The sequence below is a fragment of the Oncorhynchus masou genome, chromosome 29 (genome assembly GCF_036934945.1).
Source record: "Oncorhynchus masou masou isolate Uvic2021 chromosome 29, UVic_Omas_1.1, whole genome shotgun sequence".
NCBI lineage: Eukaryota > Metazoa > Chordata > Actinopteri > Salmoniformes > Salmonidae > Oncorhynchus > Oncorhynchus masou.
The window spans coordinates 27721953-27794041 of NC_088240.1; the positions used below are offsets into that span (position 1 = coordinate 27721953).

At 42.4% G+C, this 72089-nt stretch overlaps 1 protein-coding gene across 2 annotated transcripts; it reads right to left on the reverse strand.

Moving 5' to 3' along the window:
- Nucleotides 1-4625: 4625 nt before the first annotated feature.
- On the reverse strand, nucleotides 4626-41590 carry ikzf2 (IKAROS family zinc finger 2). Of its 2 annotated transcripts, XM_064944425.1 has the most exons (9): nucleotides 41253-41590; nucleotides 40304-40393; nucleotides 38095-38141; nucleotides 33121-33228; nucleotides 16792-16980; nucleotides 15076-15243; nucleotides 10146-10283; nucleotides 9689-9820; nucleotides 4626-8609 (listed from the first exon to the last, which is right to left on the reverse strand). In XM_064944425.1, the coding sequence occupies exons 3-9, from the start codon at nucleotides 38126-38128 to the stop codon at nucleotides 7789-7791; spliced, it is 1590 nt and encodes a 529-aa protein (XP_064800497.1). In that variant the 5' UTR covers nucleotides 38129-38141; nucleotides 40304-40393; nucleotides 41253-41590; the 3' UTR covers nucleotides 4626-7788. The 2 variants fall into 2 exon arrangements, with proteins under 2 accessions (XP_064800497.1, XP_064800498.1); XM_064944426.1 differs by lacking the exon at nucleotides 40304-40393.
- Nucleotides 41591-72089: the final 30499 nt, after the last annotated feature.

Here is a 72089-nt window from a genome sequence, read left to right on the forward strand (position 1 = left end):
GATTTCCTTTCTCACATCTCTCCTTTATCTCTGTCTGTCTGTCTGTCTGTCACTCACTCACTCACTCACTCACTCACTCACTCACTCACTCACTCACTCACTCACTCACACACACACACACACACACACACACACACACACACACACACACACACACACACACACACACACACACACACACACACACACACACACACACACACACACACACACTCCCTCTCTCTGCAAGTTGTTTGGCCCAAAGCAGAGGAAGGAAGGTGGAAGTTCCCCCACAGTCCAACATCCTCCCCACATGTAGCTCTCCACCCGCTTTTTGAGCTGCCTGACCACAAACCAGCCCAACATTACACAGAGGCCTTTGCATTGTTGCTTTATCATATCCCTAACCCTAGACACACAAACTCTCCCACGAAGAGGTTGGAGCACAGGGTGAGTCGCAGACTAGTGCAGCGCCCCTGGAGCAGTTTAGCGTTCGGGTTTAGCCCCTTGCTAAAGGGCACAATGACAGGAGCTGTTGGCTTGGACACTATGAGTAGTTCAATACCCAGGTTAAATGTAAACATTCCACTGTCACTCTGTGATGGGTTCATTTTTAAACAATGACAGTCCTGTGAGAACAGACAACTGTTTCCTGTTTAATCCAGTGTAGTACCAGATGAATTCCTACACCTGTGGATTCCCCTAACAACGCTCCAACACTCCCCAGTCCTTACAGCTCCTGTCTGGAGGCCCCTCCCCGAACTACTCCCTATCCTTACTGACATGGCTCTGACACTGTGATGTGCTGTGACATCACCTCAGTTTGTGCCCAGTGGGTTGTCTTATGAGTTTGATATTACAGTAGGAGGTTCCAGATATCTTAAGCCCAGATATAACCACTCGGTGGTTGTGCAATTTCTACCTGGTGACTCCTATTCCTGTTTTTCCTGCCTGGCGGTGGGGATGTTAGGGCTGGTCTGCTACACCATCTTTCTCTCTCTCGCTCCAAGACACACCCAGCACACATTACAAGACAATGTAGCAACAGGCTGTACACTACTAGAGAAATGGTGCGAGAACCAAAAATGGTTCTACGGCTAACCCAAGTTACTGTACTTCTCTCTCTGTGAGTGTGAGTGTGTGTGTTTGTGTGTGTGTGTGTGTGTGTGTGTGTGTGCGTGTGTGTGTGTGGTGATTGACTGATGTGATGTCACAGCACATCACAGTGTCAGAGCCATGTCAGTAAGGATAGGGAGTAGTTCGGGGAGGGGCCTCCAGACAGGAGTTGTAAGGACTGGGGAGTGTTGGAGCGTTGTTAGGGGAATCCACAGGTGTAGGAATTCATCTGGTGCTACAATTGAACTACTCAAAGTGTCCAAGCCACCAGCTCCTGCCATTGTGCCCTTTAGCAAGGGGCTAAACCCGAACGCTAAACTGCTCCAGGGGCGCTGCACTAGTCTGCGACTCACCCTGTGCTCCAACCTATTTGTGGGAGAGTTTGTGTGTCTAGGGTTAGGGATATGATTAAGCAACAATGCAAAGACCTGGTGTTTAATCAACGTTGTTTCAATGTAATTTGTCAACGTATTGTGAAATGGAATTTCCACTATCAGAAAAAAAAGAATAGTCATGCAGCACCTCCAACTGGAAGTTGATCTATCTACAGCTACCTTTTGGTCTCCCATCCAGGGTTTTAACTAAGCCCGGCTTAGCTATGATATTTGTCGCTGACTATAACCAATGAGCTATCGTGAGTATTATTGTTGACTTCCACTTAAAAACAAAATCATTCCAAAGGATAGGTTCAACAGAGAAAATTACATTTGACCATACTTTAACACTCCTACCATCAATAATGCATGCTATTTAGGCCTATATACCATTTGCAAAGTCATCAACAGCTATTATTCAAACCAGGATTCAACTGAACATAGACAATAGTTTCAAACTCTGGTTGATTTCAAATGTAATGACATTTGGTGATATCGAATCGTGTTTGGTTGTCAACGCAACCAAATATCAGCATTTGAAGGAGATGTATTGTCTGCTCGGATAGTTCCATCTCTGCCACTAAGTCTGACTTTAATTCGAGCTGGTCTACAAATTGAATGTACTGCCAAATTATCAAAAAAGACATTGGATGTGGCTTATGGTAGAGAAATTAACATTAAATTCTCTGGCAACAGCCCTGGAGGACATTCCTGCAGTCAGCATGTCAATTGCATGCTCCCTCAAAACTTGAGGCATCTGTGGCATTGTGTTGTGTGACAAAATTGCACATTTCAGAGTGGATTTTTATTTTTCCCAGCACAATATGCACCTGTGTAATGATCATGCTGTTTAATCAGCTTCTTGATATCAACACCTGTCAGGTGGATGGATGATCTTGGCAAAGGAGAAATGCTCACAAACAGGGATGTAAACAAATTTGTGCACAACATTTTAGAGAAATCAGCTTTTTGTGCATATGGACAATTTTTCAGATCTTTTATTTCAGCTCATGAAACATGGGACCAACAATTTACATGTTTGGTTTACATTTTTGTTCAGTGCACATTATTAATTTGTAGAGAAACTGGAATTAAAGCCAGACTAAATCCGTGGCACAGACGAAACTCTCCAAGCAGAAGATCTCCTTCAAATGTTGATATTTGGTGGCATTGACAACCAAACACAATTCAATATCAGTTTTGAAATACAATAAATAGCATACTAACTTGTCGACAAGTTAACATGTTATATGTTGGATTCACATCTCCAACTCAAACAACAATGTAAGTTAAAAAATGGGATTCAACCAGTGGCTCTAATCAAACTATCCAAGCAGTTTATAGGCCTACATCTACATAAAATTGTGATATTTGGTTGAGTTGTAAACTAAACACAATTCAATATCACTTTTGTAATACAGTTCATAGACTAAAGTTAACGCTATCTTACAAACTGATCTGACATTGTTTTTCCATTGGAAATTGGTTGTGCTTTTAGATGGTTGAAAGCATAGTGATAACATTGGAAAATCAACAAACTTTTGGCTTTCTTTTTGGGTGGGTGAATATACTGTAGGTTATAATCTCAATGATCAACATCTCAACCAAATATTACCCAATTATCCATGTTGAAACTATGTGTTGTGCCCAGTGTGAATGACCTGCCATCCATCCAAACAAACTGCTGGTTATCTTCCAAGCTTAGACAAAGCCAACCTGCAGTAACCTTTCTGGGATGAGATGAATCAACAGGGTCACATCTTAGATCTGCTCAGTTTATTTGGACATTTCAGGATAATTCAGGATTGCGGAGGAGGTCTTCAGTAGTGTTACTGAGCTACCTGACTTGATGAACTGTCATGGGGTTGATTCTGTCTGATCTTGGCCGAGCCTGACCACAGCACAAATGTGTGTGAATAGCTGTTGTGTCCTCAACACCTCTGAACAACGCTTACTGTACAGTATCTTCACACTGGATCTGCAGCACATGAAGCAGGCCGCATGTTGCCCAAATGCCAGAGAAACGTCACAGAGGAAGTCTCTCTCAAACCCATGGTTCATCTTAGCACAGGGAGGCCAGGGGCCACTTAGTCTTTTCTCGCCCACGGGAGTCTGGCTGTATGGCCCCCTACACACTTGAGTTATACCGCATATTTGGAACATGTGCGGCACAACACATTTAGAACAACAGTTGAGATACAACTGAGGATTTTTATGCACATACATAAATATTCAAGGGTTGTGGGGAGACTCTTCGTTGTCACATAAATAACCATCGTGTCGAATGTGATGAACATCAGTTGTGCAACCTGAGTGGGAACAGGGTGTGAGAGAGACAGGGTCACAAGTGAGGACCAAGAATGGGTCACATCTTTTTACAATCCTGTGTCCTCACTTACTGTATATGCAGAATTGCAGGTATTAAAATACATAGATTGTATGTGTATATAGTGCATTTTAACATATAGACAGGTAATGCCTTGCTTCATGATATTCAACTAGTACATATTGTAAACATCTTGACATCCATATCAGTAAAATCCATAGTTTAAAATTGGGAAGCCCATGCCTTATTAACATATATTTAACTATTTCCAGCCCTGTATCTTCTTCTCATGTCAAGGATATTAGCGGCATTGGTTTTGGTAATACCTCAATATTCTCTAGAGGTATTTTAATTTTGTAACATTGTAATATCACATAATCCACCAAATTCAGAGATTGGCCTATTAATTAAAGCAATTAATAAGCAATATTGTGTCATATATAGAAATAAAGGAGCAAGAGTCCTTAAGAGATGTATTTCAGCTTTCAATTAACATAATTTGAAGCTGTAAACATGTGTGTATACTAGCAGAGTGGCTGGGGTTTCTATCGGCAACGTAAACGTGCAAGTTAAATGATTGTGATACAATTACATTTTTTTATTTTTTTTAAAGTAATACCCCAAATTATGATTTTGAAATAATGTCTTCCAAGATGTACTGGAAGAAATACAACAGTGTATAGAAGTACATAGAATACAAATACCTGAGACCCCCACATGATAATAATTTCAACATCAGTGCGTATCTGTGCACATTACGAACCCATTTCAATATAATGCCAGAATATTCACCATTCATACTATGTATACAAAAGTACACAGCAACCCTCTCTTTTACCAGTATTGTTCATTAGCACTTGTTATATAATAATAATAAAAAACATCATTTTTACAAAACAATTCCAATTTTACATTTACCAAGAAAAATTGAAATCCAGTGCAGGTTTTAGTACATATAAAATACACCACAATCGAGAGTGTCACTAATTCCGCTTCAAGTATGCTCTTCTTCCAAGAGTGTGGAGTCTGTCAATAAGATCACTTCTTCTTTGTGTTCGTATAGGCTCATATAAATTCATATATAGGTTGTAGCCTCCAGATATATTTACACACAATGTTTCAACATGATATTTATCACTCTTTAACAAGGTTGTACAGTACTTACAGAGGTAAGACGGATCATACAGCTCCAACAACAACCCACTGGGCACACACTGGATGAATCAACGTCGTTTCCACGTCATTTGAATGAACCAACGTGGAATAGACGTTGAATTGACGCCTGTGCACAGTGGGAAAGCACTTTATGAGCTAAGGCCTTTACATACACACATATAGATGTAGGATCTTAATTTGAGCCAGTTTGCTGAAGCAGGAAAATAATCCTGCAGCAACAGGAAATGTGAATTATTATGTGGAGCATAATTAAATGGATATTTTTGTAGGGGTTGACACATTTTTCGTAAGTGAAAAACAAGTCTGAAATTTTGGAGTGGAAATTACTAACTTCAGAAGACTTTTTAAACCTCAAATGCATTGCAGTTCTCTTGCAACAGGGTGAACAATTTAAGATCCTACATCTGTAGTAAAAAAATCTGAAAAATAAATGTAACTGTACAATATCGATCTCACTTTCACAGACAATAATCCATTATTTTTATTCCCGGTGCGGTAGTCTGACTTTTTGTTACGTAGAAAATTATAAAAAAATGTAATCTTGGTGCTCACATTGTCTCCCTCAATTGATGTACACAAGGGACAAATCAGAATACAGTAATATTATCTACAATGACAAGTAAAACATATAATGCCCCTACGGCAATTATTTCAAAACAGATAGTAAAGCAATAGTGTGCACTTTGCTACAGGTGGGCTGCCATATGTTTTTCAAATATTCTAAAACTGTTTGTTAGCATCCATGCTTGCTTCATAAAGAATAGTAATGATTCTGGATTTGTTTAGAAAAACAATAGGCGGACATACAGAAGATTGAAGACAACTATACTGGTGCATCAGAACATCTATAGAAATATGAATGATCAAAGATAAAGGTGTGAGTAAATACAAAATAGGGGCTTTCATTTAAAAGTAATAATGCACTGAGGGAATGCAGAATGCATGTAATAGCTACTACAATAGCTAAAAGATGTAAACAAATACCATTGCCAATACTTTACAGTAACAATAAGCTGTACAGTATGTGTTTCAAAATATAAAGAGAAATAAGCTGCCACTTTGATTGGGGAGGTTACATACCGTACCACATAACATACAGAAGGAGTGAAGAAGTTTGAAGTGAACAGTGAACTGAGCCTGGCCATATACATACAGGGCCATTCCTATGGCCAAAGACCATCAGGACAAAAGACTGTGGCAATTCAAAATATGGTATATGCTGCATAATAAACAGAACAACAGCGACACTACATATTTTGCCAGCAGAATATTTGTTATCAACAGAGCAACATGTACATTGTCTTAAGCATTTGTCCAAGTGCACATAGATTATTTTATTTGATCCACATACATACCATCACCCTTCACTGGCATTATACTTCTAAAAAAACCTAAACCATACTGCTATCTATCTACTAAACAGTACCAGTGCATCAGCTTAATTGTACTGGGCACAATCCTTTCCACATCACATTCACATGCAATGTACAGCAGGGTTGGTCTCAATGCCATTCCAATTCTATCAATGTAAGAAATAAACTGAAAATCCAAATTCCAATTTTCCTCATTGATTTGTTTTTATTGACTGAATTGAAATGGCGTTGATCCCAACCCAGGAGTAGTGCGCATGCACTGACATGGCGCTTGCAGAAAGCAGCCTGTCTACTATAAGACACATGAGTGAGTTAAAGGCAACTTGCGAGCTGGAGATTTGAAGTTACTATTGAACCATTAAAACAGGGCCTGGCTTCAAAACAGGGAATCCCGTCCCGTCCTCCCCATCCGTCAAGGCATCAGTCTGCTAGTGAAAGAACAGGTTCAGGGAGGAGGCGGGTTGCAGTGCAGTGCTTTTCCTTTCCTCTGTGAAGTTCTGTGAAACTGAGAAGGTTACAGGAACTGTTCCACAGAAAGCAGATATTTAGCTAGGGTAATGAACGAAACAATAACAAATCTATAGACAATGTCTGAAAAGGTAAATCATGAGTAAGTTTCTCCGTCTCCGTCTCTGTTTCTCGCTCTCTCTCTCTCTGTCTCACTATTTTTCTCTCTCTCTCTCTCTCTCTCTCTCTCACACACACTCTCTGTCTTGCTCTCTCTCTCTCTCTCTCTCTCTGTCTCTCTCTCTCATCTCTTTCTCCCTCTCCCTCACTTTCTTCCATATTTCTCTTTTTTTTGTCTCTCTCCTTTTCTTTCTCGCCCTCTCTCTTTCTCTCTCACTACTCTCTTTCCCTCTGCAGAAAATGTAATTTTTTAATGTGGCTAGTGTGACAACACGCCTGTGCAGTTAGCAGTTAGAAAGACAGAGAAGATATACAGTCTGTTGCAAGAAATCATGCAAGAAAGAATATTATATTCTAAAGTATGGTTCAGTTGGTGGGGTCAGGGAAAGCCCCCTTGATAAGTTGAGACCTTACATGGCAGTCTATGTGGCAACGAACAAGTCCAACAGTACATTATTCAGAAAGAAAGGAACAGTGATAAACTATAATAGAACTACTCACAGTATTAGCTGCTCTGTGACAATCTGAGGCACACCATGACAAAACTGTCTAGGTGTACTACTTCTTTGTGATCTTCTTCACTCCCCAAAAACCTCAAATTCTTCAAAACACCTTGCACAATTCAAATGTGTATTTGGCCCAGACCTTCATATATTTGTTTGGAACGATATATAGCTAGTATCATTATGCTGCAGCAAATGTTGGTTAGTTCTCTCTCTCCTGGTTGGTTGCATTGACCACCACAGTTAGTTCAACATCACTGTCCTGAGATGGGATGGGGCGGGGACCAGTGATGGCTCCTGTCCAGTCCACCCCTCTAGTTGAAGGTGTGTTCCCCGCGGATGATGTGAGATGAGAATTCATAGCGGTCCTTACTGCGGTGGCCACAGATGTTGCACTCCAGCGGGTCCCTGTAACCATGACAACCCATGTGGATGGTGTACATGACGTGGTCCAGGAAGAGAATGCGGCAGTGTTCACACTGGAACACCCTCATCTTCCGCCCCTCTCGCCCAAACACACGCACCCCTTCCCGACTTATAGGCCTCTCTGCCGCCCCTCCCTGGGCCACCTCAGCCCCGCCTCGCCCCTCCTCTCTGCCGCCATATGCTGGGCTGGATCTGGGACGGTGGTGGGGGTTGTTCCAGTGGTAACCCAGCCTATCCTGTGGGCTGCTCCGGGCAGAGTCGGCCGAGTCCAGCCCACTGTTGCTAGGAGACTCTTTTTCCTCTCTGGTACCCTGTGGGTGGTGCTGCTTGGGTCTGGTGAGGGCGATGGGCCCATTGGAGGAAGGATGGAAGTCAGGGGGAGGAGGGGGCAGAGGTGAAGGATGGGGTGGGACGTCGCGGCCACCTGGTCGGTCCATACGCAGCCCTGACCCCAGAGGGTAGACGTGGTGGAAGAGGGGGTTGACCATGGGTACCACCTCGGCCATAGAAAGAGACGGCTGTGGACCGTGGGGACCATGGGGGTGGGGATGGTGGACAAGGGGTCTCAAGGAGTCAGAGCCCAGGTAAGAGATGGCGTTGTTGATAGCCTGGTCCATCATGTGAGCCTGCATCAGCTCTGACTCCTTCTCATACTTCAGACCCATCTCATAGCTCAGCTCCGGGTAACTGTAACGCATCATCTTCTCACCTGCAGAGCACAGCTTACATATTACCACAATGAAACTCACATATGCAGAAGCTCCCCGTAAGAGAAACTGTCCGGTCGAATGACACAATTGGATAGTACCAAATACATACAACTCTAACTCTATAGAATATGATAGAGTGCCTTAATTTTGTGTGCATGTCTAACCTTTCCAGTTTTAAATAAGCTAAACACTATCAAAACTATTCTCTTGTTTTTGTATTATTGTATTTTCTCTTGTGTTGTTTAATAGTGGAAAGCCCCATCCATCTGAATGCACTGTTTAACCCCTCCAGAACAGGGATGCGGTGAGCTGTTTTGCTCTTCTCTCGATAAGAGCTATTGCAGAGATACAGGTGTAACAAACCACAGAGTGAAAACATGTCCTCGTCTCTCTCATCCGCTCTCTGTCTCGCTCGATCTTTTCCTCTATCTAATAGAGCAGTAAATAATAAAAACAAAATAATTGTCTTCCACGCTAATATGCAAAAATTGGCGGTTATATGCCAACAAAATGTTTGCAACACCGAAACAATTGTTTCTTAATACAAAACCAATATATTTTCCAAATGTATGTATTAAAAAATTATCAAAATGTTAAAATTAAAAATTAAAAAGATTGAGAAATAATCAGAGTGGAACAACCTGATCTGAAATGTGAAATCTACATTAATAAAAATAAAGTGTGCAGTATGTGAATAGTGTCTTCATTTCTGCCATTAAGTCAAGGTCATCTGTTAGATGCAAAACAACAGTATCATGTTTCAATGTACCACTGCCCAGGCACGCAAATCAATTCCTTTTTTGCGTGTATACACACATTCTGTTGCAGTGACTGTATGTTGAACTGAACAAAACAAATAAACAGTTAAAACTGTAAACTGAATTTAATCCAACAGAACAGGTCAAAATGGGATTAAATAATTATCCTACTGATACCCTAATACCATAATTATGAAAATTACAAATTAGTAATTTGTAATAATAATTATCTAAGCTACAATTAATAATTGTGAGTTAGTGATCCTTATGGTGAACACATTATGGTGCTCCCAGACAGGAAGTGATGCAATGATGCTTACCCACAAACTTCTGTGGAGTGGTACTCTTCCTCTTCCCTACATTACTCTGCAGTTTCTCAATGACAGGTGGCCGGTTTAATGTTGCCATGGCAGCGGCCTCCGCCAGGGGCCTCTGCTCTTTAGGGACCTCACCTGGGGGTCAGGGGTCAGAGCATGAGAGTGTGTGAGAGGTCTGCACCAAGGCTTGTAGGTAGTACTGTGGTACTGTAGGTGGCAGGTGTGTAAAAGTAACATAAGTAGAGTTCACAGGATTCTCACACAAACCGTAAAAAGGAAGGAGGAAGAGATACTAAAATGATCTTTAATTTAACTTCATACCTAAATTATAAATGATTAAAGGTTAAAGTGCAAGGTGTAAAAAAGGTTCCAAAGAGAAAGCAAATGTTTCTGAGTCCATGCCATCAACAGAGATACCATATAGCAGGTCTCTGTACCAGAGCAGGACATTCACACTCACCTGGATAAGGCCCAGTGACGGAGGTGGGATCCATGACAGCACTCTCAAGGTAGTTATGGCAGCGCTCTTTATGCTCCTCCAATGATGTCCTCTGTTTGTAGCTCCGCCCACAGTAGTCACACTTGTGTGGTTTACCCACTAAATTAGAGAAATGACATCAAAGGAAAAAAACTATTAATTTCATTCATTCATCAACTCACATAAACAGACCGGTAACGCAATTCTATGTGAACTCTCTAGGAGATTTTAGTAAACACATAGAACCCGTGGAGAACACAGAAACTAGAGCAGGGCTATGAGCTCATGGAGTGATCATTTTCCATTAGTGGGATCCCACACACCATCATTGCCAACCAGACAGAGAAGGTGTGGGCAGGCGAGATATACCAAAATACTCGAATACACACATTTGCCTTTCATACGCCCTGGAACAACTGGTAAAGCCTACAACTCTTCCGGGAGCCCATCACTACTACTATGGTGCACAACTCAATTGGCTGCTGTACACAGACACAGATCCCGTAGAAGAAGGAAAATAACTAACGTCAGACCTAAACAACGTCTGTGTTTCTCCTCAGCAGCTGGAGGTGGGGAGTGATTCATGCTGCCAGTTCCATTCTGATGGAGTCTATGCTGGTGAGATTGTGCAAAACCTCCTCTAGCTTTCCCCTAGAGAAGATCCATCCATTGATCCTTCCTTCCGTCCTCCCTTCCTTCCAATCTTCCGCCATTCATTTATTAACTGTACTTCAATCATTCACTCATGAATGAATTACTCATGAATGAATTAATACATTCATAGTGATTTGGCAACTAAAGTCTGAAACTACTGAAAAGTACTACTCAAGTCTTCTGTAGTAGAAACAAGGCTCTGAAAGTCTTCGGGATGAGTCATCAAGGGGGAACTGTCGTCCTGACGACACCAAGCAGTGGCCCAGACACTGGCCCAAAATAGGTGTCGTTCACATGAGAAAATGTTCTCGTACCAGAGGTGAAACCAGTTACTAGCAACTACCTGACCTGTTACTGTGGGAATAACATGTTTCAGTCTGACAAGTACTTTGAAAGTAAGACACAGATAGGCTTAGGTAACATTTCATTAAGTCTATGGGAATTGATTGGAAATATTGGTGAGTATGTGAACGTTTGGCTCACGTTTTTTCAAGCTGATCTCAAATGACTGTATAGGTTACTTGTCTTAATGTAATTTTGTGGCCTGTGAATGCCAATTGGTTTAGCACATTTGAAACTGTGGTTCATGAGTAAGCTTTATACTAGCAATGGCATGATCATGTCATTTACAGGTCATGATCATCATCATTACAGAACACTTGCTTTATTTAACTTATGAGTCTCTCCATATGTAGCCTAATACAATGTCCGTGTAATTGAAAAACACCCTGAACTGTGTGACTGCTCCAATGATATTGGCCACAGCACCTGCTAACTGTAGCCAGCCGGATGGGCAGTCACACTTTCATATTGGAATAGGCCACACACACACATTTTATGCTATTACTAATTTACAAAACCTCCAGCCATTTGCAGATGGTGGATGTATCACAAAAATACCACAGATATTCTTGAACATGCAAATAGCCTTAACTCTCTCTGCCTTCAGATACAGTCGGCTGCATCCAGTTGGGTGAGAAACAGGAACCTTTCTCAGAAACGTATTGTTGTCTCATGTAATGTCATGAGTGAGTGAGCCCATCCCCCTAAGTGAGGCATCTAAAACATCTTCAGGATGAACAATTTGCACCTATTTGAACAGCAATTCAAAGAACAACTTGATATTCATATTTAACAATGTGTTTGGGAGGGGTTCAGATACAACACAGTCCATGTAGTGCCACTCTGTGTCTTGACAGGGAAAAGTATACTCTTGTCTTGCTCCTGGGATTGCACAATACATCAAAGCATTCACCTGTCGCTGTCTCTCTCTCCGTTTCTCTGTCTCTCTCCCCACTCAATCTCTCTCCCCACACCTAACCTCCCTCTCTCGTCACTCCACCTGTTTCCTGGCAGTGTGCCAGGGGGCAGGGAGAGAGAGAGGAGAAAGGAGAAGAGGCCTTTCATCTAGAGAACGCCATTCCAACCAACTCCCTACGCCACAGAAGAGTTCCTAGCATTCCTTCCAACCCTCAGGTAGTGTTGAGGGGATTCATACAGCACTACTACCTACTATAGGACTGCATGAGGAACTACGGTACACCTAAATGTGCCGTCTACACTGACTGGAGGAGGGTAAAGAATTAATTTAGCCTTACAAAACAGGAAGTGAAAATTAGAAAAAGGTCAAAAGAGAAAAAAAAGACACATGGAAAGAGTGTCTGAAAGCATTGACAGAAAAAGAGAGAGATACAAAGGACTCTATTTTAACAAACTTAACGCAGTGGTAAATGAGAGACAAGAATGCCTCATTACCATAACGCTGTTTATACAATAGCCCCAGTTATGAGGCTTACATCTAATTGTTGTACAAAAGGAATGAGTAAAGATGATACTATTTGTGAAATGACGGATGCTATGTAATGATGTTGATGTGAGAGAATTGTATTTCTGTTAAAAGTTTCACTAAGTCATTGGCATGCCACCAGGGGCACAGACTGGATCTGGCATCATGAGACAGCCCTTTTCGATGTTCCGAATAAAACCACCACCTGGGTTTTCTATCACCAGACCGAGCTTACCTCAATTATGAGAGGGCTAAGGGTGGAGATGAGACCAGTATCTCTATCATAGAGGGAAATAAGGTTTAAGTAGATTGCTGAATATTTGAACCATCCCACGTGATTAAACTCTCAGACTATCGATACCGACAGAATAAGAACAAGTCTTTGATACTAGTCTGCAGCCAGGAATTCGGTATCATTGACGCGAAGACCGAAACATCTATTCATAACGACATGAATGAATGTCACTCTGAACCACCCGTTCTAACCACGACAGAGAGAGGGCGGACAAGCTCTCCAACAGAAACAAACATTTCAACAGAGATCCCGACGACACACTGAGCGTAAATATATATATTGATTGCAATTATTCCTGAATGAGTGAGCGTTCATGTGCAAAGGATTAGCATTTCAAATGTTATAATTATCAACTCTGTCTTTTCTCCTCAGCTGACCCCCACTACCCTCTGTCTAACAAGCCACCATGCCGGTTTAGCCCACATTCTCCTATTATTTCTTTGTAACCATATCTACTTTGCTTGTTTGTTATGCATTTCTGTGAGTACATAGTTAGTAAATAAATGATGTTAAGACAATTGATGTATGGATGACTCATAGTGAAGACTGGGTTCGTGCAGATAACCAACAATTTACGACGTCTGGAATGAGACTAACGTGAGGTAAAGAATAATTCATTAATCAGAAGACTAAGTGATCAGATATTAAAATATCTGAAAGTAATATTAGGAAAATTATAACTTTGTAATTTGAATATTTTCCTTGGTGTCCCGACTTCCTAGTCAATTACAGTTCCATGATTAAGTAGTTTAATCACGTAATAATAATTACAGAGAATTTTGATAAAGATAAGTCTTCAGTTTTAATGATGCCAAAGACACAACAGCACCTAAAGGACTCTCAGACCATGGGAAACACGATTCTCTGGTCTGATGAAACCAAGATTGAACTCTTTGGCCTGAATGCCAAGCATCACATATGGAGGAAACCTGGCACCATCCCTACAGTGAAGCACAGCATCATGCTGTGGTGATGTTTTTCAACGGCAGGGACTGGGAGACTAGTCAGGATTGAGGGAAAGATGAACGGAGCAAAGTATAGAGACATCCTTGATGAAAACCTCAGCACTCAGCACCTCAGACTGGGGAGAAGGTTCAACTTCCAACAGGACATTGACCCTAAGCCCACAGCCAAGACAAGGCATGGGTGGCTTCGGGACAATTCTGTGAATGTTCTTGAGTGGTCCAGCCAGAGCCTGGACTTGAACCCGATCGAACAACTCTGGAGAGACCTGAGAATAGCTGTGTAGTGACGATCCCCATCCAACCTGAGAGAGCTTGAGAGGATCTGCAGAGAAGAAAGGGAGAAACTCCCCAAATACAGGTGTGCTAAGCTTGTAGCGTCATACCCAAGAAGACTCAAGGCTGTAATCACTGCCAAAGGTTCTTCAACAAAGTACTGAGTAAAGGGTCTGAATACTTATGTAAATGTGATATTTCAGTTTTTACATTTATAATTTCTAAAACCTGTGTTTGCTTTGTCATTAAGGGGTAATGTGTGTAGATTGATGAGGAAAAAACAAACAATTTCGTCAGTTTTAGAATAAGGCTGTAACGTAACAAAATATGGAAAAAGTCAAGGGGTCTGAATACTTTACGAATGCACTGTACATGTGAGTACTTCAAAGAGGACAACACTAGAGATGAGGTTATACTGTCGTCTGCCCCAGATCTCAAAGAAGAGGCAGGAGAGAACACAGAGACAGAGGCCTATGACGCAGAGATAGGAATGTGGGTTACAGTTAGAGCATGGCAGTGTTTCTCTGGTCTCCCCATACTGTATCTCTACAGATAACAGAGACAGTTCCTCTCAGAGGATACGTGAGCTGAGCAGGTTATAGGAACAGCATGTCCTGGGTGCCTAACCACAGCCCTTGTCTGTCTGCACAAAAATCCCCAGGGTGATACATCCATCCCACAATACGAAACCCTGTCAAGGTTAGATATTTGTGGGTCTGTTGCTAATCTGTCACAAAAACATAGACACAGGTCAGACCAGATCATGCTTTAAGTTACATCGAGACAGACCGGTTGTGTAGCATCAACATATAGCATTGACTATTTTAGAAGTTATTGAAACCAGGATAAATAGGGAATAGGAAGACAAGGAGAAAAAGGAGGAAGAGGATAAGAACATAGAGGAAGAAACAAAAAAAGAGAGGAGGTAGAGGGGCTGACCTGAGTGTGTGCGTAGGTGGCCTGTGAGTGCGTCACGACGGCGGCAGGCGTAGCTACAGAAGGGGCATTTGAAGGGCTTCTCCCCCGTGTGCAGTTTGATGTGTCTCAACAGATTGCCCTTCTGAGTGAACGACACACCACACTGGTTACACTGGAACGGCCTATCACCTGAGAGGGGCACAGGAAGTGTTACACTGGAACGACCTATCACTTGAAGGGGCACAGGAAGTGCAGGCTCTCATCTCTCACTCCCCCTTTTACATATAGCCAGAAAAGCAACACACAATACCCACAGACCACCAGCCACCTAGTCTTGAGTTTTCACTCGGCTAGTGGACCGAACAAACTTGAGAAAGACGGAAATGGAGGTTCACAGCTACTCAACAGCAATCAACACATTGCGATGGTAAAACATGGTTTGATTGGTAAAGGCAAGCAACACGCCTTAGCTGAGAACATTGTAACATCTCAAATAATGCAGAGAATATATTTCTAGGAGGATTGTCAGTGGATGGAAAAACACTAGCGTGTGGTGCCTGATGTATGCTGTGTATAATTGATTCATTTGAACTACAGCCTACTGCTACTACAGTAATAGTGTCTGGAGTGTGGTGAGATGAGGTGTTAGATCTCCACCCTAATAGCTCTGCTCTGGGTCTCTTCAACAGCTCCCTCTCGCACCACAAAGTAGGTGTGGAAATACAGTGAGTTTTCATCCTTCACCAGGCGTCCGGTAGGGCTGTATGTGTTCTACACACAGATACACAAACACCACCAACACCACTAAGTTGGTATAAGTTAATAAGGTTTACTGTGGCCATAAAAGTCTCTTCAGATAGTAAATGGTTAAGACTTAAGGAGTCTTACATTGTGTCTTATAATCTTCCATTGAGTTAAAGTGCTGTACATCTTTAATACCAGCTTTACCATGGAACTATGTTTGTCTGTATCTACGCAAAAAGTTTGCCCGGTTCAGTAAACTACAGTAGTCTCGATGATCATCTCTTTATCATCTCTTTATCTGCGGCCGAACGTTTGGAAAAGTGAAATGTGATCCTAAATCTGCGAAGACCAAGGCACAGTAATGGCGTTAGTTAAGGGCTCGGGAACAGGTTGTGGAGGATTCCTGGGATGTTATCCATGAAAATAATTCCAAGGCTAAACTATTGTATTCTACAAAACAGCAAAGCTCTCCAGCTCCACACCCGTAGAAACAATTTCTGACTCACAGAATTTAAAAAAAAAATCATAGGATGAGTGACGTACAATTGCTTGAGTCCGTAAAATTCATATCTCATAGGGAGCTACAACGTGAAGTATAATTTAGTCATTTATTTTTCCTTTATTTAACCAGGCAAGTCAGTTAAGAACAAATTCTTATTTTCAATGACGGCCTAGGAACAGTGGGTTAACTGCCTGTTCAGGGGCAGAACGACAGATTTGTACCTTGTCAGCTCGGGTGTTTTGAACTTGCAACCTTCCGGTTACTAGTCCAATGCTCTAACCACTAGGCTACCCTGCCGCCCCTGCCACCTCATTTACTAACGTATAACTAATGGTTTTTTGCAGTTTGCTAGATGTTAATGGTAAAACATTGACAATCCTTAGATACATTAGAGAGTATTGAGTCATTGTTGTTCAATATAAAGTACATTAGGTTTAGGCAATATACTGTGAAAGGGACGTAAGGGGTAGCAACTTTAGAGAAACATTTACCATTGGGCAGCCGAGTTCCTGGGTCACATGACCCATCTGACCCAGGGATCCCATCCTGTAGGTTGTTTGGGCTGTCAATTATGGGCTCTTCCAATCCCGATTCCTCTTCCCCACTTTGTCCCATATCCTCAGCTGTGGTCCTCCTGTCCCTTTCATCTTCTGTCTCTTCTTCTTGTTTGATGGTGTGTTCTGGAAGAGACAGGTATGACCAATCCAATTACAGTTTTTCAGACAATCACATGACAATCACATGACATGGCTTTAGTGGATGATCCTCGTTCTTCCAGTAAGAGGTGCAGTGGCTCGAGGTTACGAGTTTAAACCTTGTAAATCTGTTTCTCTTTGAATGTAAACATCCACTGATTGGAACAAGTTCATCAAATCTGCATGTTATTTCCCCTGGAGAAATAAGTAATATAATGATGCTCAACATAAATTGCCAAAGTTAATGCTAACCCCTAGAGGCAGGGACTCATCAAATCTGACAAAAAAAATGGTTCGCTGTTGTTAATTTTATGCAATTATTTTGTATTTAACCAGGCAAGTCAGTTAAGAACAAATTCTTATTTACAGTGACGGCCTGCCCCGGCCAAACCCTAACCCAGACGACGCTGTGCCAATTGTGCGCCGCCCTATGGGACTCCCAATCACGGCCGGGTGTGATACAGCCTGGAATCAAACCAGGGTCTGTAGTGACATCTCTAGCACTGAGATGCAGTGCCTTAGACCACTGTGCCACTCAGGGGTGCAGTTATTTGTGTTATCTATTTTAAACCTGAGACTTCTGGAATGTACACAGTAAAGTAGATATGTGGAGAAAAACGGGGTTAGTCCCAGAAGTGGACGGGCGATACGTGACTTGGTCTGAACATTAGAGATTTGTGGAGGGAGAGCTGAGAAACAGAATAGTCCAGTTCCCCTCAGTCCTTGGCAAGACTGGGGTCAAATGGGGGGCTGGGGTCAATTCTAATTGAAGGCAGTCAAGTAAACTTAAATAACAATTCAAAATTGAATAGACAAATTTGATCTATTTTCAATAACTTCTCAATAAACTGAGAAGTAGAAGCTATTTTTTTCTTCTCCATTTTATTTAAATTTAAAATCACTTCCTGAATTGACTGCCTTTAATTTGAATTCACCCCAGCCCCGGACCCTGGGGAGGAGGAGGAGGAGAGGAAGAGCGGAGTGCTGGGTTTCGATTTGACTGGCGCTGAGAGACTGGCGGGATGGCTTGATGGGGGGGGGGGGATTCTGGCTGACTAAAGGCACAAAGGCCTCAACTCTACTGGGTTGGCCACTAGAATCTCAGTATCCCTCATCCGACATTATAGGGAGACACACACAGACACACAAATATGGTCCAGATACATACTCCTCCAGTCTGGCTTTAGTAACTTTTGACTCTTGAGTCACTAGGGACACACACACACATAGACACGGAATAAATAGAGATCGTCCTCTCCCACACAACTTTTGAAGGTACAATATGCAGAAATTGTCCCGCCATTTCCTGGTTGCTTAAATTCAAATACTTTTCCTAATTTCAGTTTGTTTCACAAAACAAGCAATCTATTGTGTAGAGACTCGTTGTACCATCTGAAGTAGATTTTCAATAACCAAAATTATTGTATTTTCAGCAGTTTAAAGCTGGTGTATAAAACTGAAAGTAAAAGACACAAAAATAAATCTTAAGAACGGGATGCATAGAAACAGCACACATAGAACATATCTACCGCTTCTTAGACTTACGTTCAATGGAAATGACAGATCTATCTCACGTTTCTATGTGAATTTGGTCGGTTTACCCAAAAAGTTGTCTCTTGCAGCTTTAAGATTCTGGTATGCTTAGCATATACGTTGGGACCTTAATCTTGAACATTTGGAATTTGTTTTTTTATTAGGATCCCTATTAAGTGTTGCAGAAGCAGCAGCTACTGTACTTTTCGTGGGGTCCACACAAAACATAAAGTATGACAAAATACACAACTCTATTAGACAAGAACAGAAACACACATTTTAAATAAGAACAATAGAACACATTTTTTTCCTGTACTGCATATACATACAACATATTCATATACAGCATATACAGTACATACAAGTTTTTAGGTCATACAAAGTCAGAGGCATCATACCGTGAGAAGGAGACTTCTTGCATTCCTCTACAGTAGTCTGAAGAAAAACCTGATATGGACGTTAATCATAAAAATCCAGTCAAGCCTGTTTGTGATTTGTGACTGAAACCATTGCCAGAGCAATAACCCCAAACCTCTCACATCCATATAATCCATCCCCTGACCGTCCCTTCAGGCTCCTAGGCTCCGTTAAAGGGGATTTGGGCAATAAGGCCACTTACAGTTTCTACGTCCCGAGAGTCAGATGAAGTCGTGAGTACCATGTTTATGTTTGCATCCAGTACGAAGGATGTTAAAGGTCGTTTTTGTGAGCCAATGCTAACTAGCTTAGCGCAAAAACTTGAAGTTTTCCTTCATACTAGACCAGGCACTTGCACAGATGGAGCCCTAGGTGTGCTGGAGCACCTGCCCCTTTGCCAAACAGTTTGGGCAACACGTTAATATGACCCCTCTATAGAAAGATGAGACTCTCACGAACACGTACATGTTTTTCTCTAGGACACCCACAAGTTTCCAAAGACTTGTCTGAAGGTAGCCAGATATCAGTTCAAATGTTGGTGCCTAAAATAAGGGGTTGGATATGTTTAAAAAATATATATCTCTCAGACACAAACTTTCTTTAGATTTTTTTCCTGTTTTTCCATGTATGAATCTGTTATTCATCGCGTTTCTATGAGCTAATTGCAATAAGACCAAACTCAATATTTCATCCAATATTTATTTTATATTCAAGTGGAGTGTGGCGATAGCTAGGGTTGACAACAACTTTTACTATGGTGATTGCTATAGGGTTGACACTAAGTCATGGTGATTGCTATAGGATTGACACTAAGTCATGGTGATTGCTATAGAGTTGACACTAAGTCATGGTGATTGCTATAGAGTTGACACTAAGTCATGACGATTGCTATAGGGTTGACAACAACATTTACTATGGTGATTGCTATAGGGTTGACACTAGGTCATGGTGATTGCAATAGGGTTGACACTAAGTCAGGTTTATTAATATAGAGTTGACACTAAGTCATGGTGATTGCTATAGGATTGACACTAAGTCAGGCTTAATAATATAGAGTTGGCACTAAGTCATGGTGATTGCTATAGGGTTGACACTAAGTCATGGTGATTGCTATAGAGTTGACACTAAGTCATGGTGATTGCTATAGAGTTGACACTAAGTCATGACGATTGCTATAGGGTTGACAACAACATTTACTATGGTGATTGCTATAGGGTTGACACTAGGTCATGGTGATTGCAATAGGGTTGACCCTAAGTCAGGTTTATTAATATAGAGTTGACACTAAGTCATGGTGATTGCTATAGGGTTGACACTAAGTCATGGTGATTGCTATAGAGTTGACACTAAGTCATGGTGATTGCTATAGGGTTGACACTAAGTCATGGTGATTGCTATAGGGTTGACACTAAGTCATGGTGATTGCTATAGAGTTGACACTAAGTCATGACGATTGCTATAGGGTTGACAACAACATTTACTATGGTGATTGCTATAGGGTTGACACTAGGTCATGGTGATTGCTATAGGGTTGACACTAAGTCAGGTTTATTAATATAGAGTTGACACTAAGTCATGGTGATTGCTATAGGGTTGACACTAAGTCATGGTGATGGCTATAGGGTTGACACTAAGTCATGGTGATTGCTATAGGGTTGACAACAACATTTACTATGGTGATTGCTATAGGGTTGACACTAAGTCATGGTGATTGCTATAGGGTTGACAACAACATTTAATATGGTGATTGCTATAGGGTTGACACTAAGTCAGGGTGATTGCTATAGGGTTGACACTAAGTCAGGTTTATTAATACAGGGTTGACACTAAGTCATGGTGATTGCTATAGGGTTGACACTAAGTCATGGTGATTACTATAGGGTTGACACTAAGTCAGGTTTATTAACATAGAGTTGACACTAAGTCATGGTGATTGCTATAGGGTTGACACTAAGTCATGGTGATTACTATAGGGTTGACACTAAGTCAGGTTTATTAATATATGGTTGACACTAAGTTATGGTGATTGCTATAGGGTTGACACTAAGTCATGGTGATTGCTATAGAGTTGACACTAAGTCATGGTGATTGCTATAGGGTTGGCAACAACATTTACTACGGTGATTACTATAGGTTTGACACTAAGTCAGGTTTATTAATATAGAGTTGACACTAGGTCATGGTGATTGCTATAGGGTTGACACTAAGTTATGGTGATTACTATAGGAATGACACTAAGTCATGGTGATTACTGTAGGGTTGACACTAAGTCATTACGATTGCTATAGGGTTGACAACAACATTTACTATGGTGATTGCTATAGGGTTGACACTAAGTCATGGTGATTGCTATAGGGTTGACACTAAGTCATGGTGATTGCTATAGAGTTGACACTTAAGTCATGGTGATTTCTATATGGTTGGCAACAACATTTACTATGTTGATTGCTATAGGGTTGACACTAAGTCATGGTGATTGCTATATGGTTGACACTAAGTCATGGTGATTGCTATAGGGTTGACACTAAGTCATGGTGATTGCTATAGGGTTGACACTAAGTCATGGTGATTGCTATAGGGTTGACAACAACATTTACTATGGTGATTGCTATAGGGTTGACACTAAGTCATGGTGATTGCTATAGGGTTGACACTAAGTCATGGTGATTGCTATAGGTTAGACACTAAGTCATGGTGATTACTATAGGGTTGACACTAAGTCATGGTGATTGCTATAGGGTAGACACTAAGTCATGGGGATTGCTATAGGGTTGACACAAAGTCATGGGGATTGCTATAGGGTCGACGCTAAGTCATGGGGATTGCTATAGGGTTGACACTAAGTCTTGGGGATTGCTATATGGTTGACACTAAGTCATGGGGATTGCTATAGGGTTGACACTAAGTCATGGGGATTGCTATAGGGTTGACACAAAGTCATGGTGATTACTATAGGGTTGACACTAAGTCATGGTGATTACTATAGGGTTGAAACTAAGTCATGGTGATTACTAAAGTTTTGACACTAAGTCAAGAAGATTGCTATAGGGTTGACAACAACATTTACTATGGTGATTGCTATAGGGTTGACACTAGGTCATGGTGATTGCTATAGGGTTGACACTAAGTCATGATGATTGCTATAGGGTTGACATTAAGTCATGGTGATTGCTATAGGAATGATACTAAGTCATGGGGATTGCTATAGGGATGACATTAAGTCATGGTGATTGCTATAGGGATGACACTAAGTCATGGGGATTGCTATAGGGTTGATACTAAGTCATGGGGATTGCTATAGGGATGACATTAAGTCATTGTGATTGCTATAGGGTTGACACTAAGTCATGGGGATTGCTATAGAGTTGACACTAAGTCATGGGGATTGCTATAGGGTTGACACTAAGTCATGAAGATTGCTATAGGGTTGACAACAACATTTACTATGGTGATTGCTATAGGGTTGACACTAGGTCATGGAGATTGCTATAGGGTTGACACTAAGTCATGATGATTGCTATAGGGTTGACATTAAGTCATGATGATTGCTATAGGGATGACACTAAGTCATGGGGATTGCTATAGGGTTGACATTAAGTCATGGTGATTGCTATAGGGATGACACTAAGTCATGGGGATTGCTATAGTTTGACACTAAGTCATGGGGATTGCTATAGGGATGACATTAAGTCATGGTGATTGCTATAGGGTTGACACTAAGTCATGGGGATTGCTATAGGGTTGACACTAAGTCATGGGGATTGCTGTAGGGTTGACACTAAGTCATGGGGATTGCTATAGGGTTGACACTAAGTCATGGGGCTTGCTATAGGGTTGACACTAAGTCATGGTAATTGCTATAGGGTTGACACTAAGTCATGGTGATTACTATAGGGTTGACACTAAGTCATGGTGATTACTAAAGGGTTGACACTAAGTCATGAAGATTGCTATAGGGTTGACAACAACATTTACTATGGTGATTGCTATAGGGTTGACACTAGGTCATGGTGATTGCTATAGGGTTGACACTAAGTCACGATGATTGCTATAGGGTTGACATTAAGTCATGGTGATTGCTATAGGGATGACACTAAGTCATGGGGATTGCTATAGGGTTGACATTAAGTCATGGTGATTGCTATAGGGATGACACTAAGTCATGGGGATTGCTATAGGGTTGACACTAAGTCATGGGGATTGCTATAGGGATGACATTAAGTCATGGTGATTGCTAAAGGGTTGACACTAAGTCATGGGGATGGCTATAGGGTTGACACTAAGTCATGGGGATTGCTATAGGGTTGACACTAAGTCATGGGGATTGCTATAGGGTTGACACTAAGTCATGGGGATTGCTATAGTGTTGACACTAAGTCATGGGGATTGCTATAGGATTGACACTAAGTCATGGGGATTGCTATAGGGTTGACGCAAAGTCATGGGGATTGCTATAGGCTTGACACTACGTCATGGGGATTGCTTTAGGGATGACACTAAGTCATGGGGATTGCTATAGTGTTGACACTAAGTCATGGGGATTGCTATAGGATTGACACTAAGTCATGGTGATTACTATAGGGTTGACACTAAGTCATGGTGATTGCTATAGGGTAGACACTAAGTCATGGGGATTGCTATAGGGTTGACATTAAGTCATGGTGATTGCTATAGGAATGATACTAAGTCATGGGGATTGCTATAGGGATGACATTAAGTCATGGTGATTGCTATAGGGATGACACTAAGTCATGGGGATTGCTATAGAGTTGATACTAAGTCATGGGGATTGCTATAGGGATGACATTAAGTCATTGTGATTGCTATAGGGTTGACACTAAGTCATGGGGATTGCTATAGAGTTGACACTAAGTCATGGGGATTGCTATAGGGTTGACACTAAGTCATGAAGATTGCTATAGGGTTGACAACAACATTTACTATGGTGATTGCTATAGGGTTGACACTAGGTCATGGTGATTGCTATAGGGTTGACACTAAGTCATGATGATTGCTATAGGGTTGACATTAAGTCATGGTGATTGCTATAGGAATGATACTAAGTCATGGGGATTGCTATAGGGATGACATTAAGTCATGGTGATTGCTATAGGGATGACACTAAGTCATGGGGATTGCTATAGGGTTGATACTAAGTCATGGGGATTGCTATAGGGATGACATTAAGTCATGGTGATTGCTATAGGGTTGACACTAAGTCATGGGGATTGCTATAGGGTTGACACTAAGTCATGGGGATTGCTGTAGGGTTGACACTAAGTCATGGGGCTTGCTATAGGGTTGACACTAAGTCATGGTAATTGCTATAGGGTTGACACTAAGTCATGGTGATTACTATAGGGTTGACACTAAGTCATGGTGATTACTAAAGGGTTGACACTAAGTCATGAAGATTGCTATAGGGTTGACAACAACATTTACTATGGTGATTGCTATAGGGTTGACACTAGGTCATGGTGATTGCTATAGGGTTGACACTAAGTCATGATGATTGCTATAGGGTTGACATTAAGTCATGGTGATTGCTATAGGGATGACACTAAGTCATGGGGATTGCTATAGGGTTGACATTAAGTCATGGTGATTGCTATAGGGATGACACTAAGTCATGGGGATTGCTATAGGGTTGACACTAAGTCATGGGGATTGCTATAGGGATGACATTAAGTCATGGTGATTGCTAAAGGGTTGACACTAAGTCATGGGGATGGCTATAGGGTTGACACTAAGTCATGGGGATTGCTATAGGGTTGACACTAAGTGATGGGGATTGCTATAGGGTTGACACTAAGTCATGGGGATTGCTATAGTGTTGACACTAAGTCATGGGGATTGCTATAGGATTGACACTAAGTCATGGGGATTGCTATAGGGTTGACGCAAAGTCATGGGGATTGCTATAGGCTTGACACTACGTCATGGGGATTGCTTTAGGGATGACACTAAGTCATGGGGATTGCTATAGTGTTGACACTAAGTCATGGGGATTGCTATAGGATTGACACTAAGTCATGGTGATTACTATAGGGTTGACACTAAGTCATGGTGATTGCTATAGGGTAGACACTAAGTCATGGGGATTGCTATAGGGTTGACACTAAGTCATGGGGATTGCTATAGTGTTGACACTAAGTCATGGGGATTGCTATAGGATTGACACTAAGTCATGGTGATTACTATAGGGTTGACACTAAGTCATGGTGATTGCTATAGGGTAGACACTAAGTCATGGGGATTGCTATAGGGTTGACACAAAGTCATGGGGATTGCTATAGGGTCGACGCTAAGTCATGGGGATTGCTATAGGGTTGACACTAAGTCTTGGGGATTGCTATATGGTTGACACTAAGTCATGGGGATTGCTATAGGGTTGACACTAAGTCATGGGGATTGCTATAGGGTTGACACAAAGTCATGGTGATTACTATAGGGTTGACACTAAGTCATGGTGATTACTATAGGGTTGAAACTAAGTCATGGTGATTACTAAAGTTTTGACACTAAGTCAAGAAGATTGCTATAGGGTTGACAACAACATTTACTATGGTGATTGCTATAGGGTTGACACTAGGTCATGGTGATTGCTATAGGGTTGACACTAAGTCATGATGATTGCTATAGGGTTGACATTAAGTCATGGTGATTGCTATAGGGATGACACTAAGTCATGGGGATTGCTATAGGGATGACATTAAGTCATGGTGATTGCTATAGGGATGACACTAAGTCATGGGGATTGCTATAGGGTTGATACTAAGTCATGGGGATTGCTATAGGGATGACATTAAGTCATTGTGATTGCTATAGGGTTGACACTAAGTCATGGGGATTGCTATAGAGTTGACACTAAGTCATGGGGATTGCTATAGGGTTGACACTAAGTCATGAAGATTGCTATAGGGTTGACAACAACATTTACTATGGTGATTGCTATAGGGTTGACACTAGGTCATGGAGATTGCTATAGGGTTGACACTAAGTCATGATGATTGCTATAGGGTTGACATTAAGTCATGATGATTGCTATAGGGATGACACTAAGTCATGGGGATTGCTATAGGGTTGACATTAAGTCATGGTGATTGCTATAGGGATGACACTAAGTCATGGGGATTGCTATAGTTTGACACTAAGTCATGGGGATTGCTATAGGGATGACATTAAGTCATGGTGATTGCTATAGGGTTGACACTAAGTCATGGGGATTGCTATAGGGTTGACACTAAGTCATGGGGATTGCGGTAGGGTTGACACTAAGTCATGGGGATTGCTATAGGGTTGACACTAAGTCATGGGGCTTGCTATAGGGTTGACACTAAGTCATGGTAATTGCTATAGGGTTGACACTAAGTCATGGTGATTACTATAGGGTTGACACTAAGTCATGGTGATTACTAAAGGGTTGACACTAAGTCATGAAGATTGCTATAGGGTTGACAACAAAATTTACTATGGTGATTGCTATAGGGTTGACACTAGGTCATGGTGATTGCTATAGGGTTGACACTAAGTCATGATGATTGCTATAGGGTTGACATTAAGTCATGGTGATTGCTATAGGGATGACACTAAGTCATGGGGATTGCTATAGGGTTGACATTAAGTCATGGTGATTGCTATAGGGATGACACTAAGTCATGGGGATTGCTATAGGGTTGACACTAAGTCATGGGGATTGCTATAGGGATGACATTAAGTCATGGTGATTGCTAAAGGGTTGACACTAAGTCATGGGGATGGCTATAGGGTTGACACTAAGTCATGGGGATTGCTATAGGGTTGACACTAAGTCATGGGGATTGCTATAGTGTTGACACTAAGTCATGGGGATTGCTATAGGATTGACACTAAGTCATGGGGATTGCTATAGGGTTGACGCAAAGTCATGGGGATTGCTATAGGCTTGACACTACGTCATGGGGATTGCTTTAGGGATGACACTAAGTCATGGGGATTGCTATAGGGTTGACACTAAGTCATGGGGATTGCTATAGGGTTGACACTAAGTAATGGGGATTGCTATAGGGTTGACACTAAGTCATGGTGATTGCTATAGGGTTGACACTAAGTCATGGTGATTGCCATAGGGTTAACACTAAGTCATGGTGATTGCTATAGGGTTGACACTAAGTCATGGTGATTGCTATAGGGTTGACACTAAGTCATGGTGATTGCTATAGGGTTGACAACAACATTTACTATGGTGATTGCTATAGGGTTGACACTAAGTCATGGTGATTGCTATAGGGTTGACACTAAGTCATGGTGATTGCTATAGGGTTGACACTAAGTCATGGTGATTGCTATAGTGTTGACACTAAGTAATGGTGATAGCTATAGGGTTGACACTAAGTCATGTTGATTGCTATAGGGTTGACACTAAGTCATGGTGATTGCTATAGGGTTGACAACAACATTTACTATGGTGATTGCTATAGGGTTGACACTAAGTCATGGTGATTGCTATAGGGTTTACACTAAGTCATGGTGATTGCTATAGGGTTGACACTAAGTCATGGTGATTGCTATAGGGTTGACACTAAGTCATGGTGATTGCTATAGGGTTGACAACAACATTTACTATGGTGATTGCTATAGGGTTGACACTAAGTCATGGTGATTGCAATAGGGTTGACACTAAGTCATGGTGATTGCTATAGGTTTGACACTAAGTCATGGTGATTACTATAGGGTTGACACTAAGTCATGGTGATTGCTATAGGGTTGACACTAAGTCATGGGGATTGCTATAGGGTTGACACTAAGTCATGGTGATTGCTATAGGGTTGACGCTAAGTCATGGGGATTACTATAGGTTTGACACTAAGTCATGACGATTGCTATAGGGTTGACAACAACATTTACTATGGTGATTGCTATAGGGTTGACACTAGGTCACGGTGATTGCTATAGGGTTGACACTAAGTCATGGTGATTGCTATAGGGTTGACATTAAGTCATGGTGATTGCTATAGGGATGACACTAAGTCATGGGGATTGATATAGGCTTGACGCTAAGTCATGGGGATTGCTATAGGGTTGACACTAAGTCATGGGGATTGCTATAGGGTTGACACTAAGTCATGATGATTGCAATAGGGTTGACACTAAGTCATGGTGATTGCTATAGGGTTGACATTAAGTCACAGTGATTGCTATAGGGATGACACTAAGTCATGGGGATTGCTATAGGGATGACACTAAGTCATGGGGATTGCTATAGGGTTGACGCTATGTCATGGTGATTGCTATATGGTTGACACTAAGTCATGGGGATTGCTATAGGGTTGACACTAAGTCATGGTGATTGCTATAGGGTTGACACTAAGTCATGGTGATTACTATAGGGTTGACACTAAGTCATGGTGATTACTATAGGGTTGACACTAAGTCATGACGATTGCTATAGGGTTGACAACAACATTTACTATGGTGATTGCTATAGGGTTGACACTAGGTCATGGTGATTGCTATAGGGTTGACACTAAGTCATGGTGATTGCTATAGGGTTGACATTAAGTCATGGTGATTGCTATAGGGATGACACTAAGTCATGGGGATTGATATAGGGTTGACGCTAAGTCATGGGGATTGCTATAGGGTTGACACTAAGTCATGGGGATTGCTATAGGGATGACATTAAGTCATGGTAATTGCTATAGGGTTGACACTAAGTCATGGGGATTGCTTTAAGGTTGACACTAAGTCATGGGGATTGCTATAGGGTTGACACTAAGTCATGAGGATCGCTATAGGGTTGACGCTAAGTCATGGGGATTGCTATAGTGTTGACACTAAGTCATGGGAATTGCTATAGGGTTGACACTAAGTCACGGGGATTGCTATAGGGTTGACACTAAGTCATGGGGATTGCTATAGGGTTGACACTAAGTCATGGTGATTACTAAAGGGTTGACACTAAGTCATGAAGATTGCTCTAGGGTTGACAACAACATTTACTATGGTGATTGCTATAGGGTTGACACTAGGTCATGGTGATTGCTATAGGGTTGACATTAAGTCATGGTGATTGCTATAGGGATGACACTAAGTCATGGGGATTGCTATAGGGTTGACATTACGTCATGGTGATTGCTATAGGGATGACACTAATTCATGGGGATTGCTATAGGGTTGACACTAAGTCATGGGGATTGCTATAGGGATGACATTAAGTCATGGTGAATGCTATAGGGTTGACACTAAGTCATGGGGATTGCTATAGGGTTGACACTAAGTCATGGTGATTGCTATAGGGTTGACACTAAGTCATGGTGATTGCTATAGGGTTGACAACAACATTTACTATGGTGATTGCTATAGGGTTGACACTAAGTCATGGTGATTGCTATAGGGTTGACACTATGTCATGGTGATTACTATAGGGTTGACACTAAGTCATGGTGATTGCTATAGGGATGACATTAAGTCATGGTAATTGCTATAGGGATGACACTAAGTCATGGGGATTGATATAGGGTTGACGCTAAGTCATGGGGATTGCTATAGGGTTGACACTAAGTCATGGGGATTGCTATAGGGATGACATTAAGTCATGGTAATTGCTATAGGGTTGACACTAAGTCATGGGGATTGCTTTAGGGTTGACACTAAGTCATGGGGATTGCTATAGGGTTGACACTAAGTCATGGGGATTGCTATAGGGTTGACGCTAAGTCATGGGGATTGCTATAGTGTTGACACTAAGTCATGGGGATTGCTATAGGGTTGACACTAAGTCACGGGGATTGCTATAGGGTTGACACTAAGTCATGGGGATTGCTATAGGGTTGACACTAAGTCATGGGGATTGCTATAGGGTTGACGCTAAGTCATGGGGATTGCTATAGGGTTGACACTAAGTCATGGGGATTGCTATAGGGTTGACACTAAGTCATGGGGATTGCTATAGGGTTGACGCTAAGTCATGGGGATTGCTATAGGGTTGACACTAAGTTATGGGGATTGCTATAGGGTTGACAATAAGTCATGGGGATTGCTATAGGGTTGACGCTAAGTCATTGGGATTGCTATAGGGTTGACACTAAGTCATGGTGATTGCTATAGGGTTGACACTACGTCATGGGGATTGCAATAGGGTTGACGCTGAGTCATTGGGATTGCTATAGGGTTGACACTAAGTCATGGGGATTGCTATAGGGTTGACACTAAGTCATGGGGATTGCTATAGGGTTGACACTAAGTCATGGGGATTGCTATAGGGTTGACGCTGAGTCATGGGGATTGCTATAGGGTTGACACTAAGTCATGGGGATTGCTATAGGGTTGACACTAAGTCATGGGGATTGCTATAGGGTTGACACTAAGTCATGGGGATTGCTATAGGGTTGACACTAAGTCATGGGGATTGCTATAGGGTTGACACTAAGTCATGGGGATTGCTGTAGAGTTTACACTAAATCATGGGGATTGCTATAGGGTTGACACTAAATCATGGGGATTACTATAGGAATGATACTAAGTAGTGGTGACTGTTATAGGGTTGACACTAAGTCATGGGGATTGCTATAGGGTTGACACTAAGTCATGGTGATTGCTATAGGGTTGACACTAAGTCATGGTGATTGCTATAGGGTTGACAACAACATTTACTATGGTGATTGCTATAGGGTTGACACTAAGTCATGGTGATTGCTATAGGGTTGACACTATGTCATGGTGATTACTATAGGGTTGACACTAAGTCATGGTGATTGCTATAGGGATGACATTAAGTCATGGTAATTGCTATAGGGATGACACTAAGTCATGGGGATTGATATAGGGTTGACGCTAAGTCATGGGGATTGCTATAGGGTTGACACTAAGTCATGGGGATTGCTATAGGGATGACATTAAGTCATGGTAATTGCTATAGGGTTGACACTAAGTCATGGGGATTGCTTTAGGGTTGACACTAAGTCATGGGGATTGCTATAGGGTTGACACTAAGTCATGGGGATTGCTATAGGGTTGACGCTAAGTCATGGGGATTGCTATAGTGTTGACACTAAGTCATGGGGATTGCTATAGGGTTGACACTAAGTCACGGGGATTGCTATAGGGTTGACACTAAGTCATGGGGATTGCTATAGGGTTGACACTAAGTCATGGGGATTGCTATAGGGTTGACGCTAAGTCATGGGGATTGCTATAGGGTTGACACTAAGTCATGGGGATTGCTATAGGGTTGACACTAAGTCATGGGGATTGCTATAGGGTTGACGCTAAGTCATGGGGATTGCTATAGGGTTGACACTAAGTTATGGGGATTGCTATAGGGTTGACAATAAGTCATGGGGATTGCTATAGGGTTGACGCTAAGTCATTGGGATTGCTATAGGGTTGACACTAAGTCATGGTGATTGCTATAGGGTTGACACTACGTCATGGGGATTGCTATAGGGTTGACGCTGAGTCATTGGGATTGCTATAGGGTTGACACTAAGTCATGGGGATTGCTATAGGGTTGACACTAAGTCATGGGGATTGCTATAGGGTTGACACTAAGTCATGGGGATTGCTATAGGGTTGACGCTGAGTCATGGGGATTGCTATAGGGTTGACACTAAGTCATGGGGATTGCTATAGGGTTGACACTAAGTCATGGGGATTGCTATAGGGTTGACACTAAGTCATGGGGATTGCTATAGGGTTGACACTAAGTCATGGGGATTGCTATAGGGTTGACACTAAGTCATGGGGATTGCTGTAGAGTTTACACTAAATCATGGGGATTGCTATAGGGTTGACACTAAATCATGGGGATTACTATAGGAATGATACTAAGTAGTGGTGACTGTTATAGGGTTGACACTAAGTCATGGGGATTGCTATAGGGTTGACACTAAGTCATCGGGATTGCTATAGGGTTGACACTAGATCATGGGGATTACTATAAGGGTTGACACTAAGTAATGATGACTGTTATAGTGTTGACACTAAGTCACACTAGCCACTCCACTGAGATGATATGATTGACAACTTCCATATATCTTCCAACACAGGCCAAATAGAATTCTGGAGTCCTGCTATTGTCAGCAATGACATGGCAATCTCTGTAACAACATGGCAGTATTTTCTTAAGCAATATTTCCCCTTTTATCTCTTAGCCTTGTGTGAACTGAAAGAGCTCCTCTTTTACTAACAGCATGACATTGAATTTATCCTCCAGAGCTGTATCCTGGCAACACAGAGCTAGCAGATCTAGGGGTATTGTAGGTGGGGTATACACATGAAGAGCTCGCCACTCTCTGTCGAAGCTGGCTGAACTTGAGATGGTTGCTGCGACAACAGCATTTTATAGAACCTAGATAAATAAAATATAAAGAAACTCCCGAAGCATGACGGGTCATGTTACCAAGGAGGAGAAACTACAGTAGGTATCCAAGCTAAGTGAAAAGTGCTATCATAAGCTAATCTGAGTAAGGATACATGTCCCATGCCTGGCTGTGTATTGAACACCTAATAGTTTACATTACTCAAGGGTCAGAGATCAAGAAGATCAAGAAGAGCCACCCATAAGGTATTTTGCTAGTGGAACTGTAGAGTTATTTTGCTGAAGTGAATGAAAAAATAATTTTAAATGCTTTACCATATTAATAGCTTGATTCTAAACACAGGTGTATAGGCAAACATGTTTTGTAGTTTTGTACACACTGACACAACTGAATCATTTCAGTGTTGTGTTAAAACAGTGGTGTCATGGCGTAGTGGTGTGAGGCAACCTCTGGGTCGGGATGACACAAGCTGTATCTGTGAGAGTCTCTCTCCCTCTGACACAGATCTAGGACCAGGCTACTAATACTGGGGGATGCTGCGGGAAACAACTTCCCTTTTCTGGTTCAGCCACCTCATGGTGACATGTCTGAAGACAATGAGAAGAATGGCACCATGTCTCAGCTCTTCCTATTTCTGTTCATTTAAGGGAAGGGAACTACGCAAGACCCTTCAGATAAGACATACATTTCTGATGACCCTTTGATAAAAGAAAATAAACTGTTTCTTGACGTGTGTGTGTTTTGTGTGTGTGTGTGTGTGTGTGTGTGTGTTTTGTGTGTGTGTGTGTGTGTGTGTGTGTGTGTGTGTGTGTGTGTGTGTGTGTGTGTGTGTGTGCATGCGTGTGTGTGTGCATGCGTGTGTGTATCTACTCACCAGTCGGTGAATAAGGACCCTGGGGCTGCTCTGCATTGGGTGTGTTTGCCGACAGGTCCACCAACATTCTAGAGTTCTCTGTCTTCCTGGGAGAGCAGTCTCCATTACCTGGGTGACAGACAACAAGAGAGCTGGGAACATCGCATTGCGCAGCATTGCACTGCACTGAACAGCATACAGATACAGTACATACTGTACATACAAACTCCATCTCTCCAAATGTCATGGCATCCTCACATAAATGCTTTGAGAGGTGTCAATTGTAGCAATCCCACCATCTAAAAAAAAGTGTCAAATTGTCTGATGATACCCGGAGATACTTAGCCAGGGGATAATTTAATGCTGTATTTCACACGTCTAATTCATAACAGGAAATCATTCTGAACCACTTTCAGTAGCAAACAGATTTTCCGTGGATGATCTGCCAACCAGACCCAGTACTTGCTTAGCTTCTAGGTGCTAGCCAGTACAGTACCAGAGTGCAAGGTGGTATGGCTGCTGTCTGCTGGCTACTTTTTCTGTCAGCCTCGTGTCCTCTCCATACAGATCAGATCAGATTGCGGCCTGTCAGCACCCTCCCTGACACAGGCAGTGCTATGGGATAGCTATAGCTGTGTGTCCTGTCCTGTCCACTCAGAAGGAGAGCTGTACAATCCCTTATCCCGTTACAGCCTGGCCCCAGCACAGCCTCTCAGACAATACAGCGGCAGCAACACCACAGCACCCCCACTGACCCAGGTGTCAAATCCCACAGGAGCCAGACCACAGCATAGACAACACTGTACCAGCTAGCACCTGGGAGTATTTTGTCACTATAGGTTTACAGGAAAGTACCTGAAAATAACAGTCTAAGAGTACATTTTCACCAAAGCTTCTCTCATGGAAGCTAAAATAAAATGCTTGTATTTTATGTGTTGTGATTGGCTGCTGCTGAGTGAGACACACTGGGAGTTGTGGTCCATGGCCATGATGACACAATCCCTGGGTCTGGTCTCCGATTGCACGCCACGCTGGGGTTGGATGAAATCTCAGGTGACTGACGGGTGGCTATCCAATGGCAGTGGTGTCTGTTATAGAGATAGGGGTGGCCCAGATTTGTTATGAAGGATTTTCCATTACTGTGCTAAGTGTTGATGCCTTGACGGCTGCCTAGCAGCTCTGTAGGGCCTCTTAGGTCAGGTAAAGGCTCAGTGTGTCTCAAAGGTGGTGTGTACTCGTAGCGCCTGAATGTTGATGTTCATATGTTTTATGTACTTGTAATTATTACTGAAACCCTGAAAGGCATTTCACTGAAACTGGTTTCAAAGACAAACTGTGGTAGGCCTTCATATACAGTATACACGCTTGCTAACCCTAGTAAACTCTTTTACACCTTCTCCTCCCTCCTTAATCCTCCCCCTCCCTCCTTCCTCTCTGTGGACAACTTTGTCAACCACTTTAAAAAGAAGATTGACGACATCACTCAGCTTATTGAGTCCACTGGTCGCACTCACACAGTACTACCCTACGCTTTGACCTCTTTCTTCCCTCTCTCTACAGATGAAATCCTGCTACTAGTGAGGTCAGGCCACCCAACAACCTGCCTGCTTGACCCTATTCCCTCCTCCCTTATCCAGACAATCTCTGGAAACCTTCTCCCATTCCTCACTTCCCTCATCAACACATCCTTGACCACTGTCGCACCCCTCCTCAAGAAACCAACATTTGATCCCTCTATCGTCAAAAACTACAGACTGGAAATACTTCTTTATTTTCTTTCCAAAACACTTGAGCGTGCTGTCTCTGACCAACTCTCTCCCTATCGCTCTCAGAACGATCTTCTTAACCCTAACCAGTCAGTCTTCAAGACAGATCACTCAACCAAAACTGATCTTCTCTGTCACGGAGGCTCTCAACACAGCCAAAGCTGAATCTCTCTCCTCTGTTCTCATTTTCCTAGATCTATCTGCTGCCTTTGAAACCGTGAACCATCAGATCCTTGGCAGTCTACTCCTACCAGGTGATAGGAGTCTACTCCTACCAGGTGATGTGGAGAGGATCTGTATCTCTCACTACTCACTACTCTCACTACTGGTGTCCCCCAGGACTCGCTTCCAAGCTCTCTCCTCTTCTCTCTATAAACCAAGTCACTCGGCTCCGTCATATCCTCAAATGTTCTCTCCTGTCATTGCTATGCGGATGGCACACTTCTTTTCTCCTTCCCCTTCTGACATCCAGGTGGTGATAAGCATCTCTGCACCACCTCAATCACAATCTCAACAAGACGGAGCTGATCTTACTCCCGGGGAAGGCCTGCCCGCTCCAAGACCTCGCCATCGTGGTTGACAACTCTATGCTGTCCCTCTTTCAGAGTGCAAAAAAACTTGGCATGACCCTGAACTACACCCTGTCGTTCTCTGCAAACATCAAAAAAGCTCACGTTCACTACAATACCATGGTACTTGCCTATAGAGCAGCAAGATGAACTGCCACTCCATACCTTCAGACTCTGGTCAAGGGAGGGCAACTCCAACAGTCCAGTCCAAACTTTTCTCTGTCTTGGGAACCCAGGGACATCAGATACCCTGCCCCTCTTCTGAAAACTTCTGAAACCCTACATCTTCAAAGAGTATCTTAAATAATCCCACAGCACCCCCCATCGCAACCCTTCCTCACACCTCCCCCACCAAAAATACTTAAATAAATAATAATAATAAATAAAGTATTTAGTGAATTAACACTCACACTTAGATCTGAATTATTATTTTTTTTTTGTACTTTTACCCCTTTTTCTCCCCAATTTTGTGATGTCCAATTGGTAGTTACAGTCTTGTCCCATCGCTGCAACTCCCCTACGGACTCGGGAGAGATGAAGGTCGAGAGCCATGCGTCAGCCAAACCACGACCCTGGCAAGCCGCACTGCTTCTTGACACACTGCTGCCTTAACCCTGGAGCCAGCTGCACCCAATGTGTCGGAGGAAACATTGTCCAACTGGCGACCAAAGTCGGTTAGCAGGCACCCGGCCCGCCACAAGAAGTCACTAGAGTGTGATGGAACAAGGAAATCCCGGCCGGCCAAACCCTCCCCTAACCCGGAGAATGCTGGGCCAATTGTGGCCCGCCTCATGGGTCTCCCGGTCACGATCCCGGTTCTGTAGTGACGCCTCAAGCACAACGATGCAGTTCCTTACACCACTGCGTGACTCGGGAGGCTGATATCTACATTATTGACAAAAAATGTACTTACTATGACTGTGATATGTGGTTGTCCCACCTAGCTGTCTTAAGATGAATGCACTAACTGTAAGTTGCTCTGGATAGGAGCGTCTGCTAAATGACTCAAATGTAAATGTAATGGTTTGATACAGTCATATGTGTTCATTCAAACACACTCACTTGTTTATTATCATGTGTGGCCATTCCTCATACAATAGTTAAATTTGCAGCTCGCTGCCCCCAAAGTGATGCATGCTGGAACCCGTGGGCCAGGTTGAGGAGACAGAGTATGGCCACACAGTCTGCTAAGAGTATGAGAGTATGGCCACACATGCACACACACACAGTCTGCTAAGTCAGAATCAGAGCTTTGATTCACACCACTTGTTAGCTGACTCAATACTGTATTTACCACCACACCATGGCCCAGATGACTTGTATAGACAGTGGAGGCTTCACTGGAAGAAGACAATGTATGTAGCGCATCAGATATGGATTGTTCCATGTGTTGGCGTTGCCAAAAGGAAAATAAAATGTATGAAAATGACAAAGAGAGAACAAGAAATCATGATATAGGCTACCGCGTATATGATTTATCTTATCAGACATGTTAGCTACTGCCGGTTGTCTCATGAAGTGAGATTGAGAACATGTGTTAAACTATCAGCAACAAGTGGTTGGCTGGTTATAACAATGCCATAATTTCTGAGTGGGAGCACTATAATGAGCCTAAGAAATAGGAATGACACAAAGTACGAACGATCAAGGGTTGGAACTGCCAGGATTTCTCCCCCCGGATGACAGATTAACTATGTTGTGGCTTGTTGGAAACACACAGGCTGGAGCAAGGATCTGGTTTTTCCTGTCAAACTCTCAACCTCCGGACCTTCCCTCTAGACTGTGAGAGATCGCATTCACCAACTTGCCTATGAACATGTTAGTGGAGATATGGCAGTATACTGTATATTGTAATTGTTTTTAATAACCTGCCCAGGGACTGCGGTTGAAAATTAGCCGGCTGGCTAAAACCGGCACTTTTACTGAAACGTTGATCAATGTGCACTGTCCCTGTAAAAATAAAAAATAAACTCAAACTCAAACTTCCAACATTAACCAAAATAGATGTGTATCAGCGATGTGAATGAAAGCAGAAGGCACTATATCCTACTTCATCCTACTTTTTTCCTTCACACTATAACGTTCATGTTTTTGACCACTCATCCCAAACCTATTACCAACAAACACAAGAAGGAGTCGTCAAACTCCAGATTGTCAGTATGTTCTATCAGTGGGAATCTGTAAAGGGGAATGTAAAGAGGAGGGAAGTACCACTGTGTACCTGGTACAGAACCACCCTACCGATGATAAGACATCTCTAGGAGAGCGAAGTTGGCAGGATCGTTTTACAGGATCAGAACACATGTGGCTTGTGAAGGAGAAGGAGGGTGGGAGAGGAGAGGGGATACCTCCTTCTCCTAGCAGGACTGTCCGCCCCTGCTCCTACACCTGGTCCATCTGCCCAGTATCCCTGTATGGCTAGGCCTCTCTTCAGGAAACCAGAACAATTAAAAATGTACCATTTCTATGAATACGGATGGATACACTACAAACTTGATTAGAAAGACCAGCTTGTATAAAAGCATAAAATGACAATTGAGAGACACATCCAGCATCTGCAATGTGGAACAGGATCTCGCTAACACAACTTTTCAAAAGTTTTAAGAATTAGAATAGGTCAGGAGGCTTCAGGTTAGAGAGTGATTGAAGAGTTGACTTACTTGCAGAATATCCATCAGTTGCCTCTGTTTCCATAGTTGATGGAGAGCTTTGGGTATCAAAAGAAACAATAAATTAGAAGAGCGCCTGAGCTGAACCACGATGCTTAGTCACTGGACACACAGAGGTGGAATCTACTTTGTTTCCACATCATTTCAATTCAATTAAGTTGAACCAACTTGGAATAGATGTAGATTTGACGTCTGTGCCCAGTGGGCACTCTCTTCCTAACCTCTTCTAAATCCTTATGAAATTAGGCATATTATACTGTTTGGTTGGAGTGATTTTTTTTTTACGCGATCATTGTAGGTTTAGGCAACACTTCATAATACATTTAATTAATAAGCCTTTATGAATGATAATAAATATTTATAAATGCTAAAATAGCCAAATTAGAGGATATTTTGATTTTGAAAAAGGCAATGATTAATTTGAGATATTTCACTAATATATTACAATAAAGGTTGAGTGAAAATACATTAAACTTATTATGACTGATGCAATTATATGATGTATAAAAATTATAAAGTGTTCAAATAAAACTAAAAGCCGAAAAGTTCACACACCCAGTTCATTGTCTTGCAACATAAAACTCTATTGTTCAACTTCCCAAAAAGCTGCTGAAGGGCTGGTGGGTTGTAAAATAGAGCCTTTGAATAGAATGAAGTGGCTCATTGAAAGTTGCACTGTTAGAGAAGTAACACATATATTCAGCTAAAACTATAATATGGGCTATACATGTACATGGAGTGAGAACACACATTGCAGTAGTTTCACGTCCTCTAACAAAGGCCTTAAGCTAAAAATACATGTGTCTGAGAGAACAGTAGTGAGGTGCAAACAAACCCCCACTGGCCAACCTAATGTCTGCTATCAGTACCAACGGAAATGTTGTAGACATGTATTATCTGTTGGTGGTTCAGATGAAATTGTGTAGTATTGATGTTTGATGCACAAGATAATTATGACCCACAAGAGGAGTTTTTCCTCATAGTATGACCCCACAAGAGGAGTTTTTCCTCATAGTATGACCCCACAAGAGGAGTTTTTCCTCATAGTATGACCCCACAAGAGGAGTTTTTCCTCATAGTATGACCCCACAAGAGGAGTTTTTCCTCATAGTATGACCCCACAAGAGGAGTTTTTCCTCATAGTATGACCCCACAAGAGGAGTTTTTCCTCATAGTATGACCCCACAAGAGGAGTTTTTCCTCATAGTATGACCCCACAAGAGGAGTTTTTCCTCATAGTATGACCCACAAGGGGGCCAAGCCCTCATAGTTCAGTAAAAAAACAAAACAGAAACCCAATCTTGAGGACTGACCTAGCAAAACATTTTCTACTAGGAACTAGAATACAGATGTCAACATTTTGGCAAATGTCTTGTAAATGATTTCCACTTCTTTCTACATACAATACAATAAAAATCACACAAGACATATTCATAATCAGTCAATAAATAATTGCATGCACTTAGATTTTCCCTAATAATTGACTCTTCAATCATTTGGATATCTATTAGCCTACAATGCAAACGATTCATACATAAGACTAAGAGCCGTGATATGTTTATATTTTTAATTTATAGTCAGTCATACATGGGTAGACTAGGGTATTCAAATAAATAAATACAAAACAGTTATTTTAGTGATAAGCAACCTAAGTTATTTGATTAATTCAATCAATATAATTTACCTTTATATTTTGGCCAATTGAAATTAGAAGTGCTTCATTTGCAATAAACGGAAAGCCCATAAGAAGTATTTTCACCAGCTTTCCGCGCCTTCGTGGTGGACACCGGTCTCTACAAACCCTCCGCCGTGCACGTGTGTAGGCTAACTGACAGCCGACGATCTCCCTTCAGTTTAAGCAAAACTATATGGCTAGATTTTTTTCTCTCATTTATATGATATGAATCAAGGCATTTGATTGACACAATCGGCCGTCCCCAGATATTGTATGACATGAGCAATCAAATGGGATATACTGTTAATGTATCTATCAATCGCTCCTAAACAGTACGCAGAAGGAGCATCGTCGAAATTGATATATTGCGTCCAGATAAAACAATTCTGAAAAGTTATTATAAACGTATTACAAAGTTACATAACGTTGTCTTGTAAGGATGGTAGCCTAATCATTTTCAGTGCATTATAATGTGTAGGATGCCTGTAACTTGATAAATTGACAAAATGTTTGATTGGACATTACCTTTTGTGTTTCCCCTGTTCAAGTGATTATCAGTGATCTTCGTCAGCGGAAGCTGCACCTCATAAAATTGAAATGCAAATGCTCAGTAGCCTAATATGTTTTTGATAGACAATAACAAACAAAAAAATTAGGTGAAACTCTCCTCCAAAAAAGTGGGATGCCCCCCCAAAAAACTTCAGTTGAGTATAACACTGTCCTGTCCCGCATACAACCTGAATAAAGTTTAGGAACAGAGCAGCGCACTCCTCAATAAGTAGCTTTGGTGGTTACTTCCTCTGTGCTGAACTAAACCGTCAGCTTTTCCACCTCAAACGTGACCCCCGCACACACCTTCCCTGTATCCTACAGTGTTCTATGAAGTACACCTTCATAAGCCTAAATATGGACACGTCAACATTTATAGACTGTGTATCACTGGATGTTGTTTTTACTACAGCAGCAATGAGGTCGAAGACTCAACTTGTTTTTAGACTAAATTAAATAAAGAACGAGGGGATAGAACTGGATCCACCGGTTCCTAAGGAATTAGCCATAGAACAAGGAGTAAGGAGACGCCTATTTTAAACCGAGGGGGGCTAAAGAATCAGAAAAGCATACGTAGTATATTCAAAAGGTATTGGATGAAATCAAGAGTGAGTGAGTAGGCAGTCCCTGAGAGATATGCCAGATAACATGCTGTCTCATACTAACCTGTCAAAATATTCACAGGTGCAGCTAGAAATACATTTCAGTAGAGACAGAACGTCTCATCAACTATAGTGCCCATTCAGTCTAATTCAAAAAGGTTACATAAGATGATAGAGTGTCTCTCTTGGCATTGCTGTTTGGGGAAAAAAAAACATTTCGAATGGTGTCATAGAGACTTCGCAGAACCCCCCCACTCCTGCATCAACAGGTATCGGATCACGGTTCAGTCGCGAGCCGTCTGGCTTTCTTACGTGAGACCCACCTGTCTCGCTGGATGTCGTGGAGACAGCAGCACGCATCGCATTATCTGGATGAATCAATGGTCGGATGTTGAGCGTTTATCCACGGGCATATGTCATTATAGCAGAGTAACCGTAATCCTTGTAGGCTAAATATCATCACTGAGTTGCATTGGTTTTCTTTCTTTCTTTACTTTATAAACGCAGGAGATTGAATAATCCAATCACCTATGCTCGGAAATTAGGACTAGCCTACACATTTCACCCATTGGAATATCTTCCTTGGATCACACTGTAATATATTACAGTAGTGGCGCAGGGAGCAACAGTTAATCCGCCGATACTTCCTCCATATTAGAAAGCAAAACAGACGAGTCGGCGAGTGTCTATTCTGGGAACTTGGTCTAACACAGAGAAACGGATCTCTCTCTCTCTCTGACTGCCTGTCTGTGTTCGGCAATCGATTACAGGACTTCACAGCCTGTTTCTTTGGCATATAACATATTGACATTACATTTAGCTAAAATAATACGAATACATTTAGATTCGGAGTAAATGGTGAAAACAATGATAGAATAGGATACAATAGGATGATGATAATAATAATAATAGGAGGATAATAAAGTGGTACTGCTAATTAATAATTACAGCAGATACAATTCTCATAATAATATGAACTGTATTAGCCTATTAAACTGTTAATAAAAAGTGCATATCAACTAAGCCTTTGGGCTATAAAGTAGGCTGTGACTTAAAATCAATATTTTGATACAACATGAACATATATTAATAACACTTAATTATTGTCATCATTATTATTATCGGTATTATTATTGTAGTTATTTTTATTTTTATAGGGGGGATTCGAGTTATTTTCAGTTTTTTGACAGCACATTTGCCTGCATATTGCCTAAGAGTTCTAAATAATAAAACACATGGACAAAAGCAAAAATACATGATATACAGTGCCTTCAGAGTGTTCAGACCCCTTGACTTTTCCACATTGTGTTACTTTACAGCCTTATTCTAGAATTGACTAAAATCTAAGCCAATTGCTTGGCTGTGTGCTTAGTGTCGTTGTCCTGTTGGAAGGTGAACCTTTACCTCAGTGTGAGGTCCTGAGCTTTCTGGAGCAGGTTTTCATCAAGGATCTCTCTGTACTTTGCTCTGTTCGTCTTTGCCTCGATCCTGACTTCTCTCCCAGTCTCTGCTACCACGTGCTTCACCGTAGGGATGGTGCCAGGTTTTCTCCAGAAGGGAAGTTTGGAATTCAGGCCAAGGAGTTCAAACTTGGTTTCATCAGACAAGAGAATTATGTTTCTCATGGTCTGTCATGTGCCTTTTACTGAGGAGTGGCTTCAGTCTGGCCACTCTTCCATGAAGGCCTGATTGGTGGAATGCTGCAGAGATGGTAGTCCTTCTGGAAGGTTCTCCCATCTCCACAGAGGAACAGGAGAGCTCTGCCAGAGTGACCATCGGGTTCTTGGTCACCTCCCTGACCAATGCCCTTACCCCCCGATTGATCAATTTGGCTGGAAGGCCAGCTCTAGGAAAAGTCTTGGTGGTTCCAAACTTCTTCCATTTAAGAATGATGTAGCCCACTGTGTTCTTGGGGATCTTCAATGCTGCAGAAGTTTTGTTGGTACCCTTCTCCAGATCTGACAATCCTGTCTCGGAGCGCTACGGACAATACCTTCGACCTCATGGCTTGGTTTTTGATCTGACATGTACTGTCAAATGTTGGACTTTATATAGACAGGACTCCAATCAAGTTGTAGAAACAAGGATGATCATTGGAAACAGTAAGGATCGACAATGGAGACCTTAGAAAGCAGGTACAGGGAGAACATTTACATTTACATTTAAGTCATTTAGCAGACGCTCTTATCCAGAGCGACTTACAAATTGGTGAATTCACCTTCTGACATCCAGTGGAACAGCCACTTTACAATAGTGTATCTAAATCATTAAGGGGGTGGGGGTGGTGAGAAGGATTACTTATCTTATCCTAGGTATTCCTTGAAGAGGTGGGGTTTCAGGTGTCTCCGGAAGGTGGATTGACTCCGCTGTCCTGGCGTCGTGAGGGAGTTTGTTCCACCATTGGGGGGCCAGAGCAGCGAACAGTTTTGACTGGGCTGAGCGGGAACTGTACTTCCTCAATGGTAGGGAGGCGAGCAGGCCAGAGGTGGATGAACGCAGTGCCCTTGCTTGGGTGTAGGGCCTGATCAGAGCCTGGAGGTACTGCGGTGCCGTTCCCCTCACAGCTCCGTAGGCAAGCACCATGGTCTTGTAGCGGATGCGAGCTTCAACTGGAAGCCAGTGGAGAGAGCGGAGGAGCGGGGTGACGTGAGAGAACTTGGGAAGGTTGAACACCAGACGGGCTGCGGCGTTCTGGATGAGTTGTAGGGTTTAATGGCACAGGCAGGGAGCCCAGCCAACAGCGAGTTGCAGTAATCCAGACGGGAGATGACAAGTGCCTGGATTAGGACCTGCGCCGCTTCCTGTGTGAGGCAGGGTCGTACTCTGCGGATGTTGTAGAGCATGAACCTACAGGAACGGGCCACCGCCATGATGTTGGTTGAGAACGACAGGGTGTTGTCCAGGATCACGCCAAGGTTCTTAGCGCTCTGGGAGGAGGACACAATGGAGTTGTCAACCGTGATGGCGAGATCATGGAACGGGCAGTCCTTCCCCGGGAGGAAGAGCAGCTCCGTCTTGCCGAGGTTCAGCTTGAGGTGGTGATCCGTCATCCACACTGATATGTCTGCCAGACATGCAGAGATGCGATTCGCCACCTGGTCATCAGAAGGGGGAAAGGAGAAGATTAATTGTGTGTCGTCTGCATAGCAATGATAGGAGAGACCATGTGAGGTTATGACAGAGCCAAGTGACTTGGTGTATAGCGAGAATAGGAGAGGGCCTAGAACAGAGCCCTGGGGGACACCAGTGGTGAGAGCGCGTGGCGAGGAGACAGATTCTCGCCACGCCACCTGGTAGGAGCGACCTGTCAGGTAGGACGCAATCCAAGCGTGGGCCGCGCCGGAGATGCCCAACTCGGAGAGGGTGGAGAGGAGGATCTGATGGTTCACAGTATCGAAGGCAGCCGATAGGTCTAGAAGGATGAGAGCAGAGGAGAGAGAGTTAGCTTTAGCAGTGCGGAGCGCCTCCGTGATACAGAGAAGAGCAGTCTCAGTTGAATGACTAGTCTTGAAACCTGACTGATTTGGATCAAGAAGGTCATTCTGAGAGAGATAGCGGGAGAGCTGGCCAAGGACGGCACGTTCAAGAGTTTTGGAGAGAAAAGAAAGAAGGGATACTGGTCTGTAGTTGTTGACATCGGAGGGATCGAGTGTAGGTTTTTTCAGAAGGGGTGCAACTCTCGCTCTCTTGAAGACGGAAGGGACGTAGCCAGCGGTCAGGGATGAGTTGATGAGCGAGGTGAGGTAAGGGAGAAGGTCCCCGGAAATGGTCTGGAGAAGAGAGGAGGGGATAGGGTCAAGCGGGCAGGTTGTTGGGCGGCCGGCCGTCACAAGAAGCGAGATTTCATCTGGAGAGAGAGGGGAGAAAGAGGTCAGAGCACAGGGTAGGGCAGTGTGAGCAGAACCAGCGGTGTCGTTTGACTTAGCAAACGAGGATCGGATGTCGTCGACCTTCTTTTCAAAATGGTTGACGAAGTCATCTGCAGAGAGGGAGGAGGGGGGAGGGGGAGGAGGATTCAGGAGGGAGGAGAAGGTGGCAAAGAGCTTCCTAGGGTTAGAGGCAGATGCTTGGAATTTAGAGTGGTAGAAAGTGGCTTTAGCAGCAGAGACAGAGGAGGAAAATGTAGAGAGGAGGGAGTGAAAGGATGCCAGGTCCGCAGGGAGGCGAGTTTTCCTCCATTTCCGCTCGGCTGCCCGGAGCTCTGTTCTGTGAGCTCGCAATGAGTCATCGAGACACGGAGCGGGAGGGGAGGACCGAGCCGGCCAGGAGGATAGGGGACATAGAGAGTCAAAGGATGCAGAAAGGGAAGAGAGGAGGGTTGAGGAGGCAGACTCAGGAGAAAGGTTGGAGAAGGTATGAGCAGAGGGAAGAGATGATAGGATGGAAGAGGAGAGAGTAGCGGGGGAGAGAGAGCGAAGGTTGGGACGGCGCGATACCATCCGAGTAGGGGCAGTGTGGGAAGTGTTGGATGAGAGCGAGAGGGAAAAGGATACAAGGTAGTGGTCGGAGACTTGGAGGGGAGTTGCAATGAGGTTAGTGGAAGAACAGCATCTAGTAAAGATGAGGTCGAGCGTATTGCCTGCCTTGTGAGTAGGGGGAAGGTGAGAGGGTGAGGTCAAAAGAGGAGAGGAGTGGAAAGAAGGAGGCAGAGAGGAATGAGTCAAAGGTAGACGTGGGGAGGTTAAAGTCGCCCAGGACTGTGAGAGGTGAGCCGTCCTCAGGAAAGGAGCTTATCAAGGCATCAAGCTCATTGATGAACTCTCCGAGGGAACCTGGAGGGCGATAAATGATAAGGATGTTAAGCTTGAAAGGGCTGGTAACTGTGACAGCATGGAATTCAAAGGAGGCGATAGATAGATGGGTAAGGGGAGAGAGAGAGAATGACCACTTGGGAGAGATGAGGATCCCGGTGCCACCACCCCGCTGACCAGAAGCTCTCGGGGTGTGCGAGAACACGTGGGCGGACGAAGAGAGAGCAGTAGGAGTAGCAGTGTTATCTGTGGTGATCCATGTTTCCGTCAGTGCCAGGAAGTCGAGGGACTGGAGGGAGGCATAGGCTGAGATGAACTCTGCCTTGTTGGCCGCAGATCGGCAGTTCCAGAGGCTACCGGAGACCAGGAACTCCACGTGGGTCGTGCGCGCTGGGACCACCAGATTAGGGTGGCCGCGGCCACGCGGTGTGGAGCGTTTGTATGGTCTGTGCAGAGAGGAGAGAACAGGGATAGATAGACACATAGTTGACAGGGTACAGAAGAGGCTACGCTAATGCAAAGGAGATTGGAATGACAAGTGGACTACACGTCTCGAATGTTCAGAAAGTTAAGCTTACGTAGCAAGAATCTTATAGACTAAAATGATTGAAATGATACAGTACTGCTGGAGTAGGCTAGCTGGTAGTGGCTGCGATGTAGCTAACCTAGAAAATCGCTCTAGGCTAAACAATTGACTTAGATACAAAGACGGCTATGTAGCTAGCTAGCTACGATCAAACAAAACAAACCGTTGTACTGTAATAGTTACTACAGTGCTGCTATTCGGGGGCTAGCTGGCTAGCTACGTTAAGAGAACGACAATAGCTGGCCAGCTAACCTAGAAAATCGCTCTAGGCTACACAATTGTCTTAGATACAAAGACGGCTATGTAGCTAGCTAGCTATGATCAAACAAAACAAACCGTTGTACTGTAATAGTTACTACAGTGCTGCTATTCGGGGGCTAGCTGGCTAGCTACGTTGAAAGACCGACAATAGCTGGCCAGCTAACCTAGAAAATCGCTCTAGACTACACAATTGTCTTAGATACAAAGACGGCTATGTAGCTGGCTAGCTACGATCAAACAAATCAAACCGTTGTACTGTAATGAAGTGAAATGAAAAATGTGATACTACCTGTGGAGCGACGCGGAATGTTGACCGGGTAGTTGGAGTTCAATTCGGTAGAGGTTGGCTAGCTGTTGGCTAGCTAGCTAGCAGCATTTCCTACGTTAAGGACGACAAATAGCTGGCTAGCTAACCTCGGTAAATTAAGATAATCACTCTAAGTCTACACACTCTAAACTGCACAATTATCTTGGATACGAAGACAGCGAAGACAACTATGTAGCTAGCTGACACTACGCTAATCGAGTCGTTCAGTTGAGTGTAATAGTTTCTACAGTGCTAGTGGACAGTGGATGTTAGCTAGCTGCTTAGCTAGCTGCTGGGCAGATACGTTAGGACGACGAAATACGATAATATGCAATTGTCGTTGATACAAAGACGGCTATGTAGCTAGCTAAGAAGAAATTGCTAAGATTTAAAGAACAACGGACATGAAACAGGATAGGAGCAGCGTTTCAACAGGGGAAAAATAACGACTTCAATGCTGTCACAAGGAATAATGAGAGGAGCAGACAGATAAAGAGGGGTAATCAACAAATGGAGTCCATGTGAGTCCAATATCGCGCAGCAGCGCGTAATGATGGTGACAGGTGTGCGTAATGAAGGGCATCCTGGTGCCCGTGACAGAAACAGGATGCACCTCAGCTCAATTTCGAGTCTCATAGCAAAGGGGCTGAATACCTATGTAAATAAGGTATTTCTGTTTATTATTTTCAATGAATTTGTAAAATTTTCTAAAAAACAGTTTTTGCTCTGTCATTATAGGGTATTGTCTGTAACTTTCTTAGGAATTTGTTTAAATTAATCAATTTTAGAATAAGGCTGTAATGTAACACCATTTGGAAAAAGTCAAGGGGTCTGAATGCCTTCCAAAGGTATTGTATATATATGTATATATATATATACAGTACCAGTCAAAAGTTTGGACACACCTACTCATTCAAGTGTTTTTCTTTATTTTTACTATTTTCACCTGGAATGTATTTCAATTAACAGGTGTGCCTTGTTAAAAGTTAAATAGTGGAATTTCTTTCCTTCTTAATGTGTTTGAGCCAATCAGTTGTGTTGTGACAAGGTAGGGGTGGTATACAGAAGATAGACCTATTTGGTAAAACACCAAGTCCATAATGGCAAGAACAGTTCAAATAAGCAATGAGAAACGACAGTCCATCATTACCTTTGAGACATGAAGGTCAGTCAATTTCAAAAACCATCAAGCGCTTTGATGAAACTGGCTTTCACGAGGACAGCCACATGAATGGAGGACCCAGAGTTACCTCTGCTGCAGAGGATAAGTTAATTAGAGTTAACTGCTCCTCAGATTGCAGCCCAAATAAATGCTTCACAAAGTTCAGGTAACATACACATCTCAACTGTTCAGAGGATACTGAGCGATTCAGGCCTTCATGGTCGAATTGCTGCAAAGAAACCACAACTAAAGGACACTAATAAGAAGAAGAGACTTGCTTGGGCCAAGAAATATGAGCAATGGACCTTCGAACGGTGGAAATGTGTCCTTTGGTCTGATGATTTGAGTTGGTGAATGGATGATCTCAGCATGTGTGGTTCCCACAATGAAGCATGGAGGAGGAGGTGTGGTGATTTATTTAGAATCCAAGGCACACTTAACCAGCATGGCAACTCAGCTTTCTGCAGTGATACGCCATCCCATCTGATTTGCGCTTTGTGGGACTATCATTTGTTTTGTCGACAGGAAAATGACCCAACACACCTCCAGGCTGTGTAAGCGGTCTTTGACCAAAAAGGAGAGTGATGGAGTACTGCGTCAGATGACCTGACCTTCACAATCACCCGACCTCAACCCAATTGAGATGGACCGCAGAGTGAAGGAAAATCAGTCAGTGCTCAGAATATGTGGGAACTCCTTCAAGACTGTTGGAAAAGCATTCCAGGTGAAGCTGGTTGGGAGAATGCCAAGATTGTGCAAAGCTGTCATCAAGGCAAAGGGTGGCTACTTTGAAGAATCATAAATGTAAAATATTTTTGATTTGTTTAACACTTTTTTTTTTTGGTTACTACATGATTCCATATGTTTCATAGTTTTGTTGTCTTCGCCATTATTCTGCAATGTAGAAAATAGTAAAAATAAAGAAAAACCCTTGAGTGAGTAGGTGTGCCCAAACTTTTGACTGGTACTGCATATATATTATTGTTTATTTATTTTAATGTTTTCTTGTGAGACTTGGAATAAGCAGTAAGCTCTGTTCTGTACTGTAGATTCATTATTCACCTCTGCTGCTCCCTCCTGTGGTAAAGACCAGACTTGTCTGAAATGACCTAGCACACTTCTGTCAATGTCGGTTCTAAAAGGTGCTGTACACTCAGAATGAAAATAAACAAAAAAATGTAATTGAGAGAGGTTTGACATTCTATGTTTTCATGTGATGCGTTGTTCCTATGTCACGCATGTGAACTTCTGGTCATGTTAGTCACTTCCAACAAGTGGTTAGATGTTTCACTCTTTGGATTTGAATACCAAAAAGACTGCTGATGTGATATGACACTTTACTTACTGGTAATACAAACAAGATAATGTGAAGCACCTTTAGCCAACATGATACATAACCAAATAAAATACATGTTCAACATTTCATTTCTATTATACAGAACCATATAAAGAAATTGATATAAAGAAATGAGTCACACAGGGTTAAAGCTAGGAATGAATCCCCAAATACATATACATTTTAATGTATAAATTATAAGGATTATTATAATGCATAACATGAATAAAAGTAGTATATTACTCATTTATCAATAGTATATATAGTTTGTAATGCAGAATAAGTGTGTTATTTATCGATTGTGTCCTGAACATTTTTATTCAGTGTAAGATGAATTGGAGTGTTATTTGAGAAAAATGGAGTTGCACAGTACCTAGGACATTACACTGTCAGAAAAATCAATAAAATGTGTAAACAAATCATCAAAATTAGAACTCAAAAGTTTTTCAGAGCAGAGAAGAGTATGATAAATCAAAAAATTCAAACTTTTTCTGTTTGAGTTTATTTTTTTCCTGCATGATCACATTTGCACTCTTGGAAAGTGTTTACCTCAGTGTTCATCTTTTACAGTAGCAGCTCCTGGATTTAAAGGAGTTTGACAGTAGACACCCACCCTGAGAGTGAGCGTAAGGGAAGTTTCCACTGCAGGCTGGTGTTTGAAGTGGAGGGAAAACCGTTACAAGCCCCCAACCACACTTTTCTCTATTGCTCTCTCTCTCTGTCCCTATCTCTCTCTCTCTCTCACACACACACACACACACACACACACACACACACACACACACACACACACACACACACACACACACACACACACACACACACACACACACACACACACACACACACACACACACACACACACATAAGAATGAAGACATCTTACTGTGGGTGCTCCAAGACAAGGATATGTTTGTGTAACAGCAGTGGTTTGGTGAACTATGCTTGAATAACTCTCAATTGTTGAATGGATATACTCTTAGAAAAAAGGGGTTCAAAAGGGTCTTCGGCTGTCCCCATAGGGGAACCGCTTTATTGTTTCAGATAGAACCCTTTTTGATTCAAGGTAGAACTATTTTGGGTTCCATGTATAACTCTCTGTGGAAAGGGTTTTACATGGAACCCTAAAGGGTTCTAGCTGGAACCAAAAAGGGTTCTTCAAATGGTTCTCCCATGGGGACAGACAAAGAACCCGTATTGGTTCTAGATAGCACCTTTTTTCTAAGTGTACGAGTCTGGGAGGATATGACTTCACACTGGTATAGGAAATACTGTCCCTGAAAACCATATAAAATCAAAAACAGAGAATTATGTCACAAAACCACTAATTAGAAAAACAGCCAGGGCCCTAAACCACAAGGCCATCTCTCTTCCTCGTGTATAGAGCCTAGTCCTCTATCTCTAACTCCCTTTTTTCACTTTCCTCCACAACATCAAACTAAATCAATTTGCCACACGAATGGTTGGCATTAACCTTATAGGCTAGCTTCTCTTTCAGAAGAGAGAAAAGTGAGAAGGCATAACCTCAGGGTAGAGCGAGTGCCTCTTCACACCCACGTTAAGGTCACAGATGATGTTGTGGCTTGATATTCTGCATGCTCCTGCAATGGATATAAGGACAGCAAAGGTGTGAAACTACCTTCAATACAGTCTCATAACAGCTTTGCACTTTTAAACAGGAAATGTTGATCTATAGAAGGTAATTAGCACGATAAAGAGAAAGTTCAGTGAGTTAAGACTTATAGCAGTGTACCTCAATGCTGCCATCCACTGTTCAAAACAGTGCCTGTGTACTGGGGGAGCACATCTGTTTGATCATGCTGTTGATATTAATTCATGAATGTAACACACATTGTTATTCATTATTTCTCTATATCCAGTGGCACACAGTGTGGCAATTACACATCCAGTAACCATTACATGAATAAATATCTAATAGGTATTATTAGGCTCAAAATAACAATAGGATAATCAGGCGATGGTAGAGGGCACTAGTGCTCTCCTTAAAGGCTTTGTCTGGATACATCCCAGATGGAAAGAGAAAGTATTGTTATTGACTCATAGTTAGTGATCTACATCACAGTTCATATGTTAAGTTCATTTGCAAGGCAATCAAACAAGCTAAGCGTCAGTATAGAGACAAAGTAGAGTTGCAATTCAACGGTTCAGACACGAGAGGTATGTGGCAGGGTCTACAGTCAATCACGGACTACAAAAGGAAAACCAGCCCCATTGCGGACCACAATGTCTTGCTCCCAGACAAACTAAACAACTTCTTTGCTCGCTTTGAGGACAACACAGCACCACTGACACGGCACGCTACCAAAACCTGCGGGCTCTCCTTCACTGCAGCCAACGTGAGTAAAACATTTAAACGTGTTAACCCTCGCAAGGCTGCCGGCCCAGACAGCATCCCAAGCCGCGTCCTCAGGGTATGCGCAGACCAGCTGGCTGGTGTGTCTTTGGACATATTCAATCAAACCCTATCCCAGTCTGCTGTTCCCACATGCTTCAAGAGGGCCACCATTGTTCCTGTTCCCAAGAAAGCAAAGGTAACTGAGCTAAATGACTATCGCCCCGTAGCACTCACTTCCGTCATCATGAAGTGCTTTGAGAGACTAGTCAAGGACCATGTCACCTCCACCTACTCCAATTTGCTTACCGCCCCAATAGGTTCACAGACAACGCAATCGCAATCACACTGCCCTAACACATCTGGACAAGAGGAATACCTATGTAAGAATGCTGTTCATCATTTAACACCATAGTACTCTCCAAACTCGTCATTAAGCTCGAAACCCTGGGTCTCGACCACGCCTTGTGCAACTGGGTCCTGGACTTTCTGATGGGCCACCCCCAGGTGGTGATGGTAGGTAACAGCATCTCCACCGGTGCGTTCTCAGCCCTCTCCTGTACTCCCTGTTCAACCATGACTGCATGGCCATGCACGCCTCCAACTCAATCATCAAGTTTGCAGACAACACTACAGTGGTAGACTTGATTACCAACAACGGCCTACAGGGAGGAGGTGAGGGCCCTCGGAGTGTGGTGTCAGGAAAATAACCTCACACTCAATGTCAACAAAACAAAGGAGATGATCTTGGACTTCAGGAAACAGCAGAGGGAGCAGCCCCCTATCCACATCGACGGGACAGTAGTGGAGAAGGTAGAACGTTTTAAGTTCCTCGGTGTACACATCACGAACAAACTGAAATGGTCCACCCACATAGGCAGCATCGTGGTGAAGAAGCCGCAGCAGCGCCTCTTCAACCTCAGGAGGCTGAAGAAATACGGCATGTCACCAAAAACACTCACAAACTTTTACAGATGCACAATCGAGAGCATCCTGTCGGGCTGCATCACCGCCTGGTACGGCAACTGCTCCACCCACAACCGCAAGGCTCTCCAGAGAGTAGTGAGGTCTGCACAACGCATCACCGGGGGCAAACTACCTGCCCTCCAGGACACCTACACCACCCGATGTCACAGGAAGGCCAAAAAGATCATCAAGGACAACAACCACCCGAGCCACTGCCTGTTCACCCCGCTATCATCCAGAAGGCGAGGTCAGTACAGGTGTATCATAGCAGGGACCGAGAGACTGAAAAACAGCTTATATCTCAAGGCCATCAGACTGTTAAACAGCCATCACTAACATTGATTGGCTGCTGCCAACACACTGACTCATCTCTAGCCACATTAATCATTAAAAATTGATGTAATAAATGTATCACTAGCCACTTTAAACAATGCCAGTTTATATAATGTGTACATACCCTACATTACTCATCTCATATGTACATACTGTACTCTACACCATCTACTGTATCTTGCCTATGCCGTTCGGTCATTCATATATTTTTATGTACATTTTCTTGTTCACTTTACACTTGTGTGTATAAGGTAGTTGTTGTGAAATTGTTAGGTTAGATTACTTGTTCGATATTACTGCATGGTCGGAACTAGAAGCACAAGGATTTCGCTACACTCGCATTAACATCTGCTAACCATGTGTATGTGACAAATACAATTTGATTTGATTTGATTTGATAGGGATTATGATGACCATAACACCCATACATCCATGAAATTAATATTTTTTTTCGGCACCCTAAGTATCAAATGGTACCCTGTTCCCTATATAGTTCGCTACTTTCATCCATAGCCCTTAGGGTCCACTGTAAAGGGAATAGGGTGCCATTTAGGACTCAGGCACAGACTTGGATGTGAAGGATGAATATCATCAGCTCCACTGAGGTTGGAGAGACTTGCTCTTCATGCATTGTGATAAGAATAGCCTGGTCTTACTGCAAGCTCATCGGTGCAGAGATGGGTGTGTAGAGTAGAGAGAGAGGAAGAGAGAGAAAGGAATAGTGCTAGATGAAGAGAGAGAGAGGCAAGGTGAGAGAGCGAGAGAGAGAGGGGGGGTCTGAGAGTTATTCGAGTAGGCCCGGGTGAAAGTCTTCACGCCACGGCTGCATATCTTACACAGACAGCGGAGGGGATTGCATCGTATTTCACAACCAGGCTTCTATCGAGGGAGAGCAGCATGCCATGTAAACCTAACATAAGTTCGTCAAATGGAACATCCTCTTCCCCGCTGGGCACACACTGGTTGACTTAACGTTGTTTCCAAGTCATTTCAACTAAATTACATTGAACCAGCGTGGAATAGATATTGAATTGACGTCTGTGCCCAGTTGAACTCTTCTTGTCATGAAAACTGTTTTGACATGCTTTCAAAGCTGACTGTAAATTCATTTTGTAGAAACTTTCATTTCGAGAAAACATGGCATCCTGATACTGGTATCTTTGTTGTAGTTGCGCTCTAGTCTCATTCAAGTCATCCTGACACACTCTGCAGTGTACATCCCCTGTGAGACAACACCTCAGATCAAACCATAAGTCTCTCTCACCAATCTGTATATGATTGTTTTTTTACCCAATGTATGGGCAGAACAGGGTTGGGTAGGTCACTTTCGAAATGTAATCCATTATAGTTACTTGTTGGGCATACTCAAAGAACAAATTTAAACTTGTGTCTTTTTTCAATGTCACGCCCTGACCTTAGTTATCTTTGTTTTCTTTATTATTTTGGTTAGGTCAGGGTGTGCCGAGGGTGGTTTGTGTAGTTTTTGTATTGTCTAGGTTTTGTTTGTATGTCTAGCGGTTGTTGTATATCTAGGTGTTTATATGTCTATGGTTGCCTGGATTGGTTCCCAATCAGAGGCAACTGTTTATCGTTGTCTCTGATTGAGCACCATATTTAGGTAGCCATATTCCTTGGGTATTTTGTGGGTTATTGTCTATGTGTATTTGCCTGTCAGTACTCGTGGCGCATAGCTTGTTCAGTGTTTATTCTTCATTAAAAGAAGTATGTATTCTTATCACGCTGCGCCTTTGTCTCCTCGTTATAACGAACGTGACATTCAATGCAAAATCAAATGTTACTGAGAAAACAGAAAGGTGTCAATGTATATATTTTTTCTCTCTCAAACATCCTTTCTACAATTAAAAGTAATCTAAGTAATCATCCAGTTTTTCGTAAGTATATGTAATCTGATTACAATATTGTTGCAGGTCATATAAATTATTATAATTAATAATCAGATTACAAGTAATCAGTTACTCCCCACCCCTGGGGTAGAAGATAGTGCTGTCTGACAAATGTTCTCATGTTAGTATCTGAAGATTCACAGAAACCTATCCGTGATCCACTTTGATAAGTTATTTGTGAGATGCACATTTGCTATTTGCAAGATATTGAACATGTTGGCTTGATCTATGTTGTAAATTCCTAGTCAGTTGCATAACTGAATGGATTCAACCGCAATGTGTCTTCTACATTTAACCCAACTCCTCTGAATCAGAGAGATGCGGGAGGCTGCCTTAATTGTCATCATTGGTGCCCAGGGAGAAGTTGTTGTAGGGGTTAACTGGTCTCAACTTGCTCAAGAGTAGAACAGCACTTGCCGGCTTGGGGATTCATTCAAGCAACCTTTTGGTTACTGTCCCAACAGTCAAACCGCTAGGCTACCTGGGTTGGCTGACTGAATGTTCCCATTTACCTGAATCCCAATACACACACACACACACACACACACACACACACACACACACACACACACACACACACACACACACACACACACACACACACACACACACACACACACACACACACACACACACACACACACACACACACACACACACACACACACACACACACACACACACACACGCTGATCTCTGCGCTGTCTGATCCACTCAGGCTTGTCTAACACACACTGTGGAGCCACAACGAATCACAGCATGTCACTCAAAGCCTGACTGGGTTTCCTTTCAAAAATATTTATGAGAAACGAGACGAAACAAGATATCAATAGAATGTCCAACAGAGCAGGAACACACTATGTGCCCTGGTCAAAAGTAGTGCACTATGTTGGGCAGGGGTCTCCAACCCTGTTACTGGAGAGCTATTCTCCTGTAGGTTTTTGCTCCAAGCCCAGTGGTAACTAACCTGATTCAGTTTATCAACCAACCAATTACTAGAATTAGGTGAACTAGATTAAGGTTGGAGCGAAAACCTACAGGACGGTAGCTCGCCAGGAAGAGGGTTGGAGAGCGCTGATGTAGGGAATAGGTACTAATTGGGAAGCAGTCATAGCCGCGGGAAGTAGTCAAGGCCACACCCCCTGAAAAATCTTTATAAAAAAATATAAAAAATGAATACAAAAGTAGTGCACTGGGCCTTTAATAGTCCCGTATTAACGGGACTGTAACGCTCGTAGTCGGTGGAAGGAAGAGTGGACCAACGCGCAGCGTGGAAGGTGTTCATGATATTTATTTACAAGAAACACTCAAACAAAAATAACAAATTCAAAAAATGAAAGCGAACATTTCCGTCAGGCACAGACACTAAACAGAAAATAACATCCCACACAACCCAAACGGAAAATCACAACTTATATCTGATCTCCCCCCCCTATCTGACCCCCCCCCCCCCCCCCGATAAACAGCTGCCTCTGATTGGGAACCACACTCGGCAAAACAACAAAATAGAAAACAGATTTTCCCACCCTAACCAAACATAGAGAATAAATAAGGATCTCTAAGGTCAGGGCGTGACAGGGACTATTAAAAGTAATCAAAATAATCATCTAGTTTTTCAAAAGTATACTCAATCTGATTACAATATTTTTAGCAGGTAATGTAACTGATTCCAATTAATAACCAGATTACCAGTAATCAGTTACTCCCCAATCCTAGAGCAGAAGAAAGTGCTTTCTGACAAAGGTTCCCATGTAAGTATCTGAAGATTCACAGAAACCTATCCGTGATCCACTTTGATAAGTTATTTGTGAGATGTACATTTGCTGTTTGAAAGATATTGAACATGTTGGCTTGATCCATGTTGTAAATGCCTTTAACAGTCCCGTATTAGTAGACCGATATTTCCGTCTGCAGCACGGGCAAAAAAAAACATCTACCACCCCCCACCCCTCCACCCCCCAAACTACTTCCCTCGGCTCTGGAAGCAGTCAATGACAACTCCAACTAAATTCTTTTTTTTTTTTACCAACATACTGCATAGCCTCTTTATTATGATAGAGATTTGTGTTTCTTATTATATCTGATTTAGCTGGAGTTAGATAACCGGTCAGGCTTTTAACCCTGAAGTAAACACATTAGTCGTCTTCTACTGCAGCGGGTCAGCAGTATGTCCAATGATCGGGTTCATTAATTATTAATAAAAAAAAACCTGCAGCTAAAGATAGAGCTTTGTTACTAGCATCTGACATTCAGGAGAGCTGGAGAGAGCTCTTGTTGTTTTCAAGCCATTTATAAGTTAAACGTAATAAGCTTCTATGTATGTTCTGAGTGATGACATCTTTCCCAAGCTGGTTCAAAATGCTTTATTACAATTGTTTTATAACTTAGTTCAAAGTTGGTAACATTTGGTTCATTTTCATTTAGTTAAAGTGATTTTCAGATATGCAGACAAAGAGAGTGTTATTCCCTGGCCATAGGCTTTTATTCTCTATTTAGGCCATGGTGGGACTAGGGTGGGCATTCTAGTTTCTTTATTTCTATGTTTTCTATTTATTTGTGTTTGGCAGAGTGTGGTTCTCAATCAGAGGCAGCTGTCTATCGTTGTCTCTGATTGAGAATCATACTGAGCTAGCCTTTTTCCCACCTGGGTTTATGGGTAGTTTTCTGTTTTTTGTCTCCACCAGACAGAACTGTTTTGTTACACTTTGTTATTTTGTGTCAGTGTTCAGTTTGAATAAATGATCATGAACACGTACCAAGCTGCACTTTGGTCCTCTTCTTCAGATGAGCGTTACAGAGAAACCCATGACAGTTTAATTCATTCTCATTTGTGTCTAAAGACATTGGGCTGTGAAATTGCGGAACAGCATTTTAAGAAAATAAAGAGATTATAAACAATCAGACGTACATTTCTCCACCCACACAGAGCAAAGACAAAGTCTCTGTCTCTTCCTAACAAGAACCTCCCTGTCATTTGTGTGTGTATTCACACATGGGTGTGTTTGTGTGTATGCGTGTCTGTGAGTGTCTACATTCTGTCTAGTAAAGTAAACCCCAATCCACCATCCCTGACCTTGGTCACTAACATTGAACAGATTATTGAGAGAAATTTTGCATAGGCAACATGACATATCGTCTCATTTTGGACTACATCACAGTGCAATCACAGAACAGCACTGCCATCGCTCCAACCAATCATTTCCTTCATTCACTATGGTTCTCTGATGTTAACTGAAGTTTAGATAATCATTCCTATATGTGATGTGTCCTGTGAGGGCTGTGAAAACATAGATGTATTCAGAAAGCAAACTAACTAAGGCAGGGTCACAAACACACTATACAAAGTATGTGGATACACCTTCAAATTAGGGGATTTGGCTATTTCAGCCACACCCGTTGCTGATAGGTGTAGAAAATCGAGCACACAGCCATGCAATCTCCATAGACAAGCATTGGCAAGATAATGGCCTTACTGAAGAGCTCAGTGACTTTCAACGTGGCACAGTCATAGGATGTCACCTTTCCAACAAGTCAGTTCGTCAAATGTCTGCCCTGCTAGAGCTGCACGGTCACCTGTGCTGTTATTATGAAGTGGAAACATTTAAGATCAACAACTGCTCAGCCGTGAAGTGGTAGGTCACGTAAAGTCACCAAACAGGACCACTGAGTGCCAAAGTACGTAGCGCGTAAAAATTGTCTGTCAAAGGGTTGCAACATTCACTACCGAGTTCCAAACTGCCTACAGATGCAACGTCAGCACAAGAACTGTTCGTCGGAAGCTTCATGATATGGGTTTCCATGGCCAAGCAGCCACCCATAAGCCTAAGATCCTCATGCACAATGCCTAAGATCCTCATGCACAATGCCAAGCGTTGGCTGGAGTGGTGTAAAGTTTGCCGACATTGGACTCTTGAGCAGTCGAAACGCGTTCTCTGGAGTGAGCATGCTTCACCATGTGGCAGTCAGACGGACTAATCTGGGTTTGGCCAATGCCATGAGAACATTACCTGCCTGAACAAGGAATAATGGTCTTTGGGCTGTTTTTCATGGCTCGGGCTAGGCCCCTAAGTTCCAGTGAAGAAAAATCTTAATGCTACAGCATATAATGACATTCAAGACAATGGTGTGCTTCCAACTTTGTGGCAACAGAAATGGTTTGTTGGGATCAGTGTGGGATAACTTGACTGGCCTGCACAGAGCCCTGAACTCAACCCCATCAAACACCTTTGGGATGATTTGGAACGCCGACTGCGAGCTAGGCTAATCAGTCACCCGACCTCACTAATGATCTTGTGGCTGAATGGAAGCAAGTCCCCAAAGCAATGTTCCAACAAATAGTGAAAAGCCTTCCCAGAACAGTGGAGGTTGATATAGCAGCAAAGGGGGGACAAACTGCATATTATGGATTTTGGAATGAGATGTTTGATGAGGAGGTGTACACATACTTTTGGTCAAGTAGTTTAACACCGTATTCCTTATACAATGTACTACTTTTGACCAGAGTCTTATCGGCCCTGGTCAAAAGTAGTGAACTATGTCGGCTTGGGGAAAGGCTGATATTTGGGATGCAGATCAAATCACCATGTGTCTGAGATATTTTGTCTGACTAAATTTAGTCTTCCTATAAAGTCGTTAATTGGAAACAGGAGACATAACTTTTTCTCTCTGGCTGTCCCTCTGGCCTCCAGGGCTTAAGTAACCATAAAATAAACATGGTCAAGTGCTTCAATCAATACTGGAAAAAAAGAGACACTGCCAGTGGTTTGTACCTTCACATTTGTTGTAATGACTGTTTTCAAACTGCATGTAACCCATGAGGCCCAGTCCTGGTGGACTAGCTCATTGTGTGTGTGTGTGTGTGTGTGTGTGTGTGTGTGTGTGTGTGTGTGTGTGTGTGTGTGTGTGTGTGTGTGTGTGTGTGTGTGTGTGTGTGTGTGTGTGCATGTGCGCGTGCCACAAAGGTTTTGAAGTTTGGTAATGGTGGACTAGCTCATCTCATCACCTCCGTGTCAGGTGTATTTGGGTGTCTGGTAGCAGCAGTGTAGCTCCTCCAGAGCTATTCATTTGACCATCCTCTAGATCTATGTCTAGGTGACTGGGTGGCCATTTTGGTTTGGTTGTGTTGATCACTAGTTGTTTCACTTCAGGGAGTTGGGGATGGGGGTGTGCTTGCTCTTGAGCCTGCAAAATCACAGGGGATGAACTCAACTGTATTGCTTTCCACTGATGGCTATCTACATTTATAGGAAACTGGAACTGTTGTCTGTTACAATGCCACAATACCAGGAAATCGGAAAACAGTAAGCGAATGATTGAGACTTTTGGGATGTTACAGTATATGTTTACTGTAATTAAAACAATGTCAAGGAAACAAAGAGCAGATCTTCATTTAGGTAAATGCAAAGTGAAATTTGCAGAGTTCTGAATGAAATCCCATTTGCTATGCCAAGCTGACAATAAAAGCAAGCCAGTTCCAAGGACATTGGATGAACTCTGCATAGCCAATCATATTGGTCACAGCTTGTGTGTTGTAAAGTGACTTCAACATTCTCTACATGCTTATACTAGGTAGGAGGACATCAATCCATTCTCCTCTATAGCCTTAGAGAGAATAGCTGGCATCACTCTATTGGACATGCTAGGGAGGTTTTTATCATAGGGGTATTTTGTTGTCATGACAACCAGTGGAACATTTCTAGTTGTTACATATTCTATTTTTCATGTTGACCAGATGTGTCATACTTACTCTTTCCTTTCTGAACTCTGGGTGAAGTTTAATTGGGTATGAAAGAACAGTTTGTAGCCAGCTTACTGGAAATACTCAAAACAAGATGGACAAAGGTCTATGAATGCAAATCTTTTCAGAGAAGCCAACAGAATTATAGTAACTTTGGTTCTTAGTGGGTGAGCCACAATATATCTCCAGTGGTCTATACCTACAGTAGCATGGATACTACAGTAGCATGGAGACTGTGGGCTGGGTAGACTGTTTAGTGGTTTGGGATTGAGTCATCTGCCTCCTACACACTCTCTGAGTAAGTCTGGCTTAAACTCTCTCAACCTGGAGTAATTCAATTTACTGCAATCCATTCACTGTTACACAGCTGCACATAGTAATTGTGATTTACGTAAACATGGGTTGCAGTAATTCTGAAATATTTTTTATTTTGATTAAATAAATCATCTGTCAAATAAAGTCAATTGTCTGGAATTGTATGGCTCCATAAAGCCCCAACATTTATTTGCTGTAGAGACAACATTTAATAGGTTCATGATTGTGTGAAGGAGGTAAAATGGAATACGTTGTTTTGAAGTAGAAGGACAGTCACATAAAAGCATTTGGTCGAAAGATGTTAGAGGAAAGTGTTGGTTGAGGTTACCAGGTAAAGTGGCTTGCGAAATTATTCACCCCCTTGACATTTTTCCTATTTTGTTGCCTTACAACCTGTAATTAAAATGCATTTTGGGGGGGGTTGTATCATTTGATGTATATAACATGCCTACCACTTTGAAGATGCAAAATATTTTTTATTGTGAAACAAACAAGAAATAAGACAACAAAAAAACTGAAAACTTGAACATGCATAACTATTCGCCCCCACAAAGTCAATACTTTGTAGAGCCACCTTTTTGCAGCAATTACAGCTGCAAGTCTCTTGGGGTATGTCTTTATAAGCTTGGCACATCTAGCCACTGTGATTTTTGCCCGTTCTTCAAGGCAAAACTGCTCCAGCTCCTTCAAGTTGGATTGGTTCCGCTGGTGTACAGCAATCTTTAAGTCATACCACAGATTCTCAATTGGATTGAGGTCTGGGCTTTGACTAGGCCATTCCAAGACATTTAAATGTTTCCCCTTAAACCACTTGAGTGTTGCTTTAGCAGTATGCTTAGGGTCTTTGTTCTGCCGGAAGGTGAACCTCTGTCCCAGTCTCAAATCTCTGGAAGACTGAAACCAGTTTCCCTCAAGAATTTCCCTGTATTTAGCACCATCCATCATTCCTTCAAGTCTGACCAGTTTCCCAGTCCCTGGCGATGATAAACATCACACAGCATGATGCTGCCACCATCACGCTTAACTGTTGATGTTGATGATGAGGTGTGTTAGTTTTGCACCAGACATAGCGTTTTCCTTGATGGCCAAAAAGCTACATTTTAGTCTCATCTGACCAGAGTACCTTCTTCCATATGTTTGGGGAGTCTCCCACATGCCCTTTGGACAGATACTCCAATCTCCGCTGTGGAGATTTTAATTTTAATTTTATTTTGATGGGCATCCCTCTCTTGGCAGGTTTTCTGTAGTGCCATATTCTTTCAATTTCTTTTAAACGGATTCCATGGTGCTCCGTGGGATGTTAAAAGTTTTGGATATTTTTTTATAACCCAACCCTGATCTGTACTTCTTCACAACTTGATATGATATGCAGCTTAAAACCATTTTGTTATTGTATGCTCATTATTTAGAGCCAGTGAGGTAGCAGCCAGGTGTGAATGTTATCATGCAGAGTCTCTAACATAGGTAAAGGTCAATGTTTTCTGCCCACACTTTTTCCTATAACTACATCTTACAGCGTCTTACTGTGTAACTGACTCCAATCAGGTGGGTGGGGGAGGATCTCTCCATCTCTCCACTGGAAACTGTTGAGTTGAGGGAGGGAAGAGATCACACTAGAGAGGAAGGTATGGTGTAGCTAGCTACTAGAACCACAGAATAACTGGAGTAATATAGAGTTATGAAAAGGAAGATGCATAATATAGAGCTGAGAAGGATTATTACCACAGCAAGCAAGGTACTTGGAGTCAAACAGACAGGCCTGGATGAGATCTCTAAGGTCAAGGCTCACAAAATAATTTCAGACCCAAGTCACCCCCTGTACCTGGACTTTGAATTACTCCCCTCTGGGCGCAGGTATAGGGCACCCCTCAGCAGGAAAAACAGAACGAGACAATAATTTGTGCCAGGTGTGATACCCCTCCTAAATAGCTCGGGGAATGTTCCCATTGACTCCGTAAGGCCAGCAGGCTAGTCTTTTCTTATTTTTTATTTAATCTTTTATTGCTTATTTCTTACTATTATTATTTTCATTGGTGCGTAACTGTTATGAAAGTTGCATTGTCAATTTTGTTTTGTATTTAAACGCCACTTTAAATGTGTACATGACACTGCAACAAAAGTTCCCCTTGGGGACAATAAAGTCAGTAAGTAAGAGCTATGAAAAGGAAGATGCATAAGTCCACTTAGGTCTCTGACTTTCTTCAAGTCTGAACAAGATTCATGTGAAATGCAGGATATTAACCAGCCAGTTACCCGCCACAATGACACACAGGTAGCAAAGGCAGAGAGGAAATGATATGTTTACTGTCAGGGTGGCACATTTATTCATTCTGATGTGGTCTGCAGCGTGCACCAGCTCCAACCAGACCACCTCAGCCTTTCTGCAGTGTGGTACCCATAACTCCTACTGTAACTACCCTTCCTGCATATGTGTCTTCCTTCATAGGATAGAAGACTCTGATTCAATGATGAACTTACCAACCTCACCACAATATGCAAAACAGAAGCTTTTGGAAGGAAACCGCTGGGTTTGGCAGTTAGTTTGAGGAAATTGTGATAATATCGCATTCGTCTGAATTTGTGAGAGAGTCTGAAATGTATGGGTCTTTTATGGTTAGACTTGAATCACATGTTTTACTCAGATGCTCTGAATAAAGCACTTGGTGGATGGGGCACTTAGAGGAAGCACATTTAAAACGTATTGGCTTGCTGTACAGGCAATGAAAGTAGTTTTATGATGGCTCTCTTACATCTGGGGCCACAGTACCATCTGCTGTCTGCGATCCGTTAAAACAGACAGCGGTTTGGTTTTAGGTCAGCAGTGGTGGAAAAAGTGCCCAATTGTCATAATTGAGTAAAAGTAAAGATACCCTAATAGAAAATGACTCAAGTAAAAGTGAGTAAAATACAGTGAAATACTACTTGATTAAAAGTCAAAGTATTTGGTTTAAAATATACTTAGGTATCAAAAGTAAATGTACTTGCTAAAATATACTTAAGTATGTATAATGTCAAATTCCTTACATTAAGCTAAACAGATGGCTTCATTTTCATTTAAAAAAAATGTATGGATAGCCAGGAGCATGCTCCAACGACATCATTTACAAACGAACCATGTGTTTAGTGAGTCTGCCAGATCAGAGGCAGTATGGATGACCAGGGATGTTCTCTGGATAAGTGTGTGAATTAGACAACTTTCCTGTCCTGCTAAGCATTCAAAATGTAACTAGTACTTTTTGGTGTTAGGGACAATGTATGTAGTAAAACGTACATACTTATCTTTAGGAATGTAGTGAAGTAGAAGTTGACAAACATGCAAACAGTAAAGTACAGATACCCCAAAAAACGACATAAGTAGTACTTTACACCACTGGTCCTCAGACAACCGTCTGACCATCCTGTTGAGACTAGTAGGTGACAGGTCACCTGGCAGCAGGTGTGTGTGTGTGTGTGTGCGACAGATTAAAGATTTTAATTTGAGACAGTTTGCTATAGCAGGAAAATAATCCTGCATTGAAAGGAAGTGTGAATTATTATGTAGTCAACATTTTTGTAGGGGTTTTGTCTCCCGAACCCTCCTGTCTCAGCCTCCAGTATTTATGCTGCAGTAGTTTATGTGTCGGGGGGCTCGGGTCAGTCTGTTATATCTGGAGTATTTCTCCTGTCTTATCCGGTGTCCTGTGTGAATTTAAATATGCTCTCTCTCTCTCTCTCTCTCGACCACCTGGCGACTCCTTGCTGTCCACCTGGCAACTCCTTGCTGTCCACCTGGCGACTCCTTGCTGTCCACCTGGCTGTGCTGCTGCTCCAGTTTCAACTGTTCTGCCTACGGCTATGGAACCCTGACCTGTTCACTGGACGGACGAGCTACCTGTCCCAAACTGTTTTCAACTCTCTAGAGACAGCAGGAGTGGTAGAGATGCTCTGAATGATCGGCTATGAAAAGCCAACTGACTTTTACTCCTGAGGTGCTGACCTGTTGCACCCTCGACAACCACTGTGAACATTTGAACATCTTGGCCATGTTCTGTTAAAATCTCCACCCGGCAAAGCCAGATGAGGACTGGCCACCAGGTTCTAGGTTCTGGCCTTTCTATGGAGTTTGTCCTAGCCACCGTGCTTCTACACGTGCATTGCTTGCTGTTTGCGGTTTTAGGTTGGATTTCTGTACAGCACTTTGTGACATCAGCTGATGTATGAAGTTCTTTATAAATATATTTGATTGATTGACACATTATGGAAATGGAAATTACAAACTTCAGACCCTTTTTTAAACCTCAAAACCACTACAAGTTTTACATTTCCTGCATTGAAGGAAAGTTCTCCTGCAACAGGGTGATCAAATGAAGATCCTATATCTGTACCTACAGATGATCTTCACCTGGGCCAGATGGGGATGACGGGGGACACAGGGCTCAGCATTGTTTAATCATTTACATTCAGCCTAAAGCTTCTATCCCCTTAACCCTGATTCATCCAATCATCTTTGAGAATAATAGAAATAATAAAAAATTACTTATAGCCTATGTTTTATTTTGATTACCAGTATAAAACACTTATACACTTTCTGGAAAGCTATGGTGAAAGCTATGGTGAAAGCTATTGAGAATAATGAGGCCAATCCTTGAGTTTTCTATCCACCTTTTTTTGTTTGGATGGATACCTCCTCTCCTCTGGTGATCTCGTTGCTGTTGTCTGCATTGTAGAAGGAGGAAGTTGAATAATTCATTATAGGTGAATCTGGCATGGAACCTAGTCTGGGTAGAAAGAAAGGCCAATATTCATGTGGTTAATGCTAATGAGTGCATTTGTAAGCAGAGCGACGTTCCTGACAAATTGCTTTAATAAGGAAGATGCAAAATTTTTGCGCTGGTTCACCTCTCCAATCTGAATGAATGAATATGCTCAATGAGTTCCCCTCGTTCTGTCTGAACATTAGGGTCGCGTCCCAAATGGCACCCTATTCCCTTTATAGTGCACTTCTCTTGATGAGGGCCCATAGGGCTCTATGTAGGGAATACGGTGCCAATTGGAACGCAACACCAGGCCCTATTACCGTAAGGACTGACTGACTGGAGTTCATTATGTCTCTGAATTAGCAGTAGATTTAGCATCTGTAGGTCAGTGTGAGAGCAGTCTTGCATCTGCTCATTTCAATGGACGCATTTGAGAGGATCATTTTCGATGGTCACCGCCTTTCAAAGTGTTTTGATTTTATGGAGATAAAAATTGTCCGACATGCGACTGTATGTTGACTGCATAAACTTTACAAAAATAATGACGTCATTAATTTCTGATAGCAGTCAACTGCAACTGTTCTTCATTAACTTTGTCTTGAAGCCTTCGCCTGCATTATGGGAGGCTCTATTATCAACCAGTCATTAGGGTGTTATTGTTTGACCCACACAAACATGACCAAAGATATGACTGAAACAGGAACCAATTTGCTGTGATTTATGAAATATGATATTTTTGGCTCTGTCACTAAGTGATTGCACAATGTGAATATGCAACAATTGGGATGTGAACCCGGGTGTACCGTGGGAGAAACCACCGTCTTGACCATTAGATCAAAAGGAAATTCCCTTTCGGACTGAAGGCCAACACTGACTTTGTAGTCGCAGGCAGGGCTACCCATCACATGACCGTGACGACTCATGTCTGCTACATACAGTACACACATAATATTATATGAGTTCAGTTTGTGAGTGTGTGATATGGGGGTTAGATACATGTTTATTTCAACATTTTAAAGAAAACCTTCTTTTAACAGCACTGCCATGTTGATCTGAGCCTTGCTGTTGGAAACCACATTAGTGTCTGACTTTTGGCTGTTGCAGATGCACCTCTCCTGACTTCAATCCTTGACTTTTATCTAGTCGGTTGCTTTTGCCTTACCACTCAAACGTGCCCAATATCTGCGGTGCTGCTCGTGGCAAAGTAATCTCACTGACTCTTACAAAGTCTCACTCATTGTGAACTGCCAAATTCAGAAGCTTAAAAATACACATGAGAAAAAATGCTTCAAAACCCAATTGAAAACCCCCTTCGATTTTTGCACAAAATATGTTTTTTACTTAACATAATTCATAATGGTTGTGTTTTATTTTATTTTGTTTTGGAGTCAAAGATATTCGTTTTCATTTTAGTTTCAGTTTTAGTTTACTGTAATAACCTAGGAGCTCTATGCACGGTGACATTGGTCTCCCTAATTGACCCCTCCTCTTCTCCTCTCCTCCCTGACTGGTTGACACAGATAGCATCGCCCCGTCACTCCACCCTCCATCGCTCTTTTCCTCCCCCCTCACCTCCCCTTGCCTCCCCTCCTGTCCCCTTCTCTCCCGATGCCTCCTCCCCCCTCTTCCCTGAGTGTCTGACACAGATAGCATCACCTCGTCACTCTCCTCCCCTACTCATATCCTTCCTTCCCCCTGTATCCTTACTTGCCTCCTCCTGCTCATCCTCCTACGTCCCTCCCAAAGTGTGTGACACAGATAGCATTATCCCCTCTCACCTCCACATGCCCTCCGCTCTATTCTCCCTGCCTCCCTTTTCGTCATCTCAAGAAGACACTGAAGTTAGCCTCTGACAGGACAGGTGAAGATAAGGGTGTGGTCGGCTGCCTGGCCGTTCCAGACTGGCATACACACACACACACACACACACACACACACACACACACACACACACACACACACACACACACACACACACAATCTCAGAGGTCAAAGAGGCTAACTGGGATGTTCACGTTTGTGCATGAATAAATGTCCCTCTCCTTGCAGGTACATCAAAGATAAATGAAGAAGTATCAGGGTTCATCAGTTACAGTATACAGTATGCTTGCGTAACCTTCCTTCTACAAGTTGATTCAACTGACAAAAGACAGCAGTGTCTCCTCGCTTGCTCTGATGATTTGCTACAGAAGTAATCCTGAGTGTTGTCTGTGTCAATGTTGTAGCACGTGTACCAAATGAATTAGTTAACAGCTGCAACTGGGCGTGGGATTGGTGTGTGTGCATGTGCGTGTGTGTGCTCGTGCGCCTGAACTGAAGCCACTGGGGAGCTGCAGCAGGTAATTGCATGTAGTTGCAGCCAGTCTGTGTCCAAAATGGCACCATAATACCTTGACCAGGGCCCATAGGTCTCTGGTCAAAAATAGTGCACTAGGGAAATAGGGTGTAATTTAGGGCACAACTCTAGACTCTGGTAGGGAGACAGAGTGGAACAGAACACCACGATAGCGTCAGTAAGACTCAATTACCAGACCTGACAGTGCTGCTGGGTGCTGGGGAGAGAGGTACACTCTCAAGGGATGTCTGTACAAAATACAGGGAGATAGTTTCTAGGGGGGGGAAAGAAGAGAGGTATTGTTAGCACTGAAAGGAACTTGCTACACGTGTCACCTCACAGAAACAAGGAAAGGGCTGACAGGGTAAGAAAAGAAGGAGAAAGTGTTGATGTTGTCTTAATGGTCAATTCAGGGCCTAGACAGTCTCTCTGCAACATGACTAGTCCCTTCTGAAAGTCACCTGATCTTCATCATGGTTGGACCATGCAGAGCGCTATGAGTCTCTGGTGAGAAATTCCACAATTACACCAATGAGATTAACTAACAGCGCTCTATCGGCTGACCAAACAAAAAAACATCACTTTCTCTTTGGAAGAGCGGGATAGATGCAATAAAGAGGTCAATGGAACCCGACCAAAACAATGTCAATGCCAGGGAAACGCATGGGGGAAAGATGCCATGGGGGAAAGATCGCAAATATTCTCATTGCCCCCCAGCAAAATAATCCTACACTTATGCTATTGTTTGTATGTGTATTTCACACAATGTTAAGGTAAAATGCTTGTATGGATGTCATTCCCCAGTACATGTTAATGTCATCGTCACAAATCAACTGCATTACAGTTCAAAATGACTTTGACCCCCACTGATTTCTCTATGTTATTGGATATATTTCCAATGTTTTTGATGGATGGCCACTCTGGTAGGCCTACATTATGGTCAAATAGCAACAGTAGCCTACATGGCCACTGTTTAAATCACAGTAAACACTCGCTGGAAGTTGAACAGAATATTCTAGACCTAAAGTTCTAGACCTAAAATTTGTTAACTGCGGAAAACAATTTGAAGGAACATTGGTAGAAACACCTTCCTAATATTGAGTTGCTCCCCTTCCCCCTTTTGGGTCTCAGGACAGCCTCAATTCGTTGAGGTATGGACTCTACAAGTTGGCGAAGCATTCCACAGGGACGCTGGCCCATGTTGACTCCAATGCTTCGCACAATGCTTCGCACAGTTGTGTCAAGTTGGCTGGATTTCCTTTGGGTGGTGCACCATTCTTGATACACACGGGAAACTGTTGAGCATGAAAAACCCACCAGCGTTGCAGTTCTTGACACAAACCGGTGCGCCCGGCACCTACTACCATACACTGTTCAAAGGCACTTAACTCGTTAGTCTTGCTCATTCACCCTCTGAATGGCACACATGCACAATCCATTTCTCAATTGTCTCAAGGCTTAAACATCCTTCTTTAACCTGTCTCCTCTCCTTCATCTAAACTGATTGAAGTGGATTCATCCTGTTGATTTGATGCAAATATGGTATTGGGTGACTTTAAATGTCCTGTATGTAGTATGCTTGATTACTTACTTTATTAATTAGTTCATATTTCCTTTTCTTATTTCTTGAAATAGTTTTCTATTGGGTTTTGAGTTTGCAAGAAAGGTATTTCACTGTAGTTGTGCATGTGACATTAAAACTATAAACTTGACATCAATAAGGGATCATAGCTTTCACCTGGGTTCATTTGGTCAGTCTGCAGTGTGTCATGGATAAAGCAGATGTTCTTAATGTTTTGTACACTCAGTGTACGTTAATTGCATGCAAATAAAGGTTGCTTCTCTACCACACCCACAACGGAAGCACAATTATGGCCTCTGATTCGCAGGTGGAACACTTCTGTGAGAGGTTGTTGTTATGCTTGAATTCTACCCAAAGTCTCCTGCGGTGTTGAGAGCAGTTGTATGAAACCAATCAGTATATCAAGCAAAGCTCTTAACCTTGCCAGCCCCACTCTTAATTTCTACTCAGCTCTTAACCGTGCCAGCCCGCTCTTAATTTCTATTCTGTTCAACTCACCATAAATTCTGCATCTGAACTGTGTGTAAGTCAATCATGAACTTGCAGAACTACATTTCTAATGTTGAGCCAAATCACTGAGATACTGTGAGAGGATTTAGAGAGAGCTAAAGTAGCATTTTCCAGGCAGTGCTTAGGTAGTAGGGCATGTTGAATAGAAATATTTTCATGAACTTGAATCATGTCGGGCAGCAACGACTTTCTGAAAAAATTAGAAACGTATAATATCTGAAAATGTAGCTAACTAAACTCTCGTAACCGTATACATGGATGAACGCTCTCCCTGTCATGGATACCATGGTTGCCCTTAGTTTGAATATCTAATCCGGAGGCAGGTGTTTTATATAACAGCATGTGTTCTCTTTGACTCCCACCACATTTTTTGCAAACAAATGCCAGAATGTTCTCCTTCTTCTTCTTAGCTATCATACTCTGTTTCCACCTGGCATTCCACCGATTTCAAAACTCGGTTCTCCAGAAAGTGGAGAGCTTTAGCAACACTTTCGCAGTTCTTTCAAAAAATCAGCATTAGAAAGGATTATTGTCTACACATACAGAGCAGTTCATGTTACAGAGAAGCGTGCTACATGGCAGACCAATCTGAACTCATCTCTTGGTATGTCCAGGCCGTCCATTATCTCAGCCAATCATGGCTAGCGGGAAGGTTCCTGACTTTTTACGTGGCTTAACCAACTAGGCTTGTAATTTAACAATTGTATTTGTATTTACAGAAGGCATGCACATTTGTTGTTAAGGCACATGAAAGTTCACATTTTTGAAAAACGCATTTTGATAAAAAAAAGAAAATGTTTACGTTCGAATGCCTCTCCTATGTTTACCTACAGTATAGTAAACATAAACCACTGACTTCCATGTGCACAAACTAACAAAGCCTTGTCCTTCCAATATACTTTTTTTGCATAACATCCTATTCTCTTCTCAACAGAAGAAATATGAGAAAAATATAACAATATATAACAATTATTTGACCATGTAAAGTCCTAATTCAGTCTCCGCAGATATTGCACAATACATTTACAATACAAACAGACACGCCAGCTGGTGTCGCAAAGTAGTATTGGTTGCATCACTCGGTCAAGTCATTGCCATTATTTCAACGTTCCACAAACGCCACAGCCACATTGATGTCCAAAAGTCAAATGGGGGCTAATGACTTTGAACGGGAGCTAATGACTGTTTAGCCTAGTGATGTAGTCGAGTCACTAAACCTCAAGTCTGTATCGAGTCCCAAGTCCCCTGTGCTCGAGTCTGAGTCCAAGTCAGAGTCACCAATGGTCAAGTCACAAGTTGAGTTACGAGTCCCTATGACTGAAGTCCCCATGCTCAAGTCTCAGTCACTGGGTCCACATTAACTCAAAATAAAGATATACTGTAGTGGCAAGAGAAATTTAATCAATAAACTATTTGCTATCCATTTTACTATCTTTCTGTGCCACAAAATGTTTGCATATAGGCTATGAAAGCGGTGGGGAATGTGTGAGGGTTGATAGAGACTACAAATTCAAAAACTTTTCTACACTCAAGCGAGAGAAAAATAACTAGACTGTTATTTTACTATTACACTTAATGCGGCTAGTGTTTTTAATTTTGTAAAGCAGGTCTTATGGTGACTCGTTAGCTACTGGAAGGCAAGATAGTCACCTTCTTGATGTGTATAATTAGAGATGGAGCCTGTCTGCTTACTCTCATCGCTTGCTCCCCCGCAGCTCACCAGCTGATGTAGGCTAGGTTGTGTGTGCCGAGTGTGGGGTGTCCTTCCCACTGCTGAACAGAACTGTGTTGCTCATCTGTGCTGCTAATATTAATTGTGCTTATAACTGAAAAGCTCTCAATCTCTCTAAAAACTCTTGTCCAGTCCACTCAGTAGTCAGATTTTAGTCTCTGAGAGAATTTAGTCTCCTCCAGTTTTAGAACACTGAAAGGAAAAACAATTTCTGTTAGGTTATAGGTTTTTCTGGGTCTATTTAGTAGGTTTTA

Excerpts from the sequence above, each read along its gene's own strand:
- ikzf2 (XM_064944426.1), bottom strand. The coding sequence starts at position 38,128 with ATGGAAACAGAGGCAACTGATGGATATTCTGCAA. Across the intron at positions 33,229-38,094 it reads AACTGATGGATATTCTGCAA|GTAATGGAGACTGCTCTCCC; the intron begins GTAAGTCAACTC and ends TCTGTCACCCAG. Across the intron at positions 10,284-15,075 it reads CCACCTACGCACACACTCAG|TGGGTAAACCACACAAGTGT; the intron begins GTCAGCCCCTCT and ends TCTCTAATTTAG.